Source organism: Pinus tabuliformis, chromosome 3_2, assembly GCF_031772625.1.
Source record: "Pinus tabuliformis cultivar Carrire ecotype Pingquan chromosome 3_2, CPIR1, whole genome shotgun sequence".
Taxonomy (NCBI): Eukaryota; Viridiplantae; Streptophyta; class Pinopsida; order Pinales; family Pinaceae; genus Pinus; species Pinus tabuliformis.
In genome coordinates, this window is record NC_142302.1 from 443,062,309 (window position 1) to 443,134,397 (window position 72,089).

Below are 72,089 nucleotides of genomic sequence, written 5' to 3' on the forward strand. Positions count from 1 at the left end.
ATAGAATTCGGCACTGAAAGAACTTTGAAAATCAACCCGTCTCTTTCTGTACACCAAGAAGAAGATTTATGCAACATGCTTAGGGATCATTTGGGTGCCTTTGCTTGGAGTTACAAAGAAATGAATGGATTTCACCCCTGGGTGTGCACCCACCACATTTATATCAAAGAAGGTTGCAAACCAGTCTGAAAACCCCAAAGGAGAATGAATCCAGCTCTCAAAGATATAGTCAAAGAAGAACTGCAAAAGTTGTTGGATGCAGGATTCATTTACCCTATCTCGGACAGTGAGTGGGTTTCGTTTAGTGTTGGTTCCAAAGAAAAATGGGAAGTGGATGATTTGTGTTGATTACAGAGAGTTAAACAAAGCAACAAACAAGGACCATTTCCCTCTACCCTTCATTGACCAAGTATTAGATGTCTTGTCAGGGAAAAAGTTTTTCTCTTTCTTAGATGGGTTCAACGGGTACAATCAAATCCAGATTAGCCTAGAGGACCAAGATAAAACCACCTTCACCTATCCTTGGGGTACTTTCGCTTATAGGGTCCTTCCTTTTGGCGTATGCAATGCCCCTTCCACTTTCTAGAGGGCAGTCCTGAGTATCTTTTCTGAGCTAGTCCATGATGCAATGGAAATTTATATGGATGATTTTACACCCTATGGGTGTGATTTCCAGGAGGCTCTCTCCAACTTGGGTAAGGTGTTGAACAAATGCATTGAAATGAACTTGTCCCTTAGCCTTGAAAAATGTGAGTTCTTGATGACTACAGGGACTGTTCTAGGTCATTCAATATCCTAGAAAGGACTGCAGGTGGACCCGAATAAGATAGCCATCATCCAAAGGGTCCCACCTCCGCAAAAAAAGAGGGATGTTAGAAGTTTTCTAGGCTTATCTGGATACTATATGAGATTTATAAAAGACTTTAGCAAGTTAGCTTCTCCTTTATTTGGGTTATTGGCCAAAGACTCTAAATTTTTATGGTCAGAAAGCTGTCAAGAGGCCTTGGACACCCTAAAGGACAAGTTGACTATTGCACCTATTCTTCAAGGCCCAAATTGGGCTCTTCATTTCCACATACATGGTAATGCCTCTCACAAAGCCATATGAGCATCTTTAGGCTAGATAGATGACAAGCTACCTTATGCTATTTACTTCATCTGTAAGAATTTGTCAAAAGCTGAACTGAGCTACACAATGACTGAAAAGGAGCTCCTAGTTGTTGTGCATTCATTGAACAAATTTAGGCATTACATTATAGGTTACCAAACATTTGTTCTTACTGACGATGCTGCAATTAAATACTTGATGAATAAACCTGATGTAAATTCCCGTATTATTGGATGGTTACTTTTATTACAATAGCTTGATTTAACTAATATTTATAAGCCTGGAAAGGAGAATGTTGTTGCAGATTTTTTTATCCGGAATGACTTTGCCTGTAGGGGAGGAAGGAATGGTTGATGATAAGTTACCGGATGAACATTTATTCGCCATTTCAATTCTCTCTCCATGGTTTGCTGACATAGCAAATTACTTGGTGTCTGCATAGTTTCCACCAAATTTGTCCTCCAGGGAAAAGAGAAATATTGTGAGGAAGAGCACCCCATTCACTTGGATTAGGGGAAACCTATTCAAACTAGGCCCAGATCAAATTCTGAGAAGATGTGTCAGGGAGGAGAAAGTCTTTGACATCCTTCTAACCTGTCATGATGGGCCTTATGGAGATCACTTTGCAGCCAAAAGGAAAACATTCAAGGTGATACAAGCTGGTTATTATTGGCCCACTCTTCAGCATGATGAGAGGAGGTATACTAGTCAGTGTGATCGGTGCCAAAGGATGGGGAAACCTACCCCAAGGGATGAAATGCCTCTGCAACCTCAAGTGACTTTCGAGCCATTTGATAAGTGGGCATGGATTTCATTGGACCCATTGACCCTCCATCTAGGCAAAAGAAGTACATCATTGTGTGCACTGACTATTGAACCAAGTGGGCTGAAGACGAGGCCATCAGAGAAGCAACAGAAGAGAAAGTGGCTGAGTTCTTAAGGGAAAATGTATTTTATAAGTTTGGGTACCCTAGAGAATTGGTCACTGATCAAGGCAGTCAATTTACATCTCACATGATTGAAAATTTGTTGAGCTAGCACAAGATCAAGCATAGAAAATCCACTCCTTACCACCCACAAGTTAATGGTCAAGTGGAGGTAACCAGCAGAGCGCTGGAAGGCATTCCGACCAAAGTGATTAGCAATAGCAGGAAGGATTGGGCAGATAGATTAGTTGAGGCCACTTGGGCTTACAATATCTCTTGGAATACCACCACTAGATTCACTCCTTATGAGCTGGTATATGGGAAGAAGGCCTCGTTGTCCATTGAATTTGAATACAACACCTTAAGAATGGCAGCACAATTGGATATAGATCTCACCAAGGCACAACGAGAAATATTGCTCCAGCTGAATGGGTTAGATTAATTTAGGATGTAGGCCCTCCTGCACATAGAGGTGACTCAAGTTCAAAGGAATATTTCGCATGACAAGAACATAAAGGAAAAATAGTTTCAAGAAGGTGATTGGGCTTTGTTTTGATTCCATATACAAGGATTTTAAAGGAAAATTAAGGACTAGATGGTTAGGGCCTTCTGTCATAGAAAAATGTCATGATAATGGTCCGGTACAGATAAGAACCATTGTTGCATAGGCCATCCCTTTACTTGTCAATGGGTATAGATTGACGGTCTACAAGAAGCCCTTATCAAAGCAAGAATTCATTAATGGCGTCAGCAAGACAATCATGGTGGTGAAGAAAGTATCAACTTCTAGCCCATCAAGTCCCTGGAAGATAAAAGAAAGGAAAAAGAAAAGAAAAGAAAAAAAGAAAAAGAAAAAAAAAAAAGAGAAAAAATAAAGAGACTCAGGTGAAAACCTCCATGAGGCACCTGAGTCCCACTGTTGGGTTGAGAACATATTGAGGTAGCCCAATGGTGTTGAAAACAAAATAAAAAAATAAAAATACCTATGGGTGAAAACCTCTTTTGAGGCACCCAGGGCAAGCAGCTATGATGAAAACCTCTTGGAGGCAAACTAGTTGTTTTCAAAAAAAGAAAGGAGAGAAAATAAAAAAGTTTGAAAAATGTTGTTTGAGAGGAATAGAAGGACCTACATAACCCATATTTTCATTCCTCCATTTCATATTATTCATTATTCCATCAATCCTTCCATTTATGAACTCCTCCAGCTCAGTTTACACAGGCTCTATGTTTTCTACAGGATTCCCTGAAGACCTATAGGAGTTTCCTGTAGGAATTACAATGGCCTTGGAATCCCAAGAAAAGTGACCCTAGAGCAAGGGGATGACTAGCCTATGTCAAAAAAAAAAAAAAATCACTCCACCACATCATCACCATGCCTTTCATCACCTTGTTACCCCTACATCCATCCAATAAGTCAATTCAAAAAAAAAAATACAGTTTTCAAAGAAAAAAGAAAATAGAAGAGGGTGAGAACAGAGGACAGAGGGACAATACTCGAGGGATATACCTCTCACCTACCATTTATAGGAACCCTTCTCTACTCTTGTCAACAACCCTCATGCTCCAGAACTGAAAAAAGGTATGAAAGTTTACGGGAGAGGCAGCTAGAAGACATCCTGTAGGTTTCCTGTGGGAAATCCTGTAGCAGCCTATCCCACAAAGGAAATTTAACAGGGTTGCAACCATCTTCATTATAAATATTCCAAGGTTAAGGAAGCTCCTCCAGAGCTCAATAGCAACAACAAGATCATCAACATCACTCTCCAATACCCGCATATCCAAGGAAACAAGCATCAAAAGAGGCCAATAATAGAAAAATATGCAACAAATACACAGCACAGGGACATTAGTCTCCAATGAACATCATCATCAAGGCATCTTACCCTCAGGTATGTCATCTTACTCATGCTCTCTCGTTAGCACGATATGATAAATAATATAGGATTATGTAAGAGTTGGTTTTATAAGCGAAGGTGGCCAGTTAACTTAGCCACCTTCAGCCAATCGACGAGGAGAAAACAGTTAGACCACTCTACATGTGGAAACAATCAAATCAGAAGAAAAAGGAGATAATTCCAAAAATGGTTAAGTTACGGAGGAACGAAGTGGGAGATGATTACGAGGTGAGTGAAATGATGGACTGATAGTGGGACCAACGGTACAAAATGAGGTGCTCGTACTTAGACAACCATCACACCATCCCGCACGATCATCCATATAAGGAAATAAAACATTGATTCCCACACAAAAAGAGCATTAGTAATCTCGATAGTTCATTGAAAATAGGATTTCCTCAGCCTTCTTGAAGCAGCACATACAGGAGACAGTGAGCATTTTGTAGCGTAGAGGCACCTACAGGAAGACCTACAGGATATAAAGAATCCATATACAGGATTATCAGTGGGCATTAAGGGAGAAGAGATCAAAGGTTTTCCTCATCAAAAAGTAACCAGTGAGGTAAGAGCTATACATTACCATTTTTTCCAATTAAAAAGAAGGAAAAAATCACCATTTGGTTAAGAGAGTTGCAGTCTAGGAGAATTATATTGCAGAATTAACATTTAAATCTCTCTTACCCACCAGAATTATTGAATTATAGCCATACAACCCTTCACAATTACCAGGGAAATATGACAGGGGGTTTTAACAAGAGGGAACCCACAAACACAATAAGAATTCATCAGCACCCTCCTGTAGTAGAAATTTTCACAAGGCACAATTGGATGGGTTTCTTTGAAAGAATGAGAGGATACGATGATGAGGTGGCCAGAGACTTTTCTCTCTCACTCATACCCCTCACTAGGACCCATGCCACTGTTGTGGTGAAAGGCCTATCAGTAGAAATCACCCTTGAAGTTATAAGCAGAATCACCACACTCCCTTTAGGGTTACCTTGGAGAAAAGAAGATAAGGGTAACATCACCCTTGCAAAGAAGAAATTATTTTTGGAAGGGGAGGAGGCAATGGAGGACAAAAATGGGGTCAGAAGAGAAATCCTTCCATACCCTTGGAATGAAGTTAGTTACCACCTCATTAAATATATATCATGTGAAGGGAGATACAGTGTGGTGTATGGATACCATTTTAGACTCCTCCAAGAACTGGGATTTGGAGCAGACACACCTCCTCAAAATAGATTAAGTATACCCTACTTTCTTCTTCAGTCACTGATAGATATGAGCATCAAAGTGCAGGAGGGAAAACATCAACAACTAGCCCATCATGGGTTGATCAAAATTATCCTAGAAGATGCTCTACAAAACCTAAGACTCCCTATTACATGGAAAAATTTCAAAGACATGCAAGAAGAGGGAGAAATTCAAGCTCTTGAATATGAAAAAAGCCCCACTGCTAGTGAGAGGGATGAAGAAATAGAGGGAGAAAATGAAGAGGAAACAGAGGAGGAAAAAGATGAAGAAAAGGAAGAGGAAAATGAAGAAGAGACAGAAGAAGAAACAAAAGAAGAGATAGATGAGCAGAGTGAGGAACTAGAGGAAGAAGAGAAAGAGAGAGACAAGGATGAGGAGGAGAATGGAAAAGAGGAGATAGAACAAAAGGAAGAACAAAGGTCTACAGTTCAAGGAAAAGAAGGGGAAGAATCACCAAGGGTATCTCCAGAACCCATAGAGAAGGAGGCAACAGCTGCTCTTACTGCCCTAAGTACACCTATCAAGTCAAAAGGAAAAATACAAAGACAAACCCCATTGTACTTTAGGACAAGAAAGATAACAAGGATTAGGCAAGGAAGACCTCAAACACCCACTAAAACTCCTATTGTTATTGAATACTCACCAAAGTCGCAACAAAATATAGCTCCTCTTGAGAAAAATCAAGGAGAAGGATCATCAGGACAAGCCTCTCCCAAATCTCCCATCACATATGTTAGGAGTCCTGTCACCAGATCTTCCTTATCAAAGGGAAAAGGTCTCCTACATAATACACAGAAAGACCTACAAGAAGCAGAGGCCATCCTACATCAAACTCTGTTAAACCTACATGAAACTCAGAAAATGGACCAAGAAGGTATCACTCAATGAGAAATAAAGAAGGAAGACCTAGAACTTAGAGAACCTAGTCCACAACCCAACCTCAACTCTTACTATAGGTTCATTGAAGGGGGTAGGGTTATCCCAAAAAATCTTTCCATCCCATTATTCTTTGAACTTGAAAAAGAAAGGGCAAGGACACATAGGTGGATGCAAATTTACAAATCAAAATGAGTGGAGGATGTAGGCTACATTGAGGAAAAATTAAAGGAGGGGTAGAGAACTAAGCAGCATAAGGGACAGAGAGGCAATGATGAAAGCTCAGCTAGAAGTAAAGAATGCATGGATAAGGGGATAGTAACAATAAACAAAAAGCAAATTGGCAGCTATGTGTAGTTTATCCTTAGAGGCAATCCAGTGCAGGATGCCAACCAAGTCTTATGCTTGTATCTCAAAGAAAAATGGCTACAATTCCAAATTAAGACTTTAGCATAGAGAGGCACTATGCCCTTCCAAGGCTATAAACAATTCATTGATCTCTATGATCAAAGCACCTTGGAAGATAGAGAAAAGATGTCTAAGTTTTACCTACACAACTTGGCCTTGACAGATTTGAATGTGTGGGACCCAAATTCAAAGCTAGTAGACTTTCAATTGATGGCCTTAGCATCATGGATGAATCATGACGAGGCGAGAGCTACAAAGATGAAAAAAGTAATGGCAAGAGAAGAGATAGAACCACTTATTATCAAAAGTGAACAATCCAATCCAATGGTTGTCATTAGCACCCACAACCTGATTGCAAATGATCCTAAGCTTGAACTTAGGTACCTTGCCACACAAGAGCAAGCAATCACACATTTTGAAGACATGTTCAGATTGCTAGGGGATGACATCGTGCAATATTTCCAAAGGAGATGGAACAACTTGCCTTACAGCTTGGAAATCAGAGAATGAGAGAGGCACTAAACAGAACACCCATGTACAAACAAGCTCTATAAAGAATCAAAGTCGATTGGATTGGCTTGAGACTCAGTCCACCACTGCTTTTAGGAATGTTGGAAGGAAGGAAAGAAGAAGAAGAAAGAAAGTAGTGGGAAGAGATAGAGAGGAAGGTAGGATTTTATTCACAAGAAGAAGAAACTACAATAGAAGCATGGGATGTCAGGGAGGCCACCAGAGCAGTGAACGACATGGATATAAATTAAGTTGCTTGGAGGATGAGAAACACTTTAAGTAGGGGGTGATGATGAGCCTCATCATTCGGTAACTATATGGACCTTAGTACACCTCCAAGCTTATTAAAATCAACTCTTCTCATAATAACTTACATGTTTTAATTATATTTTGCTTAATGAGACGAGTAAAAGTAATATGTATGTCTAGTGGTCTAATGCGCATTGATTGCAGGTTTTTGAGAGCAAATCATGGAAATTTTGGCTAATTAAGAGCAAAAAATTGAATGAGACAAGGAGGAGAGATTATAGGAGATAGATCCTCCTCATTAAATCCTCACTCATTTGAATATTCCTCAGTCAAATCACACTAGCTCAGAGTTGCAAGCAGCCGAGTCATGGAGATCATGGGCAGCTGAGCTAGTGACAATTAAGAGCCAATTCATCTTGAGTTTGGGAGACAAGACTCCCTAGATTTAAGGAAGTTGTTGGGTACTTTAGTTGTATGAATAAGGAGGCCTACAACCTCATTAGGATTCATATTTTTTATGTAAGAGCACTAAGCATTTTTGAGTTCAAGCTTTGTGGAAAAACATTGTTATGTAATTTTTCTGATATGATAATTAGAATGAGCATTTCCTTGATCTAGCATTGAGTTAACCAGAGGGTTGAAGCTCTTGGGTTAGGGCCCAACCCTAGCAGCAAAGGCTCCTCTTCTTGTACTTGTATGTGTAGGTTATTTCATAGATTAAGTGTTGAATTGGTTTTAGCATTGTTTCATTGCAAGTAGTGGTGAATTTGATTAGTTTGCTTCCATTTATGCATTCGTTTAGCAGTAGCTTCATAGGGATAAAGGAATACCAAAAAGGATGATAGCAGGTGGAATTTTCCTCACTCCTCCCTTCAGGGACCATGGTTTGAGGAAAAACTCCTATTCAACCCCAAAAAGACAGAATTCTGATTTCTTATGGAATTTAGGGTTTTCTGCTACTTAGGCCAGCATCTTTTCAGTTTTCAAGGATAGGTTTCAATTGTCATTTCTGATATCTTCAACTTTGTATTAGATCTCATGGTGTTTCACAATATTCTGCAAGTATTTCCATGCATGAATTAGGCAACTAAATAATGAATTTTTGTTTTCTTAAGTTGATTTGAAATCTTACTTGTTTGATATGATTCATGGATAAATGCCAGTAATGTATGTATTGCAGGAGTTCCAATAGTGCAAGAAGATCTCATGCCAGCAACCCCAGCCTAACCTCATCCATCCATGATCACTAAAAGCCACCAAGTCCCTCAACCAATCCATCATTCCATAAGAACAACTTTCCAGGTTTGTTGAGCAAACCCATCCATCTTACAAACTTTGGTTTCAACTCTGAGGAAGTCCTAGCCACCCACTTGCCTTGTTTCTTCCATAATTCACCTTCCCTGAGCCTTATACCACCTTGCAAGTCACCCATATTGCTCTCGGTTGGATCCTGTAGGAATACAAGGGATCCTGTAGGAGCATTAGGACAACTTGTAGTGGCCCGTTCTGAGGCCAATTTGTGGAAAAAGCACACAGGAAGATAGGAGAAGACCCCTACTTTTCTCCCAGGCCATCTGACCTTCCATCACCAACTCTACCCACCTGCCACATCACCAAGAATATTTAGCATTCACATTTTCATAAGAAAGGACAAAAGGGGAAAAAGAGTCATTGTGTTCATTCATATGCACAACAGTAGAATGTTTGGTTATTTCAAATTGGATTCCTAGGACAATTAAGATTGCACACATGTTAGCTTAGAATTCTTCTAGAGCAAGATCTTTTAGCAATTAGTTAGATGAGTGGTGTGTTTAAGGCATTGATTTCTGTCTTTCCTTATTGTAGTAGACAATATTTTTGTTCTCCCAATTAGTGCAAAATTCCCTTTTCTTCATTGGTAATAAAACTCATTTTGAATCAATAGGAGGATGGTTTGAGAAACCATCGTGGTCTATCACCAGCTCAACAGTGACAAAGAGTTGACCCATCGCATCTACTTGTGTATATAGCACTGTCACCTCCAAGTTTGTACAAACCCCGGGTTGATAAAGTAAAGTTGGTAGCCCCAGGAGTTGCAACATTCTTGCTGCAATATTGGTGCTCATCACCTTCAAAGCCATGTACCATACTATCGAGGCATCATAGTATAAGGAATTTTACTCTTAAAACATTACGAAATAGCGAGCTTTGGTGTCCCTTGGCCCCCTTTGATTTAGCGCCTTTATGCATTTCTTCTCATATGAATGGGGGCAGTGACCTGGTGCTTAGCTTTGAGTTGGTAAGGCCTTTTGTTCTAGCCTGGAGGCTACTTTTCCTTTGTAAATGGTTTAGCACCCCTGGTCCTTTAAGTTCCTCTTGCCTGAGGGCCAACCCTTAGATGGGATCCCCTCAATCGGTGTTTTCAAATCGTGGATTTAACCTCAAGAGATTTGACATTTTAATTTCACTGATCTTCAATCACCCTCTACGCTTAGCCCTTGTTTTATTTGTCTCTTTTTGTGATTGCAGGCCAACCCCTGTATTAGATCCCCTTTATCAGCGGATCACAACTGGAAGTTTTACTTTGTGTAAAAACATTCCTCAACCTACAAACATCGATTTGCGATATTCGATGTGACATCATACTCTGCCATGTGTCACCCTATTTTGGCCCCTTATGACCCCTGAAAACATTGAATCTGCATGCTATGTTTCTGTCGTACTACCACGTCATGTGCACATCAGCTGTCCCATATCCCTTATTGTGACCAATCTTACATTTCCACGAGTCCTGTTGGAGGAGAGAGAAGAGGCGCGATCCTGCCTGGTTTTACATTGAAATCTTTTGTTAACCTACATTAGGTCATCCCTGGCGCTTTAACACTGAAGGCAAAATCTCAACCCTTTAACACTATTGGCATTCGTTGATCACAACTTTGTTAAGATTGACACTTTGAAAATGTCGATCGTTGATCGCCAATATGGCCTGGACCTGCTGACTATCGATATGTAAATATTGCTTTAGACCTCTTATGTGTGGGACCTCTGATATGTTGGGACTTTTGATTTTCGGCATCACCAATATGTCGGAACTCAGGATTTTACAATTAGGCATTTTTCCTTGTTTTCTGGTTTTCAAAGGGAAACTTCAATTTGCTCTAGCTTTTGATTCCGGAGTCCATTCTGGGACTTCCACATACCGTTGGAAAGGTAATTCCAAGCACTATATAATGGAGGGTGTCCGGTTTAGCTTTAAGTGCTTATGTGGCTTGGAAGATGGCTTCAAAATTTTCTTATCTTTTGCACCCTTTTGACAGCTGAAATCAAATTTTGCAATGAGTTACAACATTGGCTCCAACTGGGGACAGTGCCTTGCTGGCAAGGTGCTGAGAACTTGCAGACCAGTAGTATTCACCATTGGGAATGGAGTATAAAATATAATGAATCTATACAACCAAAAAATCTCCATGGGAATTTATTTGGTGGGAGTTCTTTCCTAATAAAACTGAAAATGCAGAAATACAAATTCTAACAAATAGAAATTAAATACTCAGCTAGTGAGCTTATTTATATACAACTCCTACTTATGTATAGGGCATCAATTCACCTAAGTGAGGTCAACCCTCCAATGACACCAACCCAGCATCAGAGTATTGGACCTTATGCCTCCATGTTGCTGAAATTTAAAAATAAAAACAAGCATGCACCATGAAAAGTCTTCAAACAAAAAACCTAATACATGCTCCAGAAATAACCTCTGTTGCTGACCAAAGAATGTGCTCATGTAATCAGCTATAGGGTCATAGAACTGACAAGAAAAATTTGTAGCTACCTTATTTTCATGAAACATCTGTTGACCAATATCTTCTTGGTCAGGGCAGCCACAAATATTGTTCAACTCCTCAGCCTTATATTTTTCAAGAAAATATTGTTGTTGGAAGCCTTCTCCCCACTTGCTGGTAAACCACTCCCTTTGAACATCTGTAACCATCTCATCCTCCTCTGAATAATATGAATCATAAATTGGAGGAGGTTCTTGAACTTGTTCTCCAAGCGAAGGATGTGAATCGTGGACTAGAGCCTCTTTGTTGACCTCCTGGTGGGCCTCCTCTTCTTGTGTGGCTTCCCATGACTGGGATTGTTGTGGCTCTACATCACTTGACTCTCCATTAAAGTCATATACATCATAAGAAGGAGAATCATCAAATTCAGCCGAATAATATCTCTAAGGGTTTATTTGGAACTCGATGACGTTTCCTTTTGTTATCACAAAATCACTACTGAGGGCTGCAACCAAGTAAGATTTCATGTAACTATTTCAACCTATCTTTAGACCAAAGATTAGCCTCTTTGATCAGAGAGGGCTCTCTCACAACTCTTGATAAAATCCTTCAAACACTAGATGGCTAACTCTTTATTCACTTATGAAAGCATAACTGGTTGGAAACACATCAAACTGGCTCTCATTGGGCTATGGAGTCTATAATATTAAGTAAACAAGGAAAACACAGTGATCTCATGGAAATCAAGGCTCTTAGCATTACATGTCAAACATACTCCACCAAAACATAGCTTGCTGAATACACAGGAAGTCAGAGCATATAATTATGAATTCTGAGTGATTGCATTACAACAAGACTATAAAAGAACATAAAGTATAAAACACCATCACTACATTTGAACATGACAATCCTTCGAGAATCTTGAGAAGAGAATAACTCTGTTTTACTATTACTGTCAAAAAAGGTCTTACAATGGCCCAAAACAACACTGTTTTTCTATAAAGTATCCAACCTTTTTTACATAAAAGTTATTCCTATATATAGCCAATCAAAACACTACTGCATGAGACTCCTCAACAAGCATGAAGGGAGCTCGGAATTTAGACATTAATGACCTTAACTATATCATAAACAAACTAATTGATTACAAGAGATATGGTGCTACGAAAACAGAGGACTCCATCACATTGGCACTTTAAGTCTTTCTCCTCGTATACTTTGTTGCGTTCTTGGAGCTTGCCACCTGTAGCATTACAATAATAACCAAACCCAAACTGAAAGCAGATTCAATGTATGGACAGCTCCGGATACCTGATGCATAGATGATTCATCAACCAATAAGAAAATGAAGCCTATATTCTCGGTTGCTGCCTCCCATCGATGTTCATGTATTAATGATCCAGTTTCAAGCCATTTAATCCTTGGATAGTCCCATGTGACTGAAGAAAACTCATGATCTGGCCATCCCATAACTAGACAAGTGTATCACTTAACACCTCAGCAGCTCTATCATAACCCTAAAAACTCGGACATAAAGTGAAACTTTCAATAAGAGACAAAACTTCACCTTTTCTTCGAATATTTACACCTGGCATCCTTTTTTAAATATCTGATTGACCTTCTATAACCTCCATGCTGGCATTAAGTCATCTCTTTAAATATTTGCTGACCTCAGCATTCAAACTCAAGTTTTCAACATAACCAGTCATCTACAGCAGTTTCGTAGCGCGCTACGAAACTGCTGTAGGTCATCAAAATTAAATACATGAACCTTAAAGCAACAATAACTCAAGTCTGTGATTTCTTCAGTCATTCTATACAGGTGTAAAGACATCAAAAAGTCTCAAAAAGCTTTAAAAAGACGATGGCCAAAATATATCAAAATTTGGAAAACACATCCCTTCTTGAATCATTTAGCTAGTTTGTCTAGCTTCTCTTTCAGGCTGATGACTTCTTCCTTCAACTTCTTGTTCTCTGCTCTTAGACCTGCATTTATTTGTTTCATAGTCTTCGCCTGCTTCAGAGCTGGCACTGTCCATACATAGGCATCAGATACTGAGCTAGCTTGACTGATCAAACTTGTTTTACCTTTCATTACAGCTTTCTTATAGCTTGTATATCTTACTGCCTTTTCTTTAAAAACATTTTGAACCTGAGGTATTTCCTTACTTCCTTCAGCTTGTTTCTTAATGGCAATCACATTTCCACTTTGACTGATAACAACCTTATTATCCTTGTTCTTGTTTTTAGCTGCTTGGACTATTTCAGAGAAGACTTCAAGTGCCTCTGTCCTAGGCATCTCTGAAGGTGCTTTCTCTTTCTGAGCTTTTTCCACTTCTTTCATTTGCCTTCTAGTCATTGGTCTGCGTGGTTTAAAGGCATACTCTTCACTTGGTTCTTCAAACTTTAATCTTTTAGAAGCCTTTGACTTCTTAGAACTTTCAGGTGAGGATTGTGTTAGATCAATATGCATTGGTGATACCAATTGATCTTGCTCAAGTTCAAGTGGTTCAATTTGGATTGGATGATCTTGCTCTAATTCAATGGCTTCAAGTAAGTCATTTAAACTACCCTTTGAAATAGGACTTTCTTCTACAGGGGCTGACTTTCCTTTTTCTTTGCTTAGCTGGCCTCTAGTTCTCACCCTTGAAACCCTTTCAACTTCACTGGATTTAGTTTCATCTTTTCTTTTGTGAGTCTTCTGTTTTGATGACTGAGGTGTTTCCTTGGGAGATGACTTAGAGGTTTCCTTTTCAGATACTCTAGATGATTTTGAAGTTTTATCTACTGATGCTTCAGGTGTTTCTTTAACTGCTGGCTTAGGAGTTTTCTTCATTGATGATTCAGGTGTTTCTTTAACTGTTACAGACCTCTCTGATTTCTTTGTTTTAGCTTTGGGCTTCTTATGGTCTGTTATTTCTCTCCTAATTTCAGCCAAAGTAGTTTCCTCACTCCTTTCTTCTCTTTCTCTTACAGGTAATGGAGTGAGGCCCGTTTTACTTGGGAAACCGGCCATAAACACAAATGAATCCCAGTCTTTACCAATTTTATGTAGGCTATCCAACACCAGCAATTTAACCAGACCATGATGAAAAAGAGATGTTTCATAAGCATCTTTCTTTAACTGAATCTTATCACACATCTTGCTAATACTCCTGAACAAGTAAAAAGGTATGTCTATTGAACTCTTACCAGTGAAGTGTAACAGCAGCTTGAAGTGGTATGAGTAGACTTTGTTGTACCTACCCTCACATGTCAGGTACTTCTGGATACATGTCAATAGCATAGCATAATTCTCCTTTAGATAGCTCCTTGGGACAGCTTTAGTGAGATCTTCATCTACATAAGGTGCCTTCAAGAACTCTTTACACGGACCCATGTCAAACTTGAAATTCTTGAACCACTCTTGGCCACCCCTCGGGATTTCTGTGATAGTAGAAATGACTTCAGGGGACACCGGAAACTCCAACATGGCCACCTTCGAATTCAGTCCAGTGAAGTTCAATGCAAATGCCTTGGTCACTTCTGCATGTCCACCCTTTAATTTTTCACAAAATCGCCAACAACCAGCACTTCGAAATGCCTTTGCTACCTCCTCATTTCCGAGAGTTACATCTAACCCCTCCGGCTCTGTTCTCACACATTTACCCGAACGGTGTTCCTTTCTTTCCATGCTTCTTTAAGTATTTTTACACAAGGGAATGACGGTGTTTTGCAGCACGAAAACAATCTTTAGCTGTAGAGAGCAGGCTCGCTTGCAGTAGTCCGTTTAAAACAAAGCTCAGGCTTTTCATAGAGCAAAAACATTCATATGATATGAAGAACTCATTATGGAATGACCACCCCCTATAACGTCCTACAAACTGACACACAACTATATGACTTCGGACCTTATGGCAAAATAATGGCTAATCATGACATAGAAAGGGTGTGAAAAGACAATCATAACCAGATTTGTGACTCACTACTCTCGGATTAGACATTCAGAGAAAAATGCTGCAAAAAACCCTGAAACTCCGATTTCGTAGCGCGGGCAGTTCAAATTTAAGAGGATGCGCTACGAAATCGCTGACAAACAGAGCGCTACGAAAACACGCAAACATTATTTCGCAGCAAAACTGACCAATCACACCCGCGCTGCGAAACTGCGCAAGTACCAAAGACATGACATGACATAACTAACAATGATGGAGGGTGTCTAATGATCTTGCCTTTACACGAATTCTCATCCACAACTCTTGAATTTCAAATTTGAAATTGACATCAACTAACAAACCTATTTACAAGACCTCAATACTTTATAAAAACTTATGGACACTCTTATATACATGAACTATAGTTCCTAGTGATAACACCTTCTTTGCTTTCTTGGTCATTGGGTGATGCTTCTTAATGCGAGTAGATATTTTCTTGGAGCAAAGCTCCACAAACATCTTGAGCAGGGTCATTAACCTTAGGAATATTTTCAATAATAAAATATGCACAACAATCTTCAAACAGATCATCTAGTGGATATAATATTTTGCAAAAATGATTGAATGCCATGTGAAAACTCTTTAAGGAAGATATGCTTCCACGAGGTATTGTTCTATACCAAATTCTAAAATCGTATTCTAAAGAGTACATGAACAATTTCATTTGCGCATCTTCAAAAATAATACCTTGTTGCTCCATGCATTCATGAAAATCTTTGAGGTGTTGGTCAGGCCTTCTATCTGTGTTCCCACTGAATCTAGGCAAATAGGTATTCCATTCATGAAATGAAGGGACATGATTGGGATAACTAGCAATAGAAGAAAAATCCAGTGGGGAAAATTGGTTGGCCAAGAATGCAGGAATGGCCATTTTGAAAACCCCTTTAGGTGAGTGAGCTCAAGTTCAAAGGTGGGGAAAATTTTCAACTCTTTAGCATTGGAGTGAGTATGAGGCTGATTCAAAGTCGGGATGGTCAAATAAATATATAGACAGTGGAGTCGCCAGGATGTTTATCGTAAAATTGAAATAGTGGAGTCACCAAGGTGAGAGATCTTCAACCCACACTTCCCTTGCTCACCTAACAGAGGGAATGTGAATATTTTTCGTACCTAGGGAAAAATATTCTAATCCATTCCCCGACAATGATTCAAAAAGATGTTGTTGCTTTTTCTAGCACCCGTAGCACAAGTACTTCATGAGATATAGAAAGATTTCTATAGATAGTTGCTAGGTTGATTGTAGACCAGTGCCTATGACATCTTAGATAGAGGAGTGAATTTGAGATTATCTGAGGGATTATGTTGCACTCCAATTGTCACGTAGTTTTGAAAGATAATAAAAGGGGGGCTTGGTTCAATAGCATTTCATCAAGGTGAACTCAAGAAGATACATGGATCCAAATAGAGGGGGTGAATCGGGCTAATCTCAAGGAGGAATGTCTTGTTATGATGGCCAACACACAACAATGAGCACCTTAATATTGATGTTGTAGTAAAGGTGAAGAGGAGGAGAGAAAGGAGGGAAATAACTGCATAGGGCTGTAAACAAGACATAATACTAAGCAACAATATTCCAGTATAAGTATGGAATACTGAAGAGGTGGAATGGCAGAAACAATGGAGCGATAATTAAGGTCCCAAGATCTATACATCATGAATACATTTGTTACTAATTAGCATATGTAAATTTGTGCTCATACAGGTACTGTATGCTATCGAATAACACAAGTAAATCTGTGCTCATACAAGTATTGTAGGCTATCGAATAACACAAGTAAATCTGTACTTACCACAGGTACTATTACTACTTAGAAGCATACATATAACCATGAGAGAATGACACCGGCAATTTCATTACACAATTCAGTAGAAGAGAAAGATACATGAAACGATATTTACAAAGGGGGAAACATACTGCTTACAGACATGATTGGAATCACCAAAGAGTTTCATTAATCCTTAGAATGAGTCCAATACACTAGTCCATTACATTTAGCCATACATCGCATGAGTCCCTCATGAATAAGCAATTGGAACCAAAGTGGAATCACATAATTTGGACCATTGCAGGTGCAGAATTTCGAAACCTCTATTAAGTGTTTCTTTCCCTTATTTATACCGAGAAGGAGGGGGCTTTGAATCAATAGTTACAAAATATCTTAGCCAAGGGCTAGCTGTTCGATTAACTAGATGTCTCGACGGTGATCTCCTGTTGCTAGAAATGATTCCCAAGGATTTGATTCCTTTCTTGAAAATAAACAAAAATTACAGAATAATAGAAAAAGGAAAATAGAAAGATGATGGAGGAAGTATCCCTATTCCATTTCTGAGATTACCCCTAATCAGGCCATGTCTTTCCCTTGGTGTGCTTCTCCTGCTACTCAGCCGGCTCTTGTAGTTTTCATCTTAACTACCTGACTTCTCCACTCCTTTGAGGTGGTAGCTGTTAGAGTCGGTCTGGTCAGCCCTCCGTCAGAGATCAAAACTCTTTGTGCATTTCAATTTTAGGTGTCCCACTCCATTCACTCAGCTGCATTTCGCTAGGGGCATGCCATGATCTGATGAAGAAAGTTATGCTAATCATTTTCCCTCATGTCTCGCTCCTGCTGGCTCAGGTCTTTTGTCAACAATCACCAAAGTCCATGACAGTCAAGCTCTGGTCTTTTACAGGACAAAGTCAATTTTTTATGTTTGGGTCTAGGAATTCATCAATTTGGTCTTTGCAACATGTTCCGTAAAGCCATGCAGGCTAGAGGGAGGCCTTACATAGCTATGGTTCAGAAAGCTTCATCATCACCTGGATAGACATCGACTCTTCTTCAAAACTCTGTTTTGAAGAAAAGTCAAACAAGGTCATTTATGACAAATTTTCCAAAAAATCACCAGTTGACTTTTCAGATGCAGTTATGATTTACATGGCCAAATGCTCTTTCATATAGTCCCTGCAAAGAGGTGTCGAAAATTTCATCGTTTGAGCCAAAATGTCAAAGGGAAAGTGAAAATCAGTGTGTTTAAAAGTCAATGAAAAAGTGCAAAACACAACATTAGAAAAATGGGTTTTCAAAGAGGCAAAAATTAAACCCATCTCCTCCAAGGCTATAAATACATGTTTTGACCCAAAAGCAAAGGAATTGTGTTCTTGCAAGATTTGGAGAAAGCATTTCAAAGGTGTGAGTGGGAGATTGGAGCGTTGGAAGTGATTGGGAGCAAGTTCTAGAGCGCGCGGCGCATATAACCAAGGGCGCGGCGCACTCACCGTGTGCGGATCACACGCAACCAGCCCGCTATTGAAAGATTGCACAGGGGCGACACATACAAAGCGCGCGGCGCACTGGGAATTACGCGCAGCGCACACAGTCCAGCGGCCAAGAAACGGTGCCAAACCACTTCAAACTTTGGGGAAGGCTATCAAATTGAGAGGTAAGCCTTATGACATCACCTGCTCATCAAATTGTGTCAAGGATATGGTGTTTGTGAAGAGGTTTGAATGTCACCCAAAACACATAATGTCACCCATGAGAAAATCAACAAGAAAATGAAGGCTGAGGTTGTAAATTTGTGTTGATATTGCCAAGGCTTCACTCCACTCACCTATTCCCCTCACCTATCATTTTTCCCATCCTCCCTTATCATTTTTCCTAAACCCCTGCCCTAAGTCACTACCAAACCCTCTCCCTATTCCTCCACTATTTGGTTAACTCAAAGTCACCACGAAATCAACTCATTGTGCAAGCCAAGCTGTGGGAGAGGGGTGTATGGTCAAAGAGTTAGAGAGTCAAAAAATTAGGAGGAAATTTGGGTGTTTTCATAGCGCGCGGTGCACACACCAAGGAGCGCGGCGCACTCGTTGGGCGCAGCGCACCCAGGGCCCGTCCACTGTGTAAAACTGACACCGGCGCGACGCATACCCAGCGCGCGACGTACTGGGTAGTGCGCGCGGCGCATAGAGATATAAAGCCCAGAAAATATCCAATCTTCCTAAAAACTTTTGGAAGCTCACCAATTTTGAAAGGTAGGCCACCTACCTCCATTCTTGCATCAAAATTGAAAGGGATAGCATGGTTGTAGGGGTATAAATCAAATGAAATTTTTCTTTTGTAAAGCAAACAAAAGGGAAACAAAGAAATCATTGATTCTAGGGTTTATGCTACAGTGACAATGCTGCCAATATATTTCAAACCCTACCTCCATCAGCCCTATACCCAAACTACTCCCAAATACCTGATAAATCTCTCCCTTTAAACCCTTATTCCTATTTCATCATTCCCCTCCTAATACTCCCTATTTTATTGTCCCCTTGGCGGAAGATTTTCAGAGCAGCTACCAGCTTCATTGGAATTCAAGGGCAGCATAAAACTCAGGGTACAAACAGCAGTAATGGCATTCGAAGTTTCATCAGAGTATGAGGAGGAGACCCACAGTGACACAGCTTCGGGAGAAAGGGCCCAAAGGAGACATCACCGGAGTGGCAGACATCTTAGAGACGAGCCAAACACCCTCACCGAGTTGCAGGCATGCCCTATTGCTATGTCTTGTTTCCAGTACTTAGCATGTTTCAAATTTTGTCAGAGGGTGGCAAATGTCAGAGTTCATCATGAGTTGGCCCGATTTTTTGCACTTCACCTACATGGAGGACAGTCTATCTTGGTTGGGGTCACTTTCACATTGACACCCGAATCCATATCATTGGCAACAGGCATACCCAACATTGGAGAGCAGTGGCATAAGAAGAAAAAGGTGGAGAGGCATCATTATGAGCCTTACATCAAAGAAAGCTGTTTGAGTCACCTCACGAGAGTTTTTCCATTCAGATTTCTGAAAGATGAGTATGCCCCGCTCATGAAAGTGATCATGAAGTACTTCAGTTGCGAGGGGAGGTTTTCTTGCCTTTATGCCTATCACATCAGGTTGCTCATGCACTTTACCAGGGTGCGGATGATAAACCTCCCATTTTTCATCTGCAGGAACATAGAGAGGATGAGAAACTTCATGTAGCACAAGACCCCTCGACAACAGCTCAACAATGTGTATCACTTTTCCCTTATCCGGATTTTGATAGACCATCAGTTGGGATTGCAGGGTATTGCTTGGGAGGACTTCATCTCCCGTGACTTCTTCAGCGCTCCAAAGGTGGTTTCAGAGGTAGAGCATGAGGTAGGGGGCCCATCTCATCAGTATGAGCGACATGAGACTGCCACTATGCCAGTATACATCACCTATCAGAAAGGCAGTAGACCCTTATTTGCAGCAGCAAAGTGAGTGTTATCTCCACCCGGGGTGGAAGGGGCCTCGCTTCCGACATCAGCATCACAGGAGCAGGGTAAGGGTAAGGAGCCAGTGCAGGAGGAAGGGCCATCAGGTGAGCGAGAGACCGAGTTTGTTCTCCTCCAGGATGATGAGATAGATGCAGAACCAACAAATGAGGAGCTCACAGAGATCATCAAGGAGCAGCAGTCAGTGATTGACTCCTTGTCCCTTGACTTGGAGAGGGCCAAATGGAACATGAACTACCTGGAGCGGAGAAACAAATAGCTTGAGGACCAACAGATGATCATGGAGCTGTAGAACATCCATGAGCATCGCCAAGCTGCTCAAAGAAGAAGGGTTGCGCTCACATCTTTGGAGCAAGCAATCAATGAGGATCGGGAGGCCAACCTTGAGAGGGTCAACATGAATTTGGAGATGCTGTTGGAAAAAGCCAACCAGGACCTTGCTCTATTGAGACATATGGATTTCCGTTACAGGGTGTGAAGCATGAGTGCACAGGCCCGGATAAGGAACTTGAAAGCAAAATTGAGGAAAGCAACAAGAAAGGAAAAATAAGCAAAAGAGCAAGATAGGCTTAGAATCTTGGCTTAGGCTTCCTTGGCTCAAAATGGCACCCCATAGAGAACCTCTAGCCCAAATTTCTAGAAATTTGGAGAATTTTTGGTCACATGGAAATTTTTTGGGCAAAAAACAGGGATTTTCTCCCTGTGCACGACGTTAAAATTCTAGGGCTCCAATTGAGAAATGGCTTGCAGATTTAGATTCAGCATGGAAAATTATGACTACTGGTGTCCGGGAAAAATATTTGGGCAAGATCTGGGTCTCCTAAAGGTCAAAAAACACCCAAAAATGGCCTCTCTGCCACTTTTTTGACACACAGAAAACAGTCTTGGGAGAATGGAGATTTCGAGGGGAAAATGGGCACCAAATTTGAAAATTCCAGTTTGGTTAGAAAGTAGACAGGACAGGCTTTCGAGCAAGCTCACTTGGGAACATTTTGAACACCTTCAAGTTCCCCAAAACAGGTCCCAAAGTAGCGGGACGCACAGAGAAAATGGCGCGGTGCACAAAGGAAAAAATTGCCAATTTGCTTCCGTTTCGCGAAATATCGGTTTGCGACTTCTCCAAGTGAGCCTGCTCATCTACACTTCAGTTTTTTGGTACCAAAGGCGGCATTTAAAGAGTTTTTTCTCCAGATTGGCTTCTATCTAAGTGGCGAAGGAAGGAAAACGGTCACCCCAAGCCAAATGTCATGTTTGCAGCGCTGCACCTGTAGCTGATGGTTGGCTCTCCATTTCCATTTTGTAATTATTCGAGTAACTTCCCAACCCCTAGGCATTCTATCTCTTCCTCACACATTCTATATATTGTATGCAAGTTATTTGCAAAGGGTTGGTTGGCTTGTAACTTCTGGGAGACTGTGGGAAAGAAACTTGGTTTCTTCACTGTGTATTTTGACAGAGAATTAATGAAAGGCAAGGGCTCTGTTTCATGAGATTCTTGTGGTTGTGAGTGTAACAAATGTGTCTCTTCTGTTTTCACATGTATTTCGTTATGTTTCATAATTCGATTCATGTTCATTTCCAGTGAAATTTTCTGAGTGAGATTAGGTAGAATTCAATTTTATTGCTCTGCCTGTGGGAAAATTTCATGTTCAGTGTTATTCTTCTATTGAAAAGGATTCATGTCACTATGCCCTTTTCACTTTCTTCAGCAATCTATTCATGCCGTTGTACCTCAAACTAACTTGTTACATTTTCCGCCTACCTTGCCTCACGGAATAATCTGTGCCTTTGTATTAAATTCTCTGTTCTTTGCTGAGCACCGGTCCCATAACATCCCAGAAGCTCGGTCATTCATAAAATTGTTTCCAGAATCCCTATTCACTTACTAGCCTAAGGTAGATATTTCATTGTATGTCATCTCAGACTGTTTTCGATTATCTATTCACTGAGCGTGACTTGGAGAGAGCCCTCTCATGCTCTGGTAGGGCTAGCTACCAGACTAAGCGTGGTTTGTGGTTACCCTAATTTTTTCCTTCCTTCAGCCTAAGGCAAATTTAGGTGCTACCAGTAGCGATTAACTATATTTGCTTCTTCCAGATCAGAACCAGATATTGTCCTAGAAGTCCTTCACAATATGATTTAGTGGAGCTCCATGATGATCCATTAAGTCTTTCTGAGTCCCGTATCTCCATTTACTCTCTAAAGTCATGCAAGTGAAACAGTCAAATTCATTCCTGTGGCTATTGTTGTCCGGGTTTCTTGTTACAGAGGCTTCCACAGGATTAGCCCATATCGATTTCCCACTACTCCACACCTTCATTCAATGCCTCAATTGCCGACCCATCGACCTTCAGAGTCCTATACCATACTATCAGGGCATCATTGTATCGAGACTTTTACTCTTAAAACATTATGAAACAACGAGCTTTGGTGTCCCTTGGCCCCCTTTGGTTTAGCCTCTTTCTGCATTTCTTCTCATATGACCGGGGATAGTGACCCAGTGCTTAGCCTTGAGTCGCTAAGGCCTTTTGTTCTAGCCCGAGGGCTACTTTTCCTTTGTAAATGGTTTAACACCCTTGGTCTGTTAAGTTCCACTTGCCTGAGAGCCAGCCCTTATATCGAAGCCCCTCAATCGACGTTTTCAAATCGAGGATTTAACTTGGGGTGATGCATCATTTTAATTTCGTTGATCATTGATCACCCTCTACGCTTACCCCTTGGTTTATTTGGATATTTATGTGACTGCGGGCCAACCCCTGTATCGGAGCCCCTATATCGGTGGATCACAATCGGAGGTTTTACTTTGTGTAAAAACATGCCTAGACCTACAAATGTCTATTTGTGTTCTTCGATGTGGCGTCATCCTCTGCCATGTGTCACTTTGTGAGTGGTGACATGTGTCTCCCTATTTTTCCCCCTTATGACCCCTCAAAACATTGAATCTCCATGCTTTGTGTCCACCGTACTACCACGTCATGCTGATGCCAGCTATCCCATGTCCCTTTTCGGGAGCAATCTTATGTTGCCACGCATCCCATTGGAGGAGAGAGAAGAGGCCCGATCCTGCTTGGTTTTACGTTGAAATCCTTTGTTAACCTACATTAGGCCCTCCTCGGCCCTTTAACACTATTGACGTTTGTTGATCGCAACTTTGTTAATATTGACACTTTGAAAACGTCGATCGTCAATCGCCGATATGGCCTGGACTCACCGACTGCCAATATGTCGATATCGCTCTAGACCTTCGATGTTTGGGACCTCCGATATGTCGGGACTTCCGATTTGCAGGATCGCCAATATGTCGATACCCGGGATTTTACACTTAGGCATTTTCTCCTTGTTTTCTGATTTTCAAAGGGAAACTTCAATCTGCTCTAGCTTTTGATTCTGGAGTCCCTTTTGGGACTTCCACATACCGTTGGAAAGATAATTCCGAGCACTATCCAATGGAGGGGGTCTAGTTTAGCTTTGAGTGCTTCTATGGCTTGGAAGATGGCTGCAAAATTTTCTGCTCTTTTGCACCCTTTTGACAGCTAAAAACACATTTTGCAGTGAGTGACAACAGGGACACAAATGGATATAGTAGGTGGTAGCATGGTGAAATAAACTCAACAGGTAAGTAACTTCCAATTGAATTAGAATCCATTTCCTACTTCTTTCCCTTACATATTTCCAGAAACATTTAGTTCAACTTGAAGAGGGATAGGTGTGAGAAAGTTGTTTTAAATATGTCAGAAAATTGAGTTGTGGTCCATCCTCAATTTCATACCCAACTTTTTGCAATAGGTAAAAGAGTGGCTCAAAGCATTATTTTCCTTTAGTAATTTGCTTTTATTATGTTTAACATATCTTTATGCTAAAATTATAACAATAATTTTGAACATGATGCTTTAGCCATTGTCCAATTTGCATAAATCTCGTTGAAGCCTAAACTTCTTTGCGTTTAGCAACCTTATGTAACTCTCTTTGTTTATCAAGTTAAGGAATATCATAACATAAAATAATATTCTATTTGAAGACAATTCGGCATAGTTAAAGCTACCATGGCATTCAAGAAAGGCTCTTCATCATCGAGGTAGGTACAACAATTATTGCATCTTATTCGAAACCTTACTTAATTGAGATTTTGAATGTTTAAATTGTATACTATATATCTAAGTCACCGGATTCGTCCTAAACCCCCTACGAATCTCGAATCCAGCGAATCCAACACGATTCGGTCCGGATTCGTGTCCAAATCATATGACACGTCGAGTCCTTTTCCGACACGTCGAATCCGAGGTCGTGTCACGATTTTCAAAAGCGTGTCACGATTTTGGGAAACGTGTCTTATTCATGGTAATGTTAAATTCTTAAAGTAAAAGTGACATTCTCCTTAATCTTCATTTTCATCATTTTACTTAAATTTTTAACATTACCATGAAATGACTCAGGATGTTTGAGAGTGGTTCCGGCCTCATTCGATTTTATATGGAGAAAGTAGAATTTTAGATTTCATTCAAAATCCAGCAGACTTATCAGTTTTTCAGGATTTTAGGATTGGGGGATTGCAATGTTTCCATTGAATTTTGTTATGTATTAGGGTATGGAACTCGTATTTAATCAAGAGCACCAATCCCTCTATGTACCTTGATGTTAGTGACATTGTTTGTCGAACTCCTGTATCATGACCCTCCTAAAAATGTACGCATCACTCAAACAAAATCTTGACTTGACATGTTATGCTTGTTCTATCTTATGTTAATGCTTAAAGGGTGATATTAATGACAAAGATCCCTATACAGATACAGAGGTAATGACAAAGATACCTCTGGATATTAATGCTTAGAGGGTGATATTAATGACAAAGATCCTGATTTTCCAACAAGACTAAAAAATTAGACATTTCTCGTGGTGGCAAGAGGGCCAAGCATAAGAAATAGATAATAGATTGACATGTATTTGAATTTTGTATGTACTATGCATGCTAATAGCTATAGATGAAGATCTATGTTTGAAATCAATAAATTTGTATCATTAATTAAAATTTGTGTAAGAAATATGATAATATCTAATTTTTAATATATATATATATATATATATATATATATATATATATATATATATATATATTTAATAAAATAATTATAACGTGTCCTGTTTTGGGGGGTCAGCGTGTCCGAATCCGACACCACAAATCTCGAATCCTACGTGTCCCGAATCCCCGTGTCAAGTGACTTAGCTATATATCAAAGATAAGACCATACGAATAATTCCCTATAGCAAGAAAATAACAATTCGTTATACACAACAAATAGTATTAAATCATTGATACGTGAACCTGAACGAAAATGACATATCTTACTATGAACTCAACTATAAGTCTAGCATTTACAAAGTTCTTCAACTAAGCAATTATTGCACATTTAGTATTTATGATTTGTAAAGTTCAACCAACCAGTAACTAGTGACGTATTCATTGAGTAGAATGTAGGATGAGAGCGGTGAAGCACCCTAAGAATTACAATCTATGGTGATGTGGTGGAGGAAAGTGATAAAAAAGTGTTGTCAAAAATCAATGCATATATACTACCAAAAATTACCACATTCAATCTAGCACTATAAATAGGATTAAATGGCAAGTTACATTTTCAACTCAAAGATTTGCAAGTCCATGAAACACTGATAAAGAAATTTAAACACAAGGCTAGATGTTCAAGGTTAAACTTAGCTTCTAGGTTATATTTCCCACTCGGTTTCCATCGCTCAGTAATTTCTTGGTAATAAGACTTCAATTCTCACCACCAATAAAATATTACATAAATTAAGTTTTAATATGTTACAAAAATAAATAATGTATTTGCTTAATATTTTACATTAACAAATAGATAAATATTTATAGCCAAAACTTCACTAATACAAAGTTATTGACAAATTGAATGTTATAGTACCCTTACCCTTTAGTTCGTATTAATAAAACTTTATTAGAGGAAATTTCAGCCTTATAGTGGCCTACTAAGGAATTATAATAAAATAATAGTTAAAATGATAAAATAAGAATTATGAATTTTGGAGGGAAAAAAAAAACTACTTTTTTTAATTATATTTTTTACTCATCTCCTCATAGGTTTACTCAAATTTCAAGTGTAGGCACTTGTTGGACGCATAATTAAATTTCACATCCAATGAGTACTCATTATGCATACGTTTGAGAATACCCACATTGATAAAAATTGAAGACACATTAAAAAAACGTGTTCAACATTTTTTTTTTAATGTATCTTCAAATTTATCCATATGAGTCTTCTTAAAAGCATGCATAATTGATACTCATTGGATGTGGATTTTTTTTCACATTCAATTAGTGTCTACACTTGAAATTTGAGTAAACCTATAACGAGATAAACAAAAAATACAACTAATTTTTTTTTTTTTCTTCTTTTCCCTCCAAAATATTTACATGTAACTTTTTTAAATTTAAAAAATTGTGATTGGTTTACATATTATAATATGAAAATTTTAGGTTAAAATTTCTTTTAATATAATTTTCTCTTAAATCAATTTTATATATTTTATTATAAATTTTTTAGATTCTATATATATATATATATATATATATACACACACTTTAATGTAAAGATTCTTCTATACCTAATAGATGATGGTGGTGATTTGAAATTTGAGTAAACTTATAACGAGATAAACAAAAAATACAATAAATTTTTTTTAACCTCCAAAATATTTACGTATAACTTTTTTAAATACATAATAGATGATGGTGGTGATTTGAAATTTGAGTAAACTTATAACGAGATAAACAAAAAATACAATAAATTTTTTTTAACCTCCAAAATATTTACATATAACTTTTTTAAATTTTGAAAGATTGTAATTGGTTTACATAAATTTCATGGAAATTTTTAAGCTAAAATTTCATTTAATAAAAAGAAAATGTACTTTAATCTAAAGATTCTTCTATACGTAATAGATGATGGTGGTGAATAATATTTACTTAATTTGAATTTATTAATAAATAAAAAAGTCAATCTTAAAAAATGGTAGGGGATCACAAGTTTAATTATTATTAAATAATATTTTTTTAGAGAGTAGAGGATAAGTACACTTTCATGTTGAGGGTGAATATTTAATGGAAAAACTTTATGAACTCAAGGCTTTTAAAAACATGGACTGGATCGTTTGACATTGAAAAGTTTTATTGCACATTTAAGGTAAATACTTTGTTATGGTAAAGTTTTTTAAGATTATAATACATTCTTAATTAGACTTCTAAATTCTTGATTCTTCCTTGGTTAAATAATTATTTTTTGAGTGTCAATTGGTTTCGGACATGGCATTTCAATAAAGTTTTGAAAACCCTCCTCTTCATAGTTTTAGATAGTTTGTTGTTTTAAAATCTAAACGCAAGTGTTTAACTAATTATAAATTTTTCATAGTTTTAGATGGTTTGTGTGTTAAATTTAAAGGTAAGTTTTTAATTAATTATAAATATTTTATTTATTCAAATGTATTTTATATATGATTTAATTTTTTTAATAACAATTATTTATAAACTAATTATCATGATAGTTTTATAGTTAGAGTGCACGTTTTTATTTTTATTTTTATAGATAGTTACAATAAGTTTTTGTGTTTGAAGTTTAGGGAGCCATGTTTCACTGTTAAATTGAGGAGTTTGTATATATGAGGGATGGGATAGACTTTCTTATTTTGAGAATTTCGGCTTGGTAACCTTTAATATCCTTAACTTTCCCATTAGCAAACTTCTTAATCCCAAACTCTATGTCTTCCAAAGAAAAATTATATTCCTCTATAGGAGTGTTCGCGATGTTTCCCATGGTGATCGGGGAGTCATAAAGATTCTTAAGATAGATATCCCATTCCTTTAAGGGGATCAAATTATCTTCTTCCATTTTATGGACGTGAATATTCCTCCAAAACGTTCTAGGCTCAACTTGAGAGAGGTGAAAAAGATGTTCTTGTCTCTTATTTATATAATACATGTTCTTCCTTTTGATAAGAGATTTGTACACACTTAATTTTTTAAGCTTTACAATTTTATTAGAAGCAACTCTAATCCCTTTCCTAGCAATCTTACAATCTTTATCATACCAAGGGTGTTGTTCTTCTTATACGATACCTCAATAGAGAATTTGTTAATGGCAGTGGAGAGGGTTGTAGTAAAATTGTGGTAGATGTGATCAATGTTATCATTATACGTTAAAATACCTAAATCTCTTGTTAAATCTTTTAAGAAGAGATACATTTTACTTTTGTCAAAGCGAATGTGCGTTTGACTCTCACCATTCTTTTACATATCACTGGTGTGTATATCTAAGTTTAAGGTTAAGAATAGAGGTATGTGGTTAGAATCAGGTTCGTGATAATTTTGGAGGTTAAAATTAATAATATAATTAGGACCTTTGGTATCATATATCGCATAATCCACAACACTACTATCCAACACATAATACAAATTATCTTACCAAACATAAACACTTATTAATCTTTTACAAATAATCAAATCTTAAAACCTGTAAAGCTTAATTAGAACGTATATCCACATTTTATCTTACTTTTTCTCCTTATACCTTAAAAAAATCTCATAATTCTTCCCTAACCCTTTTAGGAAAATATTTTTGCATATGAAAATATATGTTGACTTAAATACGGCCTCCTCTCTCATCATCATTTCCATACCAACTGTCCAACGGCTCTATAATTGCACTTTATAATTTTATATTTCAACTTTAAAGGAACGCCACATTTAGCGGGATTGGGTAAGTTTACTAAAATCCATGGCGATATTTTAAAAGAAGGGCCAGGCGGTCCCTTGTGGTCGTGGCATTGTGCACGTCACATAAACAAATTCCCAGCGTTACCTTTTCTAGAGCCTTCCTTAATGTGGGGACCTCATTACTAGAAAGTTGGACAATATCATAAACAAATACTCAACCTCCAAATAATTTCCATTGGCCAAAAAATCACGGTGCTTCGAAAATACAAAACCAAAAAGATGAGGAGCGTGGGAAAGCTAAAGCACTAAGACTATTACATGTTGACACTGAAAAGGATACAAGAATCATGCACGTGGCTAAATATATGCATTTTATTGGAGTGGGTGCCACGTGTTTTTTCCATTCTTACATCCTCTATGATTGGTCTTTATTTTTATTATTAAGGGCAGAGTTTAAATATTATTATTTTTTGTATTTTATTGGATAAAAGTTGTAGTTTCGAATTTAAAAGTGAGTAGAATATATATATTTTTATAGATTTTAGGAAAATATGGAGCGATTTATTAACCTATAAACAAGAAAGTCTCAAATACCAGTTTGGTGTTTCATTTTACTATATATATAGATATATTATTAATACATAAACAAAATTACACTCTTTGAATAATATGTATTAATAAAGATAAATTTTTATTTTTATTGTTTTTTGGGGTAACTAACTTGGCAAGTTCTTGTTATGTAAAGTTATGTGAGTGATGAGGTTTTTTATTTAAATCTCCCAAGTGTGTGTTGTCCTAGAAGGTGGAGCAATCACCCCTAAACATTATAGTGGTAGTGGGAGCTCTGCTTACTTGCTGATTCCTCCAATATAAATAAATAAATAAATTCCACTTTTACCAAATCTTGAATTGTTAATGTCGTCGTCTTCTTCTTCTTCTTCTTCTTCTTTTAATCCGAATTGAGCTAAGTCTAGATTGGGTCAACCCCAATGTTGGATGGAATAATGATCTGCCCACCAGTGGGATGATATCATCGAGATTGTGCGAAGCTCGATTGAGTTTGGATGCCCGTTGAGATAATTTAATTTCCCAAAATGTGGTTCACATCCTCAACCTCTTTCCATAAGATTTGAACCTCTAACCTAGAGAAGACTAAACCCTACAGAAATCATATCTACACCTCATAAGTAAGATTTATTCTCCTCATATAAGTATCATAATTTCATTATGCTCTATAATGTTGGTTTCCAATGCACTTATTTATTAATACTCTTTCCATAAAGTTTGGAAGTGATTAGTGATGGGAAGGCTTATTATGTGTGTTTTGGCATGGTTTTTGGAGTTCTAATTATAAGGTGAATGTTGATGATGATGATGATGGTGATGGTTAACGTCCATTGAGACCAAATTGGTCGATCGGACCTATAATTTTCTTAGTTTTTAATTGTCTGGCTCCTCGTCTTTCTTGGCGAGATTGGTGCTGTAGCTTTCTTTTTTTCTCTACGGTCTTCCAACTTCCTTTATCTTGCATCTCCTTCATCTCTTCTAGTTCTTGGGACATTGGTGTCTTAGCTTCATGATCTATTGTGTTTGTCCTTTTGAAGATAGTCGGAGAAGAAGTTTGGTCTAGGAGATCTGCTTAGCTGGTAAATGAAGTTTTATTTTTTGCGGTATTCGAATCCTCATAACTGTTGATGCTTGAGGGGTTGTCGAGTTCACTTTTTTGTTGTTGGGCGGGGCTTTCCCCTGCTTGTCTTGAGATTTGTTTCTTTTGTGCCCGATTTCTTGTGCTTCAGAGTTTTCTTGAGAGTATTCTTCTTTGATGACAACGTAGTGTTCTTTCTGTGCTCCTTCCCACCATGTAGATCTGTGGTGATTTTTTCTAGCAGAATTTTTCTAGGAGGCTTTTGGGAAATTTTTAGCTAGATGGCCTGTCTCAAAGAAGGATTGACATCTGAAGAGGGCACTTTCATAATCAAGTTTCTGGTTCCACACATAGTCTTTACTTATTAGGTTTATTTCAGCTGGGAATCTGGCATTGAAGTCCATTTCACACAGATGCGTGCATAGGTGGTTCTGCCATATTCCTTTGTTTCTGGGCTACAATAAAATTTCCCAATTACATTTCCAATGGCTCTTAGCAAGGAGAAATTCCAGAGATGTAAGGGTAGGTTTGGCAATCTCACCCAAACTAGTGCTGAGGTTATGACTGTTGTTGAGGGATCGAATGATGGGTTCCATGGCTTCATGAATAGGCCTGAGTTTTCCCAAAACCAAGGGTCGGAATCTAGAATACATTGTCTACTTTCAGGGTTTTCAAAATCTACTATAAAGAAACCCCTAGCACATGGGTAGATATTAATTGCATCAGAAATGACAGGCTTCCATACCTCCGAGATCCAACTGTGGAGAGCTGTCAGTCGTGGCCAAAAACCATTGAACCGACAGATTATGGCACTTCAGAAAACTTCAAAGCCTCATCGAGTGAGGCCTGGACCACCTGGACAATGGGAGTTGGGGCTTCACCGACGATATGGGCAGGAGCTTGCCCCCCAGAGGCGGACGAAACTGAGCCAACAACTATTTTCGCGAAGCTGGGAGCCATCTGGAGATTTAATATTTGTGAGCTGTTGAGATTTAATATTTGTGAGATTGATCTCACAGGATCCCCCACAACAAAGAACAAAATGTGCAGCCACAGAGATAATTTGCCAGCCGCAGATATCAAAGCCCTCGCTTGCTTGCTATCTTAAATCCCAAAAAATCACTTGCTATTTAAAAATGGTTATCATTTTAATAGTAGAAATTCGAGCTTTTATTTAAATTATAGAAAAATGTATTTTGGAAAGGTAGGAAGTAACATTATTTTATAATAAATTATAATTAAAAGAATATATATGTGTGTGTGTGTGTGTGTGGAAATATATTAAAAAAAAGAGGTTTTTAATGAAAAGGGTTGAAAGAGAATGTGAGTGGTTAGTGCAAATTTCAATTATATAGTTATTGTTTTTTCTTAATTGTATTGATTTAATTTGTAAGTCAAATCTATTTAGAAGAAAAAAGTAGATCTTTATCTCTTTAACATTGCTTTTGTAAAATAGGTTAGACAATTTGTATTAAGTGTCTTGATTCATAAAAGAGTTATAGCTTGTTAACTTTAATAGTTAATTTACCACCACCCATGGTGAGGGAGAGTCCAATAATGCAGGGCATCATAATATAGGTGATTAGAGGAGTAAAAGCTACCCAATATATCTAAGCACATGGATCTTGATTATGATCTAGACATTGAAGAAATTATTTTCGATTTAGTGAAGGAAACAATGGCGCCTCATGCAAGTTACTTTGTGAAATGGAAAAATGCCACCCCTCTCTACCCATCCTAACTCCAAAAACTTGAATAAATACCACCATTCTTGATTCATATATGAGGGGCTTATAGCCTAATTGCTTCACCAATATAGATACTATGCAGAATTATCTCTGATCTTTGCTTTCTGTCGTATATGGAGACCCGTGTCCTTCTAATAGCTATGAGGCATCTTCTAACACTCAATGTTGAGAGCCAACTTCTTCGCTCCATGTTCTTTTACAAGCATGTAAGGTTGCAATATGTCAATCCATTACCCACTTGTCTAGTCTAACTGATGCAACCCTAAGGCTGCCACATGCTCTACACCTTATTGGGACTTAAATTTCCCTTAATGGCCCTCTATTAATTCTTTATACCTCCATGCTCCTTATATATAAATATCAGAAGCGTTGTATACTTGTAAAACCCAGGCCTATACCTTTCCTTGGGTATATATTAAAATACACAGAAATGCTTCACAAACCCCACTTTCAGCCTTTACCCAGACTTCAATAACATTACAACCATGCTCATAACCCTATCGGGTCCACACATCACCCCTGTACCATTTTATTAACGTAATATCGCTATCGCAAACCATCGTAGCCATACATGCCGGAATATATGAACACATGGAATTATATTGAAAACCTCGCAAAAACAAGGATTTTTACCTTTTCCCATTAGTGCGCTTACCATACGCAAAAGTCAACCCATCGAGCACTGAGAGCCATCGATTGGGAGCAATAAGATTTAACGGTCCAAATCAACTCGCCTAATTGCAATCGGCAGGCGCAAAGCTATTACATCGGCGATATCCCTTGGTCTAATGTGATATCGCTGATCGCTATCGACGGTAACAATATGCCCTTACAATACACTGCCTCCCCAAAACGTCGATGCGATATGTCACAATCGGTAATCGCAAAGGTTTGGGATCTAAGCCTTTGACATACCCCGCTCTGAAATGTCGATGTGATCTAAACGCTTGGTTCCGATATGACTCAAACCCTCCATTTAAAGGATTTCAAATTCGAATCCTCTGTTAAAAGCGTTTTAAGCTCGATATTTGGTATATTTGGGTTTTTTCCACCTGCGAAGCCAGAACACTAAAATGCATTCACCAATTGATCCCTTAACACCAGATCTCCGTTAAAACATATGAAAACACAAGCCAACAGCGAATTCATCTGAATACATGGAAAAGATAAAAAAACATTCAAGGCCTCCACGGGCCGGTTGTATAGTTATACATGCAACACTGGTTATTCACAGTAAACGATAACAGAGTTTTGGCTGTAGGCCTGATCATATATAAAAAACCCTCTGTCTTAAACGAACGCATCAATTACATAGTTCCACACTCAAAGAAATTCTCTATACAAACATAATACAACTACATTTGAGGCTCTCTCCCTCCTCTGGCCTGATTCTCTTAATTGATGGCCTCTTTCTTCTACACAGCCCGTAGGCTTATAGAGATCTTGGGTCTTCTCCTCCTCTGTCTCTCCTCTCGCACCCCCTTTAGAAAACAAAGGAGATTGCATATATGCTAAGTTAACCATCTCCTCCACATTTGGAGGAATAAATTATACATTTAGAATCCAAATCCTATCCTAAGCTAACAAACTAGACTACTTGGCTTGATCTCCACACAGGGAGGATCATTTGCCATTTTATTCCCAATTTTGTTCAAAATTAGGCCACTCTTAACTACTTACATTTATTTGAAATTAATACAAATTTAACAACCAAGTCTTCCTCCAACTTGCATTAGCCATAACATGTGACCACTCCATCACATTGCTTGCTAGGTCTAGATGCTCCTTCATCAGACTCCCAAAGTTTAAATTTCTCATGATCTCCTGATCATGCACTTCTGATATGTGTCCTCCTAGATCCTTTATGTGGTTTGGTAGGCTGTCCTTGGTTACTGTTGTTGTTGTTGTTTGTTCTCCCAGTCTCCATACTTTATGCTGCAATTCCCCATTTGTTATACTCCCATTGTCTGCTGCTATCCTTTTCATATATCTTATTGTTGTTTTGCTCACTCTAATTCATAGTTTTCTATTCCCTTTACTTGTACCATTCCTTCCAGCCAATCTTCCTTTCTTCTTTTGTCCTGTATTTGTTTTATTGGAACACTGTTGTATGAGTTTCCACAATTCATCCAATTCTTTGTCCACTTCACTTCTCATATGTTGAATACTATTCCCTTGCAACTGATTGTGTTCTTGAAATAGAAAATCATAATCCTTGTGCCATTAACCTTCCATATACATTTCTGAAATGTACAAATACCTTCTCCATTGATTCTCTACAATAATCCCTGGTCCTTCTTCTGGTTTCTCATTCATGACTTCATCATTCCTTACTTCAAATTCCAGCATACCTGTAACTCCACAAATTTCTTGGAAACTCAGAATTCTTCCTGCTTGTTTAGCTACTTGGAATATTTCTTCTTCCAGTAACTTCGTTTCTGCACTCTTAAGGATTATGGAATTATACTTGTCTACTCCTAAAATGTCACTTCCAGCCTCTTCTTCATCAATAAATTTTTGTGGTATAATAGTAATTCTGTTACAATTATTTCTTACACTCGTCTCCAGTTCAACACTCCCATACTGTAGGTTCAACACCATTTCATCATTTTGAGACTTTCTGATCTCACCATTCATTAATTCGATCTGTTCCTCAGAATTAACTTCTTGGTTCATATTGACTTCACATTTCCTTTTTTCTGCATATAAATATTCATCAAAATTAATCAATTCAATAGACACAAATGCTTTACCTTGCTCCCTCTTCAAAGGACTTGACTTATGCCATAAATATGTCATCTCATTTGGAATTTCTTCCAAGAGCTCTGCACAATCTTCATTGTTTGCATCATCTTTCTTTAATCCTTCTTTACTCTGGCTTTCTTCAAGGTCAATGATCTTCAATGACTGTTTAAAATCTACATAATTTACTACAACTATGTTTAACAACTTCTCTTCCCTTTGCATCACATGATTATGTGAGTTTCCTTCACTTTTGACAACACTAAATAGTTGCCTTACCTCAATGTATCCTTTGATTTCAATAATTCTTTTGCCATCCTCCTTTTGACTTATCCTTTGGATGTCATCTAACTGGACATCTTCCTGCACTTGGCTATAACTTCCCTCCTTATTCTGCATATGACTATGAGTAGTCATCTCTCCACTTGTTAATATAACAATTTCCAATAACTGCTTGTCTTTCCTCAAGTCTATATGACCTGCAAACACACAACAACTTTCAGTTTTCAAATTACAATACCTTTCATTTTCTTTTGATGCTTCAAGCATCAATCCTCAATCATAGATCTTTTGGATTTCAGCAAATCATTCTTGCTGTGACTCCATTTCTTTGAGTCTTTCCTTCTCTAACATATCAATATGAATTTGTTCAAGTTCTCTGAACTCGTTTATCAGCTTGCCATTCTACCTCTGTTGCAATAGCTTCCACTTGACTCTTTTCTTCATTCTCCATATGTATCTTCGGTCTTCACTTGTTTTTCTTTGTACTGTCAGACTAATCTCTGGTTCTTCATTCTGCTGCCAGTTGCTATACTTCTGCAATCTAATGCCTTCCTCAAATTCACTTTCATGTAGCTGATCATCCCTTTCAAATGGATGGTTCTTTCCATCTTCATCTTGTTGAATTGATACTTATGTCTCCGAGGACATAAATTCCTTGTTGCTCCTGATCTTTCATCTCACCTTCAAATAATCTCTGCTCAATTTCTCTGATTTCAGCATCATATTTATTAATGTTGTCTTCCACATCATGCATAGTAACCATATCCTTTCCTCCATCAGGTTCCTTTAGGAATCTTTCCATGAATTCTATTTCCTTGTGAAATCTCTCCAGCAATTCATCACAATTTCCATTCTCAGCTTCATTCTTTTCCTGGCAATCCTCCTGAGTTGTCCTGTTTTCTACACTATCATATTGCAAGCATCTTTCATCAATTCCATTAAACAAATTCATTGGTTTACCTTCTTGTAGTACCACTATGGCATTGTCATTAGACTTCTGGTCTATATCAACCTCATCTGATTGTTTCACACCAAACAAAATTTCATCTATGAACTCCTTCTGCTGCAATAGATCAGCACCTTCTTCCTCTAAAAGGGATTCTCCATCATACTTCACCTCAGGAGCTTCATTCCTGCTCATGATAGTTTCACTAGACTATCCATCATCCTCTGCATATCCTGCAAACATACACAAACTATGAGAATTAAAATCACAAGGCTTCATTGCCTCATCTGCTTCCCTTGTCAACATATCTTCAAATTGTTCTGAACTATGCCAATAGTCCATGAGATCTTCAGTTGATCTCTCATTATCCTCTTCACCCAACATTTCACCTTGTTCTGGTCTACAAATGGAAACTTCCATTTCTGCTTCTGCTCCTCTAAGTTCCTCTGGTTCCTCTTGAGCACTCAATATCTACTCAATCTTTCTCAATTCTTCTGCTATCTCTAACTTCACTTGCTGATTTCTCTTTTCTCGTAGCCTCTGCCACTTTACTCTTTTCCTCATGGTCCAACCATGCTTCTGGTCTTCATCACTTCTCTGCAACATCTCCATCAATATTCCAATCTGGAAATCTATCTCAGCTTTCTCTCTGTCAAACTCTTCTTGACTCATCCTCATGCCATTTGCTTTGGCATCTTTCCTTCTACTGTGGCTTCTTTCTGAACCTCTGCTATGACTATCTGTAGTCATCCTCTTCTCCTCTCTTTCCATGAGCTCCTCACTCCTCTGCAACAAGCCTCTGCAATAGCAAGTCCTCCTTACTGCAATCTTACCTCACTAAGCTCTCCTCACTCAGTCTTTTGGTAAGCACGGTCCTCTATCTAGAACCTCCTCTTGAGCAACACCTTTGCTCCCTCTAGGCTTCTGCAATCTCTCACTCTCTCTTTCGAGAACACTTTAGCTATCCTCTCTGTCCAATCTCCTGTTGGATTCTTCAGGTTCACTGCCACTTCAGAATGATTTCCTTGCTCTACTTTTAAAAACACATCTGGTTCTTCTCTCACAACTTCTCTTGTTCTATTGTGCTACAGTATTCACACTTTATTATGATGTCACCTGTGTTTGAATGGATTTCCTCTGTCTCTTTCATCTGCAAATTCTACTACAATCTCTTAGAATTTCCCCAAAAGTTCTTCTACAGCCTCGCTGCTGTAATCTGGTACCAAACTTCATTCATTCAACATGTTGTTGTTTCTATACCTCTATAGTCTTAAATCTTCATAGGCAAACATCTCTTCGCAGGAAATTTCTTCCTTTTCCTGCTCTGATACCAAAAATTGATGCAACCCTAAGGTTGCCACATGCTCTACACCTTATTGGGACTTAAATTTCTCTTTATGGCTCTCTATTAATTCTTTATACCTCCATGCTCCTTATATATAAATATCAGAAGCGTTGTATACTTGTAAAACCTAGGCCTATACCTTTCCTTGGGTATATATTAAAATACACAGAAATGCTCCACAAACCCCGCTTTCAGCCTTTACCTGGACTTCAATAACATTACAACTGCACTTATAACCCTATTGGGTCCACACATCACCCCTGTACCATTTTATTAGCGTAATATTGCTATTGCAAACCATCGCGGCCATACATGCTGGAATATATGAACACACGGAATTATATTGAAAACCTCGCAAAAACAAGGATTTTTACCTTTTCCCATTAGCGTGCTTACTGTACGCGAAAGTCGACCCATCGAGCGCTGAGAGCCATCGGTCGAGAGTGATAAGATTTAACGGTCCAAATCAACTCGCCTCATTGCAATCAGCAGGGGAAAAGCTATTACATCGGCGCTATCCCTCAGTTGATGCGATATCGTTGATCGCTATCAGTGGTAACAATATGCCCTTACAATATATCACCTCCCCAAAATGCTGATGCGATCTAAGCGCCCAGGCCCGATATGACTCAAACCCTCCATTTAAAGGATTTCAAGTCCGAATTCTTGTTAAAAGCATTTTGAGCCTAATATTTGGCATATTTGGGTTTTTTCCACCTGCGAAGCCAGAACACTAAAATGCATTCACCAATTGATCCCTTAACACCAGATCTCCGTTAAAACATATGAAAACACAGGCCAACACCGAATTCATCTGAATACATGAAAAAGATAAACAAACATTCAAGGCCTCCATGGGCCGGTTATATAGTTATACATGCAACACTGGTTATTCACAGTAAACGATAACAGAGTTTTGGCCGTAGGCCTGATCACATAGAAAAACCCTCTGTCTCAAAGGAATGCATCAATTACACAGTTCCACACTCAAAGCAATTCTCTGTACAAACACAATACAACTACATTCGAGGCTCTCTCCCTCCTCTGGCCTGATTCTCTTAATTAATGGTTTCTTTCTTCTACACAACCTGTAGGCTTACAAAGCTCTCGGGTCTTCTCCTCCTCTGTCTCTCCTCTCGCACCCCCTTTAGAAAACAAAGGAGATTGCATATATGCTAAGTTAACCATATCCTCCACATTTGGAGGAATAAATTATACATTTAGAATCCAAATCCTATCCTAAGCTAACAAACTAGACTACTTGGCTTGATCTCCACATAGGGAGGATCATTTTCCATTTTATTCCCAATTCTGTTCAGAATTAGGCCACTCTTAACTACTTACATTTATTTGAAATTAATACAAATTTAACAACCAAGTCTTCCTCCAAACTTGCATTAGCCACAACATGTGACCACTCCATCACATTGCTGGCTAGGTCTAGATGCTCCTGCATCACTAACCCACACACAAATAACTAACTAACAATGTATTAAATGTCAATATTCTAAGTTTAAATTCTTTGTTGTTAATCACTAGGAAATCATAAATAAAATGGTTAGGATTCCCTCTGTATGTGTAGATCCAAATGAGTGCATAACAAAGGCCAACTCATTATGCGTGGTGTCAATCAACAAGATTGGTTATGCAAAATAAATTATTTATTCTTGGTACAAATTTTGAATGCAAACTCCTCAACTTCTAACCACCACTAAGTATAAAAGGGATTTTTTTAATCCAAAACACTTATTCCACATCATGTTCAACACAAATATTAGATAAACAAAAATATCCAACCTAACAGAGGTGAGTCTGCAACCATCCAATTGCAAGAACAATGTAGGAAATCCTCTATTCATTCATAGAACTAGGAATATAGAATAGTACACCCTTTTACTTACAAGTTCATAGTTTTACATATAGTCAAAGAATGGTTTGAGTTCCCATTAGAGTGTAATTCCCAAAGGCACCATATCACCTATTATAATTGGAATTATGTCATTATTTGGATGTTGTAGTAAGTGCGAGCCAATGCAAACAACTTGGAATAGGTATATTAGGGTCCTAACCTCCCTAATCCCTACAATAGATAAAATACTATGTATTATTATGTTATGAATTGTTGACTATGTGTTATATTATTTCCATGAATAGCCCCATGAGTTGTTACATTGTGTTGGCCGTAGTAGGGTGGTCACAAGGGGGGCAGCAGGCCCCCATGCTGGGGGGTTTGCAGTTTTGGGCATCATGGTTTTTCCCATGGTATTTTGTAGATTTAGTCAAGGGAACTAGGGTTACGTTCTAATCGAGGGTTCTTTATGAATGCTTCAAAATGTATATAATGTATTCTAACATTAAAAGAAAATATAATGAAAAATCATTTTGGTTTTCTCGGTTTTGGGCTCTACGAGAAAATTTTTGCGTATATTTTTATGTTATCACCATTGTATATTTATTTTTCTTTTAAGAATTTGTTTGGCGGTAATTTTGTATAGGGTTAAAACCTACATTTGGTATTAGAGTTATTTCCTCTTCAAGGGGACACCTTTGCAGCTGAGGGGTTTGTTGCTTAGGCCTATGGTAGACCCCGTTACAGTCAGAGATCTGCATAATTGGTTCTTCCAGTGAAAGGATATGGAAAATAGTGGAAAGATAGAGATTGAGAAATTCAATGGACAAAGTTTTGGGTTGTGGAAGCTCAAGATGAAGGAATTTTTGGTGGACAAAGATCAATGGATTGTTGTAAATCTAGGTATGGCACTAACAAGAATTTTGACAGAATACTGGGTGAGATTATATCAGAAGGAAAAGAGCACAATACAATTATGTCTCTCAAATTCAGTATTGTTGAATGTATTAGGGAAGCTACAATAAAGGCTTTGTGGGAAAAGGTAGAGACTTTGTATCAATCTAAGTCTTTGGTGAACAAATTGTTCCTACAAAAAAGTTGTATAACATGAGGATGAAGGATGGAGACTCGATGAAAGAACATTTGAATGCCTTCAATACTGTGGTAAGTTAGTCTTTATATATTGATATTAAAATTTCAAATGAAGATAAGTGCATAAGTCTATTTTATTCTCTACTAGACTCGTGGAAGAGTCTGGTTGTTGCTAGAGGTAGTAATACAAATACTTTGAAATTTAATGAAATAGTCTCATCCTTTTTGTTGAAGGAGATGAGATAGAAAAATATGGAGAGATAGACTGGAGATGCCTTGTTTGTAAGAGGATGAGCCCACAATAGAAATGGAAATAAGTCCTCAAGTGAGAGATCTAAATCTGCATGAAAATTTGTAAAGGTATGATGGAAATGCAGGAAAAAAGGGTGCTACAAAAGAAATTGTTGATCTAAAACTCCTAAGAAAGGAAAGGGATATGATGATTTTCCTTCTACATAGGTGAAAACTACCTCATATGAAGGTGCAGATCTGTACTTGGTTTATTCTAGTACATATGTAGATCATTAGGCATGGTTGATTAAATCAGGTGCATCCTTTCACATGAATCCTCATAGGGAGTGGTTCTACGAGTACGAGAAATACGATGGTGGTGATGTCTTCCTGGGTGATGGCATGAAGGCCATAATCATAGGACACACAAAATTCAAGTCGAAGTTACAAGGTGGAAGGATTAGAACATTTCCTTGTGTTCTACACATTCTTGCATTAGGCAGAAATCTAATTTTTGTAAGTAAGAAGGATGATGCAGGTGTAAAAATAGTTTTCAAGAAAGATACCTACAATATGGTTTGAGGAGAACTAGTATATATGAGGGGAGTTTAGATCAAAAATTTGTACAAGTTGCTAGACAATATTGTTATTGATGAGTGCAATAATTTTGTGGTTCCTGAAAGTGGAGCAAACAATCTTGTAGTATCTAGTGAAATGACTATGTTGTGGCATCAAAGACTAGGACACATTGGAGAGAAGGGCCTTCAAATACTACACAATAATGGTATGGTAGAAGGTATGTCTAATTTCTCTCTAGATTTCGATTTTTGTGAACATTATGAATATGGGAAGCAACTTGTGTGAGTACTGGGACACATTGGAGAGAAGGGCCTTCAAATAGTACACAATAATGGTATGGTAGAAGGTATGTCTAATATCTCTTTGGATTTAGATTTTTGTGAACATTATGCATATGGGAAGCATAATTGGGTGAGTTTCTCCTCTAAAGATAAGAGGGGAGAAGGGATATTAAAGCTTGTGGACAATGATGTGTTTGGACCTTTGTCGGTTCCATCACTGGGTAAATATGCGTACTATGTCTCATTTATATACATGAATGTATTTCTTTCGGAATAAATATGAAGTCTCCGACAGCTTAAAGAATTTAACGCTTCGTGGAAAATCAAACAGAGAATAAGATCAAGGTGTTGAGGACAAATAATGGTGGACAGTTCTACAAGAAGGAATTTGAAGAGTTCCATAAGAAGTGTGGTATAGCATGACAAAAGACTACTCCATACACACCTCAACAAAATGGAGTTGCAAAAAGAAAGAATAGGATGTTGATGGAAAAGGAAAGGTGCATACTCAGTGGTGTCGGGTTAGGACAAGAATTATGGGCAAAGGCAGTGGATACAACATGTTACCTATTTAATAGATAACCTTCATTGGAGGAAAAGAATCTACATGAGGTATGGACTGGTAAGAAACCCTCTCTCTCACATCTCAAGGTATTTGACTGTGATGCATATGTACATGTTCCAAAGGAGAAAATAACCAAGTTGGATATTAAATATGAAAGGTGCACCTTTATTGGGTATAAAGATGGTTTGAAAGGTTACAATCTTTGGAACCCAGAAACAAAGAAGGTTGTGTATAGTAGAGATGTGGTATTTATAGAGGTGAAGGATACTGTTAAACATGAAGTCCTACCAAAGGAAATAAAACCATAGAAGATAGAGTTTGAACTAAAGGATGAAGATTCAGATAACACAAAGGAACATGAACTAGAAGAAGAAGAACCACACACTCTGGTTTTGAGGAGATTAGTTTAGGAATGAAGGAAGCCATACAAATATAATCCATCTAATTTCTGTTCAATTTTTTCTTTATCTATTACTGATGACGATCCCAAAACTGTTAGGGAAATAGTGGATTCAAAGATGGTAAACTCTAGAAAAAGGCCATGGTTGAAGAAATGGAATCCTTGGACAAAAATGAGGCTTGGGATCTATTGGAGTTGGTAGATGGAAGGAAACCCATTGGTATCAAATGGATGTTTAAGAAGAATATGAATGTAGAAGGAAAGGTGGAGAAAGACAAAGCTCAACTGGAGGAAAAAAGTTATTCCTAGATGTCCAGAATTGATTTTGGTGATATTTTTTCTCTTGTTGCAAAGTTAACTTCTATTAGATTACATTATTTGTTATTGTTACTTTTGGTTTTGAGGTAAAATAGATGGATGTGAAGACATCATTTCTTCATGGGATCTGGAAGAAGAGATCTACATGAATCAATTAGAAGGCTTTGCATTGAAGGGTAAGAAAGAACTAGTTAGCAGGTTAAAAATGTATTTGTATGGTGTTAACACTCAGGTTGTTCCCTTTGACTCCAAAGGGAATACGGCCGAGGTAACCACTAAGCAATCTTTTAGCCACAGGTCCTAGCCTACCTGCAACCAGAGAGGGCTCTCTCTTTCTGATTTAGCTTTGTTTTGGTGTAATTTTAGGCTAGTTATGATGCACAAGATTTTGTTTTGAATTTGTTGGGATGATGATTTCAGTCAGAACAGGTATGCTTTTTCAGAATAATCTAGGCCATTGGGCATGGAGTCGATCATGGTGAACTGCTTGAAATGTTTCTTGAGAAAAAAGGTTATGCTACAGAGCCAGACAGGCATCCATGGAACAATTCTTCAAATCTGTAATATGATGGCATGAAATCAGGGAGTGAAAGGCAGCTAAGGATATTTCACTATACTGATAGAGGGAAAAAGTGGGAACATTATCCAAGAGCATTTAAGAATTCCTGAACAACATTCATAATGATAGAATGAATACAAACATGAGCAGTTAAGAATTCATGTTTATGATTAATTCTGAAGAAAACACAATTAACAACAGAGATTGAGTAGAGGGTGCATTCAAACAATTCCTCAGCTATTCTTTTTCTCTTTTGCTAAGTTAATGAAACATATATTAGAGTTAAGAAAACATAGAAAGACAAAACATGGTTTAGAATAACTTATTGCTCCATCAAACAACACAAGAATTCTATAGCAGAACGCAGATCATCACTTTGACATCAAACAATGCAGAGATCATGAGCTTTCCCAGCCATTTGTATTAGATAGTCTGAAAATTTACAAGGCAGTGTCTCAGAGAGAAAATCAACAACCCCAAATACGTTCTGTGGGGAGGTATATATACAAAAATAAGATACAAAATATCTAGCTGATGAGTTAATAGCTCATAAATTCTATGCCAACCCCTGAGGAATTATAGCTGAAAGAGTAAATGTTGCAGTAAATATTTAATGCATTAGTTGTCCATCTTGTTAGAGAGTTTTGACTTTTGTGACCAACTGAGTCGGCTGGGGCTGCACTGTCTAAAATCTGTGTTTTTTCCTTTTTGGGCTTGCTGTCCCAGTATTTTGCTGAGTCATTATTCTCATCCGCTTTGCCTGTTGTCTCCATGCTGTATTCAAGTCCGTTGACCTGAGGCTGACCAAAACAGACAGAACCGAGATCATTTTGGCAAAATTTGTAGCATTGCTTGCCACCAATCTTCTTTAGGCAGTTGGTGTCTTCGTATTTTTATTAAAGTCTCATCTGCCTCTGTGTACCTGTAAAAATTGGGTGGGACCTCAAACAAGTGATTAATTTCATGTTCAATGTAAAAAAAAATTTCCAGCTTATCATAGAGGCTCTGCCCTGATGGAGGCCCTGCTTCTTCTGAGGTACTTGTGGATGTTGTGATCTGATTTGAAATGAAATTAGTCATCCTGGTGGCATACTGCTCACGGGTTAGCAATCTTCCAGCGCCGGCAGTAGGCTGGGCAATCCTTTGCCTTGCAATGCTCCTATTCTCAACTTGTAATCATCTATCTCAGCCTGCATTTCTTGACATTTTCTCTCCAAACGTTGCACAAAATTTCTAAGGGTCAGCACCTTTTTGGCTGTTAAAACAGTTTCTATTCTGTTGCTGATATCTAAGGCTGGCAACTCCTCTTTAGTGTGAGTGTTCAGGAAGTGTATCATCCTACTAGCCTGCTCAGGCATATTTCCTAGTGCTGCTCTGGCCTTTTGACTTTCAATTTGGGCTTGGCCTATTAATTCGATCTGCTCATGCACAGTTCAGATTGATTTCCACTGTCTATTGATAGAGTGGTCAATCCTGGTCCACAAAATCTTCTTTATTTCAGCCAAAGTCTTTTCTAAATTCAACTCCTTCTCCAAGGCCTTTATTCTGTCCTTCAGGGCCTTAATTTCTCTGGTCTGTTCAGCCACTGTCATTTTGGATTTATCATATTTTGCTTCTAACTCAGCCAATTTTTCTTTGGCCTATTTAATCTCTGTTGCCTAAAGCTCTAGCTCCTTGACAGCTTTTGTCAATTCATCCATGCTTATGCTAGACTCAGGAGCCGTTGTTGTTGCCGCTGCAGCATCTGAAGTTGTTGTAGTTGCTATAGTAATAGGAGGGGTCACTGTTGCTTGTGTAGCTGCAACAGTAGTTGGGGCAGTTTGAGGTGGTTGGGAGGTCGACTCTCCCTGCTTGTCTTGCAGTGCCCTTTCCAATTCTCCTTCCATTTGGACTATTCTCTGATTCATTTGAATTAGCAGGTCCAATGTATCCTCAACTTCTTTCTCTTTCACCAACTCTCCCGTTTGTGGATGCATGGTCGAGGAGAGCCTCATTTGCTTTTTCAGAGCAGCAATATCATCCTCCTTTTTCTTCATTAGGGCCTTGATAGCTTTGGGATTCTTAGGATCATGCCCCAGGTCGACAATAATGTCCTCCAATGTTTTAATTTTGTTGTCTTTGGCTGTGGAGGACATTCTTTCTAAATCAAGCTGAGTATTAGTGTTCCTCAGAGATTCCTTTAACTCATGGGCCAGTGTGGCCTTGTCTACAAGTGTGGCATAGACCATTTCCCCTGTTTGCTTATGTAATTCTATTTGATCCATGGGGTGAATCTCTTTTGCCATAACCTCTAACTTTGTCCTAACATAATCTGCAGTTGACTGAGGCTGCTGAACCTTGGGTTTAAAATGGATGAGAATCATTTTTTCTTCTTTGATGTCATACGCTGCCATCAACCTTTCCTGCTTGGCAGGTGTTGCCTTAAGAAATTGGTCATATAAATGTACTCTTAACAGTTCATTTTGTGCCTTAATTTCTTTAAAGGTGGCCTTGATGCTAGCTGGCCTCTTGCTTTGCTGTGTGGAGGAGGACACCTCCATGCCATGCTGTCTATCTTGCTCTTGTTGGAAAGAGCTTGTAGCTGTTTGTTGACTGTCTTCTCTATCTTTCCTTGGAATTCCAAGGATTTCTTCACTGACTTCATCCACAATTGGAGAATCAACTTTTTGCCTCTTAGCTTCGGGCTGCTGAGTGGACCCACTAGCAGGTGTGGAGTCATCTCGGTCTCGTTTTCTGCCTCTTTCCTCATGGGCAGGAGTCTGCAAGGCAGGCATTGTTGGTGCTTCTGTTTGTTGTAGAGGAGCCTGTACTTGAGGTTGCTCCATTGAAGAGGCAGGCTGTTCTGTGATCACTTCTTTCTCTGCATCCATTATCTCTTTCCCTTTTGCCGTACCTGTTGCTGATGTAGATGGTCCCTGGGCGGCTTGCATGGCTGCAGCAACGGATGTGCCTTCTCCAATTTGATGTGGCAACTTGAATGTTACCTGCTGCAAAGAATCCAAGTCAAGAGTTTTTTCTAAATACTTGACATTTTTCTCCATTATTTCCTCTTGAGTCAATTCCTCAACTAATGTGCCTTGCAACCACTCATCTTGGTTGGCATATTGTTCAATTTGTGGATATTTACAATGGTCATAACCTAGTAGCATGTATTTAACTCTTCTGGCACTGATAAAACCTTCAGAGTCATAAGGGACCCACTAGAAGCTCCTCTTTAACTTATATTTGTCCCTGAGAATTTGATCAGCATCTTGCCAACCTTCTTTCTTGTTCATAATGAAGGGGCCTAGATGGTCTTTGAATTTGAGGTGAGCTTTCTTTTTGGCACTATGAAAATGGGTAAGATCAGAACTAATGAGTTGCCTATAGTATTCCAAGGCAAACAGTCTCATTGGTACTGTTACACTAAAATTTGTCACCATGACTATTTGCAGTTAGTATGGCTCCATCAACTATCATACTATCCTCCTTGGCAAGCCTCATACCTCTGCTCTCCATGTCAAACTCCAAGAAAGAGAGAAAGTCATTGAAAATCTATATATCTCTGGGTACGCAGTTTCTCTTAGCCTTACCTGCGTGTACGCACCCCAAGTTCACAATACCTGCGTACTTGTACGCTCTGTCTATAAAGCAATGGGTGCGTACTCTGTAAAGGTCAAAAGGCGCAAGTTTCACTCCCAAAAAGTTACTTGTGGTCATTTCTAGAGCATTCTAGAAGCTTGTTTGACGTGTATGAAGCGCCTCCAGATGGTTCATGTATCCCTACCAAAGAGGAACTTATCCCATCAAGAGGGGAGCTATCCCATCCAAAGAGGGGCTTATCCCATTGATGGTGGACCTGAATAACTTCCTCTAGAGCACTATAAATACAGGCATTGGGCCAGAGGGAGGGGAAGTTGAAAGCTGAACATTCTTAAGGGTAGATGCTGCTGGAATTAGGACTCCCTTGTAAAGCTTGAGAGGAGAGATTCCCATCCTTTCCTAGCCTTATTTGAGAGTGGGTGAGCTGATCAAAGTAAAGGAAAACTCTTGCTAGACCCTAGGAGGGACTTGCACAACACCAAGGCTCAGGTTGTAATGGTTCCTTTTGTTACCTTTTAATACAAATGAACTTATTTTTCTCAACATATTTTTATTCATGGTTTGTTTCATATACTCCTTGGTCTATATGATAGATATGTATTGTTTTATGAGTTTATCAGGTGCTATTTAATCTTTTGGCTTGTTAGTGAATGCAGGTTTCGAAGAGAAGGAGGAGCTCATCCGGATCTGTGAGGCTGGACTACTACAAAGTGTTGGACTAAAGCTATGTTAAAGATCCCCTAATTACTTGTATTTGCAATGCATGTTTAGAGAAAGGTAGGATTTATTTGTTTTGTTTGTCACTAGAAAGCTTTTGCTTCTAGGGAGGTCGGTTGTGTCCGCACTAACGACTCTTTCCGCATGACAGGTACATACCTTGGAAGCCTGTAAGGACAGAGCTCACAGCCATAGATTCTAATGACAGTGTGAGTTTGATATAGGTACCAATCACCTATTTTATAACTCTTGGACAACTGCAAGGTCCTCTGTATCTCAGATGACAATCTGGGAGGAGGGGATCTCATTAGGAGGCAAGAGAGTGGGTATACAAATTGGTCAATAAACTCACAGTAAGAAAATGGAGAGTTTTGAACCTCATGGAAAACAGATGACCAAAAGATGACAGACCTCTTTTCACCCCTAGAATCCAATTTCTTGATGGGGCATTGGAAGTTTTTAGACTGGTAATACATGAATAAGTGGTAGATATATGATGAATATTTGAATACTCCCTCCCTATCTACTTTCAATATCTGATCATGTATTTTATTGGCTATGAACTTGGCATAGTTATACTTGTAAGCAGGGGGTTGGCCTGGACTATATGCAGCTAATAACACCAACACTGTTTCATCAATGTGCTCACTTGTTTTAAAACCCAGCACATAAGAGATCATATCAACTAGAAGCTTGCCCACCTCATTGAAATGGACATATAAGAAAGGAGGTGGCCCTGTAGGCTGGCGGTCTGCCCTCATGAATGTCTTGGTAATTTTTTCAATTTCAGAACTGGAGAGTTTGGAGCCTGCATCCAGCAAATAGTTCATGGAAAAGGGAAACAATAGCTGAGTTTGCTTGAAGTTGAGCATTTGGTTGATGGAGTCAGGTGTAATGTGGAAAAGTATGCTCCCAGATGGAGACTTAACAGCTCTCTGAGTTGGCTCATAGTTCTCGGCACATAAGCGGATGATCTCAGGAAAAATATTGACAGATGGGAGGAAGTAATAAGGCAAATTGGATTCCCATATACCATACATGTCACAGTTGCTTTGATAGCTGTTTCTCAACTGGCAGAAGGTCTGCAAGTGATTTCTGTCACCAACAAGATCTTGGATAAGGTAATCTCTATCAGCAAGAGGCATGGCTTCAAGCTCTTTGTTTGGTGGATTCATAGGAGTGACACTAAGAGCTGATGGAGTAGCCATTATAGAACTTTTCAGATGTTATCTTTGGAGTGAAGTCTTTGAATAGAAACAGACTGAGGATAACTGCTTGTGAGGATTTGTAGCGGAGTGGCAGAATGAGTTCAGCTGAACCAAAAGTCTTCAATATTTGTGGCTGTGGTGAAAAGAACAAACTTTGCAGAGTTTGATTTAAGCTTTGGTTTCTTTTTAGCAAACTCTCTGAATTTAGAGACTGTGAGGGCCAAATGCAGAGGGGAAAGGGATTACACAGCTCAAAGCACTGAGGATTTGTAGTGAAACGCAGCAAAAGGGAAGAATGCTAAGCATGTATAAAATTATAGCGGGAATTCAAGCTTGAAAGTGGATTTTGGCACGGTGAAATCGTGAATGGACCGTGGTTCTCTTAAACAGGGGGGTGTATTAGTGAATTTAGGCCAAATTTATGAGGGACAGAACCATTAACTTAGGAGATTGCAGGCAATTGAGTGAACAAATTCGAGAAAATGAGAAGAACACGAGCGAACAGGTGGAATTCGGCAAATACCTGGTTTAGCTAGTGCCGAGGGTGGTTGAGCTGATTGAATGGCGAGTACTGACGTCGAATTTGTAGGTGGCGGCGTCCGAATTGTTCAAATTTGAAATCTGGAGGAAATATGGCATGAACAAAAAAGCGACGCTCTCCAAACTTTCCAATGAAAATGACCGAAAACGGTCACTTTGCGTGTTTTTAATAAAAAAATTGGCGCATATGCGCTTTTGGCGCTTTCCCATGATGACGTCATCGGCGGGTCCCGGGTATGGCCGGGTGACGTGGGCGGTGACTCGGATGACGACGTGGTGGGACACGGTGGCACAACGTGGACGCGGGCGGACAAAGTGGCGAGTGACGTGGGGCAGCGGCGGAGACACGGTGGTGACGTCATGGCTGACGGGACTGCTGACGTGATGGGGCGGATGGTGGTATCCGGTTTCCTCGTACCACCTTTGAGCAGAGGCGGTTTTGGGGACGGGCCTCCGAACACCCTGGGCGGTCGACACGTGGTGGGGGTATGACAGGGAAACCGCCCATCCCCCGGACGTTAACCCCCGGCGTGTTGTGGGCTGAAAACACTCGCCCATCGTTGGATCTGGCGCGGTGGGGAATGGACGGCTGGCGGGGCGTTTCGGGTTGGCGCGCAGGTTTGGAGCAGGTCCCTCCCGTATATTAAATAATACCGCACTGTGTAGGGTCCAAACTTTGGCTTATGTGGGTTTCTGTGGGTTGGGTTAGTGCGGGGTAAAATAATGTAATGTTTAATTTAAAACATTCAAACATTAAATATTAAAGTTTGACTGCGGGGGCAAATTGCAAGGTTTAGATGGGTGGGGGTTTGGGCATAGGTTATTAATCCTAACTAGAGGTTAGATTAATTCCGGGGTTAGGACATGGAGGGGTTGATAATAGCCCCAAATGGACCAATATCTCCCATAACTATGTTACTTAGCTATAATGCTAGGGGGTGGGATAGTTAATATGTTTTTTGGGAATTTTATATAGTTTTTTGTAGAAAATAGGGGTGGGGATGTAACCAGGGAGTTATATAATAGAGTTAGGAGTTAATATGGGTATGTGAGGTGAAGTGTGAGGGAGAGATTAAGCTTGTGAACTGAAAACTTAGATACAAGGAATGGATGAAGTATGAAATGACGGTTTTACACAAGAAATGTGGCTTCTTTTTGAAGAAGAAGGTCAAAACTTGACATGATTTTCTCAAGGGGGAAATGTAAGTAGGATTGTTTAGGAAGATCCTAAAGTCCTCAAGGGAATATTAGTAAGAAACTTTTTGAGGGGAATGAGGGGAGTTAGACATGCTTTGATAGTTATGCCATTTAGACCATTGCTCTGACCCTTCTTTTATTGATGAGATAAGACATGATTTTCAATATATCATGTGGTCAAACCTTGCTTCTGCAACCTCAAACTACCTACCCAGCCTAATACACCTAACATTTTTTCTTCTTTTGAATGGGTGCACTTAGCCTTGCAAACCCTGATAATCCTCTTTTCTTTTGGCTGCCCTCCTATCTAAATCTACCCTTATCTCTTCCAACGGCCCAGATTAAGCAGTTAGGCTCCTTCATTTCTCTATCTAGCTACTCATCTGCCAAGCTTGAACTGTTTGGGCAGATATTCATTCTCTAGTCTAGAACAAGCAATTTAAATCCTGGCATGGTCCAGTTTGAACTGTTGGGCCATCCATCAAGATAGCAGTGGCATTTTTGTTAGCCACTTTCTTGGTCTTTCTTTGGGGTTCATTTCAATTATTTTTTCTGACCAATTCATTTTCTTGCCTTTTGATCATTCTTTTAAGGCATACCCTCTTTACATTTTTTAACTCTCTGTTCTTTTCACAAAATATGGAACCTTTGTAGCATCAAAGATGAACATTTTTGGCACTTCCACTGTCAATCATGAAAAATGAAACCTATTGGTATAGGAGACTAACAATGGCTCCACTTGGGGATGGCTTTTCTAGATGAAAAGCCAAGAACAGCAGGTCAGATCGCCTTATTTTTCCATTCTTGCTGCAGTCTGAATTTTCCTTCTGTTAGAGACCATTGATCTGAATCCTTGTAACTTGTATGAAGTACCCTTTGAGCTGATTTGCTGTGAAATTACAGCTCTGTTTTTACTGGTTTCTCTGAGTATTCATCACCACCTTCATAGCTCCCAAGTGTTTTCTCTTGCTTTCCAATGATAGGATCAAAACATATATCAAAAATGGTGCAGTACCCTGATCTTCCTCAAAATCTGCTTCACTTGGTCCTTTATCTATCCGCTGTAAATGAAAATACTGGAAATACAAATATTTATGTACAATATATAGCTGTGTTGTGTTTCATCAAAGGGGGTCAAAATAATGTTTGAGCATCCTCCCATTGACTGGGCCTTCCTCAGTATTTGAGCCATCCAAACTCTTCAGAAAATAGGTGTTATTACCTTGTACAACATAAATGACATAAGGTCCCTTCCACAAGAAATCGAACTTGCCATGCTTTCCTTTGTCCTCTCTCCTGGAATCCCATCTCAGCACTTTGCTTCCTATGAAGAAGTCTTCAGCTTTGGTTCTTTTGTCAAACATTCTTTTGAGCTTCTCTTGCAGTACTTGGGTTCTATGATACACTTCCTCTCTTGTTTGTTGTAAGTGAATTTTCTGATTGATCCTTCTTTGAATATCATTAGGCTCAGCTTGTATTTCTTGCAGCAACTTGATTACAGGGATCCCTAAAGATGAAGGAAATATTGCTTCCATTCCATAAACTAGTTCATATGGGCTTGTGCCAATGGATCTTTTGGTGGTCAATCTTTTTGCCCATAGTGCATTTACCAACTTCTTATGCCAATTCTTTTTGTTCTCCTCCAAGACCTTTTTGATGATGTTGATAAGGCTTTTGTTGGAAGACTCAGCTAGGCCATTGCCTTGAGGATAATAGGTTGTGGAATGGCCCAAGGTCATGTGGTATTTATGGCAAAAGTTGATCATTTTTTTGGACTTGAAAGCAGGAGCATTGTCTGTAATAATTTTATCTGGATAGCCAAACCTGGACAGGATGTTGGTTTCTAAAAATTGCATAATAATGGAGTCATTGGCTTGCCTACAAGGGATGGCTTCTATCCATTTGGTAAAGTAATCTGTAGCAGTCAAAATCCACCTATGCTGGCCAGAGGACGAAGGGTGGATTTCACCAATGAAGTCTAAACCCCATTGCTGGAATGGTCTCTCAGTTGAAACAGGTTTAAGTGGTAAAGGTAACAACTTTCTCTTGCCTTCAAAAATTTGGCATTTGTGACAAGACATTACAAAATTTTTCACATCAGTAAACAAGGAAGGCCAATAAAATCCGGCCCTTAGGATTTTATCAGCTGTGGATTTCCAGTATAAGTGTCCTCCACAGTCACCTGCATGAAATTCCTTGAGGACATTGTCAGTTTCATCCAATGTTAGGAAATTAAGTAAAATTCCTTCATGATTTCTCCAAAACAAAACATTGTCTATGATACAAAACTTTGATGCTTTCATTTTCAAGAACCTTTTCTTAGTTCTGGACAACCCTGGAGGAGCTTGCAGGTTTAACAATACAAAACATATATCAGCATACCAAGGAGATTGCAAAAAGGCTTGATTGATCTGTGGAGTCGCCATCTCCTCTTCGTTGTCCATTTCATTAATATCAAGGGCCTGGAAATTGGTTTCAGTCATTAGTTTGGCTAGCCCTTGTCCTTTTATCAGTTTGGTAGGCTTGATTTCAATGTCATATTCTAAGATATTGGCAATCCATTTGCCCCTTTTGCCTTCAATTCCTTCTTGGGTTAAAATGTCCTTAACCACTGCATTTGGGACATAGGCAATCACATGAGAGTATAAAATATAGATTCTGAAGTCTTTGATGGCCTTTACCAAGGCATAGGCTTGCTTTTCCATAATCTGATATTTTAAGGGAGCATCTCTAAGGGCTTTGCTAAAAAATGCAATGGGTTTTTCACACCCTTGGTCATCTTTTTGTAATAGGACAGCAACAATTGTATGCTCAGATGCGAAAGAAAAAATTATGAAATCCCTATCAAACCTAGGACTTGTGAGGACTGGTGTGTTTGTCAACGCTCTTTTGATATCCTCAAAGGCTTGTTTAGCTTCCATGGTCCATTTGACCTTAGAGTCCTTCTTCAACATATTGTTTAACAGTCTTATGAGCTCAGCCAAATTAGGAATGAATCTTCTCAAGAAGTTGATCTTTCCTAAGAAGCCTTGTAGTTCTTTGATGTTTCTCGGATGAGGCACTTGAAGGATAGCTTGAATTCTATCCGGATTGATCCTAATACCATCTTTTGAGATTATATGACCTAGGAGCTTGCCTTCCTCTAGGCCAAACAGTGATTTCTTTGGATTCAAAGATATGCCATATTTTCTGCAAATTAAGAAAACCTGCCTCAAATTTTCTAAGTGTTCTTGATCTGATTTTGAAAAGGCAGTGAGATCATCAAGGTAGACTACTAGGAAATCATGGATTTCTTTGGCAAAGGCTATATCCATTGCTCTTTGGAAAGTGGCCCCTGCATTTTTAAGCCCAAAAGGCATTTTGACATATTTAAAAGTTCCCCAAGGTGTTGTAAAGGCAGTTTTGTCTTGATCATTCAAGTGTACTAAAATCTGATTGAATCCAGAGAATCCATCTAATAATGAGATCCTAGAGGCTCCCACTACCCTTTGTAGGATATGATCCATTTTTGGTAAGGGCTAATGGTCTTTGAGAGAGAATTTGTTCAAATTCCTTAGGTCAACACACAGTCTAATCTCTCTCGTCTTCTTCCTAGTAGGCACTAGGTTTGAAATCCACTCTGAGAACCTGATTGGAGCGATGATTCCTGCTTCATACATACGTTTAACTTCTTTTTCAATGAGGGGAAGGAGGACATGATTTACTCTCCTAAGCTTTTGTTTAAAAGGTTTTTGGTTCTCTTTCAAAGGTATAGTGTGTTGGATGACTGAGGTATCATAGGACTTGAGGTCCTCATAACTCCAGGCAAAGATCTCTTGGAACTCTTTGGACAATTCAATGTATTTCAACTTCTGATCAGCTGGTAATGCCTTGGATAATTTTACCATTTTGGGGTTTTCTGTGGTTCCAATGTTACAGTCTTCAATTTCAGCATTCAGTGGTTGCATTTTTGGTTTCCTTGAGATATCACTTGAATCAAACAAATCCTCCAAAGGGGTCAAACCTATGGGCAGAAAATTGTCTTTTAGATCAATTACTTCGGCTTCTGTCTTAGTTATTTCATCAAAATCTGTTTGCTTCAACTCCTGTACATTTTCGTTATTAAAGGTAGTAGGATGCAAAACTAGATTCACTGTTTCAGCTGATATATTCTGCTTAATTGTGTGTGCCTGTTGTTGATCATCCATAGTGCTAGTATCAATGTTCATGCCGGAAAATTCTTCCTTTAAAGTGAGGAAGTTATTTATCTGTGTGTCACTCTCAAAGACTTGCCAATTCTTGATGTTATCCAGGACTGCAGGTCTATGTTTGATTTCAACAGTGAAACTGTGATTGGGTTTAAAAGGTAGCTTGCAAGAGTTGGCAAAGGTTGCCAAGCTATGAGCATGTAAATTGAGCTTTCTGGAAACTTTAGTTAACTGAGATTCTGAGAAGGTGTCAAGTATTTGAATAACTGCTCCTTTATAAGCCCTTAACCTAAGATCATTTGTGATAAAGTTTCCCTTCATCTGCTGTATGATCAGATCTGAATCCCCTAGAATTGAAACTTTGGTTGCACCTATATTTTTGATGAGTTTGAGACCTAACAAAAGGGCTTCGTACTCGGCCATATTGTTTGTTCATCGAAAGTTTAACCTATATGCATGGCCTTCATCCTGATCATTCTGCATGTTGTGAATCCAGACCCCTGCCCCAGCTCCCAACTTGTTTACAGAGCCATCAAATTCTAAATACCATAAGGTTTCATGGTCAAGGTTTGCATTGAGACTTTTAGAAAGTTGGACCATGGGCAGATTGGTTTCTTGCAAGTCATTTGATGTATCATTCTCCTTTGTTGTATCAATTATATCAAAAAAAAATTGATCTTGAGAAGCAAATTGTTCATTCAATCCCTCTGTCTGTGCTGCCACTAGTAGTTTGGGATTAGCTTTGGTACACATGTCAGCATTATACAAAATGAATGAATCCATGTCGGAATGTATTGAATAGATGGGGAAGTTTTGGGGCTTTTCTTGACTGCTCACCACATATTTCATTAATTTTTCACGGTATAATCTCTTTGGCTGTCCAAATACTGAAATGGTGGCATAGGACATGCCTAATTGCAAAGATCCTTGGAGTTTGGCCCCCCAAGATCTGGATAAAAGCATACCGTACTTGGGTGGAATGTCAGCTACCACCACGTCCATCAAAATTGTTTTGGTTGGGTATTGGACTAGGGAAACACACAAATCTTTAATTAGGCCTAGACACCTAACTTGGCTTGAATCAAATGAGAACATATCTTTATATGGTCTTGTGATATCTAGGTCTAGTTTTTCCATTACAGATTTGGGCATTAAGTTGTGTGAGGCCCCAGAATCAAATATTGCATTGTGTAACACCTTGTCATGAATGTTTAAACTGACATAGAAGGGTGGAACCCCTCCATTTGCTGTCTTTCCGTTAACCTCAGGACCAAATAGTAATTCAGGTTGATCATCTAGAACATTCACAGCATCCCTATTGTCTGATATTTGGAGTGACCTATTAATTTGTTGTCTATACACTTGATGTTTGGCCAATTCAGAAAGAGGAACAACTATCTTCAGCTTACTTATTTCTGTTTCCAAGTTGAAGGGTTTTTCCATTTGAGTCTTAGCATTAAGTGCAGCAGATTTTTCCTTTTCAGCTGAATTTTCAGTAACCCTTTCTTCATGATTGGTATGATTTTGAATGGAATCAGTCCTAAATTTATTTTCAGGAATGTTGTTTGAACTTGCTTTTGAGGGGAGGGATGGCTGGTTTCCCGAGGGCTGTACATCTGATATATCCTCCACAGTGACTTCTCTTGGATGTAGGTCTGTTTTATCAGAGGATTCTGGAAGAACAGTTTTATCTTTTGTCTTTTTTGGCTGTTTACTGTCCTTTGGTTTGATAGGTTCAGGCACATCTATGGTTCTACTCCTTAGTTTATATTGTTTGTGTACCTCATAAACCGCTACATCATAGCCTTCCCTAAAGTCAAATGACTCTCCTGATTTGGTTTGAAATTGATTGCAATTATGGGCCTCTTGATCTTCTTGTGTTAGAAAGACCTGATGTTCGCTGTCCAAACCCATTAGGTTGATGTGAGGGTCCTCGGTCGGCTCACTAGATGTTGAGGCCTCAGCATAATTTTCTTGAAAAGGAGGTCTAATGTTCTAGTCAGGATCAGCCCTTCCAACATTTGGATTTTGATTCTTTCTAAAAGTTGGGTTTCTAGCAGTACTTGGTTGACCTTCCCATGATGATTTTCTCTCTATGGTTTCTACCCTATCCCCAAGTCTGTCCATGCCTTTGATGATTGCGTCTAGCTTTTGTTCAAATGCTGAAGGTTCTTCCTTAAAAGTAGTTCTTCTCTCAGCTCTTGCCCTATTTCTTTTAGCAATAAGGTTTGCCTCTACACTAACAGCTATGTTTTGCATGCCTGCCAAGGTTAGAGGGGCTATTTCCCTCAGTTGATATGCCATGTCAAAATCAAATCCATCAGGGAATTTGATTAAGGCTAAATCAGGTGGAGGTCTAAGGTTTTGAGGGATGGCATCGTAAACATTGTTGAATCTTGCACAATAATCTAGGACAGTTTCTTGTGGGCCTCTTTTTATGCTGTCATACTCAGATAAGATATGTAGTGGGTCTTTTTTCTTTTCCCATCTTTTCAGGAAGGATTGGTAAAGAGCACCTGGATCGGCTATGGAATTTGCAGCAAGTGCTCTGAACCATGTTCTTACTTCACCTGTTAAACTTTGGACAAAATTTTTCATTCTCACATCATCATCATCTATTTCATAATTTTCAAAGTAGTCTTGCATTTTCTTGGTATGCTATAAGGCAGTATATGTGCCGGTACCATCAAAATAAGTGATCTGTAGTCCTGAGGCATAGCCCCAGGATTACCAGGTAGCTGTAAAGGGGCATAACGATTTGCCATATTTACAGGGATAAATGGGACAACGAGAAGGAAGGGAACAGCTGGAACAACAGGGACAACAACGGAATTTGTGCAGTGGATGGAGGTGTGAAGAATGTGTTTTGAGAGGTGGATGAGGAAGAAGGAGAAGAAGGAGTTATGTGAGGACGAACTGATGGTTTAGCAGGGGTTGGGATATAACTTTGCTGAACTGCTTCAGGGCTAGAATCAGCAAGATCTTCTTGTTCCTCTTGCTTCCTAAGAATCTTCGGGATTAAATTAGGATTGTCAAAAATAGCTGGAGGATCTGGGTCAGGATTTGACCTGGTATACCTAGTTTTCTTCTTAGGAGCCAGCTTCCGAATTTGTTTTTGGTATTTTTGGGAATGTTTTTAGAATTAACAAGGAACTGCTCAAATTTTTGGAACAACTATCTAGAGTTTAAAACTAGCATGAAGTTTGACTGAAGCAGCTTTTATTTACTCCTGTAAATGCAAAGCAAGAACAGTTTCAAAGGCTTTCTGGCTGACATTCAGGCTTCATCTGTAGTTTTAAAGAGTAGACAGCAATTGAAAAATTCGTTCGATCCCCAGTGGAGTCACCAATTATGTTAACACTCAGGTTGTTCCCTTTGACTCCAAAGGGAATACGGCCGAGGTAACCACTAACCAATCTTTTAGCCACAGGTCCTAGCCTACCTGCAACCAGAGAGGGCTCTCTCTTTCTGATTTAGCTTTGTTTTGGTGTAATTTTAGGCTAGTTATGATGCACAGGATTTTGTTTTGAATTTGTTGGGATGATGATTTCAGTCAGAACTGGTATGTTTTTTCAGAATAATCTAGGCCATTGGGCATGGAGTCGATGATGGTGAACTGCTGGAAATGTTTCTTGAGAAAAAAGGTTATGCTACAGAGCCAGACAGGCATCCATGGAACAATTCTTCAAATCTGTAATATGATGGCATGAAATCAGGGAGTGAAAGGCAGCTAAGGATCTTTCACTATACTGATAGAGGGAAAAAGTGGGAACATTATCTAGGAGCATTTAAGAATTCCTGAACAACATTCATAATGATAGAATGAATACAAACATGAGCAGTTAAGAATTCATGTTTATGATTAATTCTGAAGAAAACACAATTAACAACAGAGATTGAGCAGAGGGTGCATTCAAACAATTCCTCAGCTATTCTTTTTCTCTTTTGCTAAGTTAATGAAACATAAATTTGAGTTAAGCAAACATAGAAAGACAAAACATGGTTTAGAATAACTTATTGCTCCATCAAACAACACAAGGAATTCTATAGCAGAACGCAAATCATCACTTTGACATCAAATAGTGCAGAGATCATGAACTTTCCCAGCCATTTGTATTAGATAGTCTGAAAATTTACAAGACAGTGTCTCAGAGAGAAAATCAGCAACCCCAAATACGTTCTGTGGGGAGGTATATATACAAAAATAAGATACAAAATATCTAGCTGATGAGTTAATAGCTCATAAATTCTATGCCAACCCCTGAGGAATTATAAATGAAAGAGTAAATGCTGCAGTAAATATTTAATGCATTAGCTGTCCATCTTGTCAGAGAGTTTTGACTTTTGTGACCAACTGAGTCGGCTGGGGCTGCGCTATCTAAAATCTGTGTTTTTCCTTTTTGGGCTTGCTGTCCCAGTATTTTGCTGAGTCATTATTCTCACCCGCTCTGCCTGTTGTCTCCATGCTGTATTCAATTCCGTTGACCTGAGGTTGACCAAAAGAGACAGAACCGAGATCATTTTGGAAAAATTTGCAGCATTGCTTGCCACCAATCTTCTTTAGGCAGTTGGTGTCTTCGTATTTTTATTAAAGTCTCATCTGCCTCTGTGTACCTGTAAAAATTGGGTGGGACCTCAAACAAGTGATTAATTTCATGTTCAATGTAAAATAAATTTTCCAGCTTATCATAGAGGCTCTGCCCTAATGGAGGCCTTGCTTCTTCTGAGGTACTTGTGGATGCTATGATCTGATTTGAAATGAAATTAGTCATCCTGGTGGCATACTGCTCACGAGTCAGCAGTCTTCCAGCGCCAGCCAGTAGGCTGGGCAATCCTTTGCCTTGCAATGCTCCCATTCTCAACTTGTAATCATCTACCTCAGCCTGCATTTCCTGACATTTTCTCTCCAAACTTTGCACAAAATTTCTAAGGGTCAGCACCTTTTTGGCTGTTAAAATAGTTTCTGTTCTGTTACTGATATCTAAGGCTGCCAACTCCTCTTTAGTGTGAGTGTTCAGGAAGTGTATCATCCTGCTAGCCTACTCAGGCATATTTCCTAGTGCTGCTCTGGCCTTTTGACTTTCAATTTGGGCTTGGCCTATTAATTCGATCTACTCATGCACAGTTCAGATTGATTTCCACTGTCTAGTGATAGAGTGGTCAATCCTGGTCCACAAAATCTTCTTTATTTCAGCCAGAGTCTTTTCTAAATTCAGCTCCTTCTCCAAGGCCTTTATTCTGTCCTTCAGGGCCTTAATTTCTCTGGTTTGTTCAGCCACTGTCATTTTGGATTTATCATATTTTGCTTCTAGCTCAGCCAATTTTTCTTTGGCCTGTTTAATCTCTGTTGCCTGAAGCTCTAGCTCCTTGACAACTTTTGTCAATTCATCCATGCTTATGCTAGACTCAGGAGCCGCTGTTGTTGCTGCTGCAGCATCTAAAGTTGTTGTAGTTGCTATAGTAATAGGAGGGGTCACTACTGCTTGTGTAGCTGCAGCAATAGTTGGGGCAGTTTGAGGTGGTTGGAAGGTCGACTCTCCCTGCTTGTCTTGTAGTGCCCTTTCCAATTCTCCTTCCATTTGGACTATTCTCTGATTCATTTGCATTAGCAGGTCTAATGTATCCTCAGCATTTTTATCTTTCACCAGCTCTCCCGTTTGTGGATGCATGGTCGAGGAGAGCCTCATTTGATTTTTCAGAGTAGCAATATCATCCTCCTTTTTCTTCATTAGGGCCTTGATAGCTTTGGGATTCTTAGGATCATGCCCCAGGTCGACAATAATGTCCTCCAATGTTTTAATTCTGTTGTCTTTGGCTGTGGAAGACATCCTTTCTAAATCAAGCTGAGTATTAGTGTTCTTCAGAGATTCCTTTAACTCATGGGCCAGTGTGGCCTTGTCTACAAGTGTGGGATAGACCATTTCCCCTATTTTCTTATGTAATTCTATTTGATCCATGTGGTGAATGTCTTTTGCCATAACCTCTAACTTTGTCCTGACATAATCTGCAGTTGACTGAGGCTACTGAACCTTGGGTTTAAAATGGCTGAGAATCATTTTTTCTTCTTTGATGTCATACGCTGCCATCAACCTTTCCTGCTTGGCAGGTGTTGCCTTAAGAAATTGGTCATATAACTGTACTCTTAACAGTTCATTTTGTGCCTTAATTTCTTTAAAGGTGGCCTTGATGCTAGCTGGCCTCTTGCTTTGCTGTGTGGAGGAGGACACCTCCATGCCATGTTGTCTATCTTGCTCTTGTTGGAAAGAGCTTGTAGCTGTTTGTTGACTATCTTCTCTATCTTTCCTTGGACTTCCAAGGATTTCTTCACTGACTTCCTCCACAATTGGAGAATCAACCTTTTGCCTCTTGGCTTCGGGCTGCTGAGTGGACCCACTAGCAGGTGTGGAGTCATCTCGGTCTCGTTTTCTGCCTCTTTCCTCATGGGCAGGAGTCTGCAAGGCAGGCACTGTTGGTGCTTCTGTTTGTTGTAGAGGAGCCTGTACTTGAGGTTGCTCCATTGAAGAGGCAGGCTGTTCTGTGATCACTTCTTTCTCTGCATCCATTATCTCTTTCCCTTTTGCCGTACCTGTTGCTGATGTAGATGGTCCCTAGGCGGCTTGTGTGGCTGCAGCAACGGATGTGCCTTCTCCAATTTGATGTGGCAACTTGAATGTTACCTGCTGCAAAGAATCCAAGTCAAGAGTTTTTTCTAAATCCTTGACATTTTTCTCCATTATTTCCTCTTGAGTCAATTCCTCAACTAATGTGCCTTGCAACCACTCATCTTGGTTGGCATATTGTTCAATTTGTGGATATTTACAATGGTCATAACCTAGCATCCTGTATTTATCTCTTCTGGCACTGATAAAACCTTCAGGGTCATAAGGGACCCACCAGAAGCTCCTCTTTAACTTATATTTGTCCCTAAGAATTTGATCAGCATCTTGCCAACCTTCTTTATTGTTCATAATGAAGGGGCCTAGATGGTCTTTGAATTTGAGGTGAGCTTTCTTTTTGGCACTATGAAAATGGGTAAGATCAGAACTAATGAGTTGCCTATAGTATTCCAAGGCAAGCAGTCTCATTGGTACATACCGTGGAAGCCTGTAAGGACAGAGCTCACAGCCATAGATTTAATGACAGTGTGATTTTGATATAGGTACCAATCACCTATTTTATAACTCTTGGACAGCAGCAAGGTCCTCTGTATCTCAGATGACAATCTGGGAGGAGGGTATCTCATTAGGAGGCAAGAGAGTGGGTATACAAATTGGTCAATAAACTCACAGTAAGAAAATGGAGAGTTTTGAACCTCATGGAAAATAGATGACCAAAAGATGACAGACCTCTTTTCACCCCTAAAATCCAATTTCTTGATGGGGCATTGGAAGTTTTCAGACTGGTAATACATGAATAAGTGGTAGATATATGATGAATATTTGAATACTCCCTCCCTATCTACTTTCAATAGCTGATCATGTATTTTATTGGCTATGAACTTGGCATAGTTATACTTGTAAGCAGGGGGTTGGCCTGGACTATATGCAGCTATTAACACCAACACTGTTTCATCAATGTGCTCACTTGTTTTAAAACCCATCACATATGAGATCATATCAACTAGAAGCTTGCCCACCTCATTGAAATGGACATATAAGAGAGGAGGTGGCCCTGTAGGCTGGCGGTCTGCCCTCATGAATGTCTTGGTAATTTTTTCAATTTCAGAACTGGAGAGTTTGGAGCCTGCATCCAGCAAATAGTTCATGGAAAAAAGAAACAACAGCTGAGTCTGCTTTAAGTTGAGCATTTGGTTGATGGAGTCAGGTGCAATGTGGAAAAGTATGCTCCCAGATGGAGACTTAACAGCTCTTTGAGTTGGCTCATAGTTCTCGGCACATAAGCAGGTGATCTCAGGAAAAATATTGACAGATGGGAGGAAGTAATAAGGCAAATTGGATTCCCATATACCATACATGTCACAGTTGCTTTGATAGCTGTTTCTCAACTGGCAGAAGGTCTGCAAGTGATTTTTGTCACCAACAAGATCTTGGATAAGGTAATCTCTATCAGCAAGAGGCATGGCTTCAAGCTCTTTTTTTGGTGGATTCATAGGAGTGACACTAAGAGCTGATGGAGTAACCATTATAGAACTTTTCAGATGTTATCTTTGGAGTGAAGTCTTTGAATAGAAACAGACTGAGGATAACTGCTTGTGAAGATTTGTAGCGTAGTGGCAGAATGAGTTCAGCTGAACCAAAAGTCTTCAATATTTGTGGCTATGGTGAGAAGAACAAACTTTGGAGAGTTTGATTTAAGCTTTGGTTTCTTTTTAGCAAACTCTTTGAATTTAGAGACTGTGAGGGCCAAATGCAGAGGGGAAAGGGATTACACAGCTCAAAGCACTGAGGATTTGTAGTGAAACGCGGCAAAAGGGAACAATGCCGAGCAGGTATAAAATTATATCGGGAATTCAAGCTCGAAAATGGATTTTGGCACGGTGAAATCGTGAATGGACCGTGGTTCTCTTAAACAGGGGGGTGTATTAGTGAATTTAGGCCAAATTTATGAGGGACAGAACCATTAACTTAGGAGATTGTAGGCAATTGAGTGAACAAATTCGAGAAAATGGGAAGAACACGGGCGAACAGGTGGAATTCGGCAAATACCTGGTTTAGCTAGCGCCGAGGGTGGTTGAGCTGATTGAATGGTGAGTACTGACGTCGAATTTGTAGGTGGTAGCATCCAAATTGTTCAAATTTGAAATCTGGAGGCAATATGGCATGAACAGCAAAGCGATGCTCTCCAAACTTTCCAATGAAAATGACCGAAAACGGTCACTTTGCGTGTTTTTAATAAAAAAATTGGCGCATATGCGCTTTTGGCGCTTTCCCACGATGACATCAGCATGACGTCATCGGCGGGTCTCGGGTACGGCCGGGTGACGTGGGCGGTGACTCGAATGACGATGTGGCGGGAAACGGTGGCACAACGTGGACGCGGGCGGACAAAGTGGCGAGTGACGTGGGGCAGCGGCGGAGACAGGGTGGTGACATCATGGCTGACGGGACTGCTGACGTGATGGGGCGGATGGTGGTATCCGATTTCCCCGCACCACCTTTGAGCAGAGGCGGTTTTGGGGGAGGGGCCTCCGAACACCCCGAGCGGTCGACACGTGGCGGGGGTACGGCACGGAAACCGCCCATCCCCCGGACGTTAACCCCCGGCATGTTGTGGGCTGAAAACACCCGCCCATCGTTGGATCTGGCGCGGTGGGGAACAGACGGCTGGCGGGGCGTTTCGGGGTGGCGCGCAGGTTTGGAGCGGGTCCCTCCCGTATATTAAATAATACTGCACTGTGTAGGGTCCAAACTTTGGCTTATGTGGGTTTTTGCGGGTTGGGTTAGTGCGGGGTAAAATAATGTAATGTTTAATTTAAAACATTCAAACATTAAACATTAAGGTTTGACTGCGGGGGCAAATTGCAAGGTTTAGATGGGTGGGGGTTTGGGCATAGGTTATTAATCCTAACCAGAGGTTAGATTAATTCCGGGGTTAGGACGCGGAGGGGTTGATAATAGCCCCAAATGGACCAATATCTCCCATAACTATGTTACTTAGCTATAATGCTAGGGGGTGGGATAGTTAATATGTTTTTTGGGAATTTTATATAGTTTTTTGTAGAAAATAGGGGTGGGGATGTAACCAGGGAGCTATATAATAGAGTTAGGAGTTAATATGGGTATGTGAGGTGAAGTGTGAGGGAGAGATTAAGCTTGTGAACTGAAAACTTAGATACAAGGAATGGATGAAGTATGAAATGAGGGTTTTACACAAGAAATGTGGCTTCTTTTTGAAGAAGAAGGTCAAAACTTGACATGATTTTCTCAAGGGGGAAATGTAAGTAGGATTGTTTAGGCAGATCCTAAAGTCCTCAAGGGGATATTAGTAAGAAACTTTTTGAGGGGAATGAGGGGAGTTAGACATGCTTTGATAGTTCTGCCATTTAGACCATTGCTCTGACCCTTCTTTTATTGATGAGATAAGACATGATTTTCAATATATCAGGTGGTCAGACCTTGCTTCTGCAACCTCAAACTACCTACCCAGCCTAATACACCTAACATTTTTTCTTCTTTTGAATGGGTGCACTTAGCCTTGCAAACCCTGATAATCCTCTTTTCTTTTGGCTGCCCTCCTATCTAAATCTACCCTTATCTCTTCCAAGGGCCCAGATTAAGCAGTTGGGCTCCTTCATTTCTCTATCTAGCTACTCATCTACCAAGCTTGAACTGTTTGGGCAGATATTCATTCTCTAGTCTAGAACAAGCAATTTAAATCCTGGCATGGTCCAGTTTGAACTGTTGGGCCATCCATCAAGATAGCAGTGGCATTTTTGTTAGCCACTTTCCTGGTCTTTCTTTGGGGTTCATTTCAATTATTTTTTCTGACCAATTCATTTTCTTGCCTTTTGATCATTCTTTTAAGGCATACCCTCTTTACATTTTTTAACTCTCTGTTCTTTTCACAAAATATGGAACCTTTGTAGCATCAAAGATGAACATTTTTGGCACTTCCACTGTCAATCATGAAAAATGAAACCTATTGGTATAGGAGACTAACATATGGGTTAAAGCAGTCACCAAGGATGTGGTATAAAAAATTTGATACATATATGTAGGGACTTGGCTTCACAAGGAGCAAAGTGGATCTCTGTGTGTATTTTAAATTAATTGGTGACCATGTTATTTATTCTGTCTTATACGTGGATGATATATTGTTGATTGTAAATGACAGAGAAATTATCTAGAATGTGAACACCCAATTGTCATATGAATTCCACATGAAGGATCTTGGTGCTACAAATTATATTTTGGGCATGGAAATGAAATGAGATCAGGAAAAGAGGAAGCTCTTGTTAAGCCAGAGGAAGTAAGTTGAGACAATATTGTAGAGGTTTAATATACAAGATAGTAAATCAGTGAAGGTTCCTATTCTTGTAGGTGCAAGGTTATGTGTTGAATAGAGTCCAAAGATGCAAGAAGAGGAAGAGTACATGTATCATGTTCCATATGTGAGTGCAGTTGGTAGGTTGATGTATGAAATGTTTTATACTAGACTAGACATTGCACATGCAATTGGAGTATTGAGTAGGTTTATGTCAAAACCAAGGAAGGAGCATTGGATAATAATGAAGTGGGTTTTCAGGTATCTGTGTTGCACTAGTTATTATGGTTTGTGCTACCAAGGAAGAATAGATTTGGATGGAGTGTCATAAATATGTGGCTTTGTTGATGTAGGTTGGACTAGAGATCTGGATCAGAGAATATCTACAAGTGGGTATATGTTTAACCTATTTGGCGTAGTTAGTTGGATGAAAAAGAGAATCTATATTTTCAATTTCAACTACATAGGTTAAATACATGCCAACCACTCATGAAAACAAGGAATAATTTTGGTTACAATGATTGTGTTAAGGTATGGGGTTGTCATAATGAGATATAATGATAGAATGTGAAAACTAAAGTGCAATTTTCTTTGCAAAGAACCTTTCTTATCACTCGAAGACAAAGAATATAGATGTTAAATATCACTTTGTGAGGGATATGGTGGAAGAAAAAAAGATGTTGTTGGGAAAGGTGGACACTTTGAAGAATTTCACAGATACATTGACAAAGTATGTGATCATTGAAAAGTTTTCTTGGTGTAGAGAAACAATGGGCATTGCAAGGTGGGACCAATGATTATTCACTCTTGCAGCCCCTTGTGTGGAAAGAAAACAACAAGTGGGAGAACATTGGGTATGTGTTATATTGTTTCCACGACTAGCCCCACACGTTGTTACATTATACAGGGCGTAGTGGGGGGGTCACAGGGGTGGAAATACCCCCCTTGTACAGGGTTTTGGGGAGTGACTTGGGAATTTTATTTTTATGTGGACCTAATAGTGGTTGGGTAGACCCAAGGTTGTGGGGAAAACCCAAGGATGGTGAGCAGACTCACCCATGGTTGCGCATGGTTTTGGGCATGATTTTTTTCCCATGGTATTTTATAGATCTTGTCAAGGGAACTATGGTTATGTTTTAATCTAAGGTTAATGGATTGTGAATGCTTTAGGATGTATATAATGTATTGTAACTTTGAAAGGAATATAATGAAAAATCAATCTGGTTTACCCGGTTTTAGGTTCCAGGAGCAAATATTTGTGTATATTTTCATGTTATTTCCATTCTATATTTCTTCTGTTTTTAAGAATTCATTTGCAGGTAATTTATTTACAGGTTTAAAACCTACATGAAGTTCATCATTAATAAATAAGGCCTATGTAGTGGCGTGAATACAACTATTGTAAGAAGGCTTACTAGAGGGTTCCACCTACTAAAAAGTTCCTTCTCTAGAATGTTCTTAGGGGATAGAAGTAGTTTAGGGAGAGGTAGAAATAATGTTAAAAATATATTTTGGAATCAATAGTAATCATAGATTTCCTATATTGGATGTTGCCACCTTGAAGAGGTAAGTGGACAATGCTTTCCTGTTAATAAACATATCTTTTTTTTGGCTCATATTTTCACCTTGTTCACTGTTTTGTTTCTCTTTACAATATATTGAGATATCATTTGTTCTCTTGCTTTGAATATTTCTAGTTGATACCCTACAAGTGGTATTAAATCAATTTCGTCAGTATTTTATTTTAGAATTTTTTTTGGGCTAGATACATGTTCCAAATTCTATAAAAAACATAGATATATGCCATTATGCAAGTAAACCTACAATAGATTAAAATACATGCAGGAACTATTTGAGTTTTCACCTAGTAGGAAACCCCTATAACCTTAGTGGTATCCCTTCAAGTAGTACCGCATTACACAACACTTGTGCATAGAATTTCACTTCCACACATTTTTTTTGTAAACTGTCATGGATATTCCACTAGATGGATTACTATGTTATGCTTATGCATGCCATATATGAAATACAAAAATTAGGGAATAGACAAAAATACTATCACTCAAAACAATTATAACACAAGATATGACTTGGGAAACCCTTATGAGGGGAAACCCAACTAGAGGGTGATGCTTCTCTACTCGTTATTTCTCTTAATGGAATAGTCGCAAGTACACAGAAGTGAGACTTGTGGCCAGTGGGCTACTACAATACACAAACCATCTTTGTTTTCTATCTCTCTATCGACTCTCAGCTACTTTGCTCATTTATCATAACAAAATGCACTCAAATATAATGGAACTCCTTTTCCTCCTAATGGCTCGGTTATAACACAACCTGGTTATAACACAACCTGATAGCATAATAATGGTAGTGTGACTCTTTTAACTCTTTAATCGAGTTACAATATCGACTCTTCTAGAGTCTTCTTCATCATGATCACCATGGTTAGCCCCGTTTTCCATGAATAATGGGGGTCGGTGAGGCATCCTTTTGAATCACGATGGTCAAAATAGGAAGGTCAACTTCTCGGTGGCATGAATTTTTCATACAGACTCCAATTGAGGTGATTTTTGCACCATTAGAAAGGTATGTGTTTAGAATAGTTCTAGAATAGAATACCATTTGATGCCTCAAACTACTTATAGAAAGTTTTAGACCCTAATTTCCCCAAATGGGACCCTTAGAAAAATTGGCCATGTGAGTTTATTCCTTCACTTTTTCCACTCTTAAAGCATAAAGATGGATGAAATATAATATAATGATCCAATCTAGGCCATGTTCCCTCATGTATATTGTAAGTCTTGTAAGTATCCTGAGATTGACCTTATATTATTTGCTCAAGTTCCTAACTACTATAGTGGCATTGAGGACAACACTTAGGAAGACTACTCTCACCTACCTGGGTAATCAGGTAGTATGACTAAGGGTATAATAAACTCTTCTTAGTTAGATCTTTAAGATATTAGGCTAAGTACTATTGTTGGACCCTACAAGTACATTAGAGAGCTAGAGCACATGGCACCCACTTGTCCTTAGGACAGGCTCAAAGCCTTACTCCTTGCTTTTAACCAATAAATGTTGTTGAAATTCTACAAATTCAATCCTTAGAAACCTTGGTTCCTAAATCTAGGCTACGAAATTCCTACAAAATATTCAATATTCATAATTTTGGCATTCTATTATTGCAATATTATTCAAAAAATAGTATAAGTTGGAACCATTGATTCTAAACTAGCCACACTCAACAACCTTCCTACCTAGATGTCTACCTTGTCAAATTTTATTTATAAATTCAAGGACCGTAACTCCCTAGAACAACCTTTACACCAAGAGGGAATTGAATCATCCCATTCCATGGAACTTCACTCTAATTCCTTTTCCTAATATTTATGTATTCCTAAAGTGGGTTCGAATAAATTTGATGGCTTCGACCACACTAGTTAGGTTACTCAAATGGAACATTACTATTTATTACATGGCATCATCTTTGACTTAAGGAAACTTTGTGTCGGTGTCTTCTTAAATCCAAAGCACTAGAAATGCTTGTGGTGATGTAAGAATTTCCACCGTAGGTATATTTCTTGCACTCAATTTGTTATAAATATTTATGAACATTTTGACATGGACACACATTATTCGAGCCATTTGACCAAACTTAAACAATTAGGTAGAGTTGAAGACTACATCACTACTTTTGAGAAACTAGCCTTCTGCATGAAAGGAATGTTGGACACCTTATTTCATGAATGTTTTATGAGTGGTATCATGGAATACATATGTGTTCATGTCTTAATCCCTTACTACAAGATGTGGCTTTAAGCCACTCACAAAGCCAAGGAAGCAAAATAGGTAGTCACTACTCAAATAAAAAAATCATCCTTTAATCCTCGTCCTTGCCCTACTAATCCCTCCCTTCCCTGTCCTCCTCTCAAGATCCATAAGTTAATAATATAGGAAATGGCCAAAGAACAACTTAAATATATGCACATCAATTGTGTTGAAAACTATTTTTTTGGGCATAAATGTAAGGAGAAAAACTTTTTATGGTTATTTTAAGGACATTTCTGAATATGATAATGATGTTACCCCTCAAAAATCACTTTTCCATACAAATAATTACAATGCTCCCTCTCATCAACTCAATGTGGAACCCATAATTTCTCTACATGCTTTAACTAGTCTTTCAACTCCTTGAACTCTTAAAATAATTGAATATAAAGAACATTGTATGGTCATTGTCTACATCAAAGGCGGTAGCACCAATAACTTTATTCACTATAAATTCACTCAAGAGACGTATTTCTATATCAATGCAATCAACAACTTTCAAATTATGTTTTTTAATGGAGGTTCCATGAAATGTGGGGGGCGTTGTGAAAATGTATGCCTTCAAATTGGTGATTATTCTTTGAAATTCCACATGTTTGCCATTGAAATGGGGGCTTGTAACACTATTTTGGGTGTTGAATGGTTGCACACTCTAAGTCCCATCACCATGGATTACAAGGACTTATACATCAGCTTCTATAAAGCTTGGAATCATGACACTTTCCAAGGCATCACTTCAAGTTTTCTTGAGATCATGAATTCACACTATATGGAAAATCTCCTCCAGAAGGTCCATTTTGATGTTATTTCCCATTTCCATGCTATTCAAACCTTTAAAAATATTTCCCAAACCATTAATCCTGAAATGGAACTTCTACTATCCAAACACCACTTAGTTTTCGAAACCCTCCAAGGCCTCGCACATTCCCATAATTCCCATGAACATTCCATTTGAATTGTACCTAGTAGTGTCCCACCCAATATTCACTCTTATTGCATCCCATTCACTAAAAAAAATGAAATTGGAAAATTTGTTCTAGAATTATTAGTTACGGGTGGCATCCACTTGTGATAGCCGATGTAGCTAATCCCTCTTGTAAATACTATTGTGAATTGTAATTCATGTAAATAATGTGGAAATGTAAACACATTGACTAGCTGAGGAAGTGGACATGGATTTAGCGGCTTGAGAAGGAGGAGTTTCTAGTAAACCCAAGCCTTGCATTTATTTCATCACTTAAATATATGTTGGTTTAATGACATTGTTGTGCATTCATTAAATGGAGGAGATGGGCCTCCTAAGTGGAGGATGAGTCAACAAAATTTCCCTCGTAGATTGCATTAATAGGGTCAACACACAAGAGAAGATGGGAGAGGAAAATATTGATGGGAGATATGGGGGAGATAAATTGATCATTGGAGGGATTTAAGCATTTGAGGATTGACGAATTCCTATATGGATTCTTATGTGTCAAGAGAGATTTACTGAGAAGAGGAGGGAGAATGTAGAGCAAGTTTGGTAGCTAGTGTGGTTCCTTGGAAGTCTCATTCTTCCTGAGAACCTGTGTTTTGCACTCGAGAGACAAATTCCCTAAATTATGCTTGCATGTTATTTTTCTGAAGCCTATGTTGCGCGTTGTCATTCTGAGGCTTATGTATGTTCATATGTGTTATTTTACTAAGGTTAGTGTGCATGCCTACGTGTTGTGTGCCAAAGAGAGTTTAGTGGAGTGGTGACACTTAGGTCCGTGCTAAGTTGATAAACTTGTGAGGGATTACTTGTTGATACAAGAACCGAGCAGTGGCTTATCTTGGGGCTGATAAACCAGAAGGAACTTGTTGGGTTGAGAAAATACTAGTTAGGTTGAGGCACTTGGGTACTTGCTAGGGCTGATAAACACCAAGTGAAGCCTTGGGGATGATAGAACTAGGGTTAGAAACCATTAATAAACTACATATATGAGTGTAAAAGTTACTCCTACAATAGCTAATCCAACTAATAAACCTCCCATTGTGCACATGTAATATGTTTCAAAAACTGAACTTTACTCTTTGTGCCTTGCTTGAAACCTGGTGGTTTTTGTATGATTGGTTGAGGCCCTTATGGTGTTATAATGGGGAGTTGTAAATAGATTAGCTGAGGAATGGGCCCTTTCCATGTGTGACTAGTTGAGAAATCCTAAGAAATTTACCTCCTTGGACTCTGAATCTAGCTTAGGGGTGGTCATTTGCAAGAAATTTTACAGTGTAGTTGACCTATGGTTGGGTGGTGAGTTGAAGTCCCATCCTTAGTTGCTAGTCATACAAAGATATAAGATAAGTGATTATTTGTA